Source organism: Erinaceus europaeus, chromosome X (genome assembly GCF_950295315.1).
Source record: "Erinaceus europaeus chromosome X, mEriEur2.1, whole genome shotgun sequence".
Taxonomy (NCBI): Eukaryota; Metazoa; Chordata; class Mammalia; order Eulipotyphla; family Erinaceidae; genus Erinaceus; species Erinaceus europaeus.
In genome coordinates, this window is record NC_080185.1 from 128,054,547 (window position 1) to 128,109,546 (window position 55,000).

Here is a 55,000-nt window from a genome sequence, read left to right on the forward strand (position 1 = left end):
GCTTCTGGGGGTCCCCGGGAGATGGAAAGGCGGGATTGGTGGGGGGCCTGGGTTTGGAGAGGGGGCGCATGGCGGGGTCCTTAGATTTGGGGAGGGGGCGCATGGCAGGGACCCTGGATTTGGGGAGGGGGCGCATGGAGGGGTGTCCGGATTTGGGGAGGGGATTCTTGGGGTCTCTAGTTCCTGGGGTCCCTGGTTCTTGGGGTCCCCGGGAGGTGGAAAGAAGGCATTTGTGGGGGCCCGGGTTTGGAGAGGGGGCGCATGGCGGTGTCCTTAGATTTGGGGAGGGGGCGCATGGAAGGGTCTCCGGATTTGGGGAGGGGGCACATGGGTGGGACCCTGGATTTGGGGAGGGGCACATGGAGGGGTGTCCGGATTTGGGGAGGGGATTCTTGGGGTCTCTAGTTCCTGGGGTCCCTGGTTCTTGGGGTCTCAGGAGTTGGAAAGAGGGGATTTGTGGGGGCCCCAGATTTGGAGTGGGGGAGCATGGCGGGGACCCTGGATTTGGGGAGGGGGCGCATGGAGGTGTGCCCGGATTTGGGGAGGGGGTTCTTGGGGTCCCTGGTTCTTGGTTCCCCGGGAGTTTAAGGGAGGGGATTTGTGGGGGGCCCGGATTTGGGGAGGGGGTGCATGGAAGGGACCCTGGATTTGGGGAGGGGATGCATGGAGGGGTGTCCGGATTTGGGGACGGGGTTCTTGGGGTCTCTAGTTCCTGGGGTCCCTGGTTCTTGGGGTCCCCGGGAGTCGGAAAGACGGGATTTGTGGGGGCCCCAGATTTGGAGAGGGGGCGCATGGCGGGGTCCTTAGATTTGGGGAGGGGGCGCATGGAAGGGACCCTGGATTTGGGGAGGGGGCGCATGGAGGTGTGCCCGGATTTGGGGTGGGGGTTCTTGGGGTCCCTGGTTCTTGGTTCCTCGGGAGTTTAAGGGAGGGGATTTGTGGGGGGCCCGGATTTGGGGAGGGGGCGCATGGAAGGGACCCTGGATTTGGGGAGGGGATGCATGGAGGGGTGTCCGGATTTGGGGACGGGGTTCTTGGGGTCTCTAGTTCCTGGGGTCCCTGGTTCTTGGGGTCCCCGGGAGGTGGAAAGAAGGCATTTGTGGGGGGCCTGGGTTTGGAGAGGGGGCGCATGGCGGGGTCCTTAGATTTGGGGAGGGGGCGCATGGAAGAAGGGTCTCCGGATTTGGGGAGGGGGAACATGGGTGGGACCCTGGATTTGGGGAGGGGGCGCATGGAGGGGTGTCCGGATTTGGGGAGGGGATTCTTGGGGTCTCTAGTTCCTGGGGTCCCTGGTTCTTGGGGTCTCAGGAGTTGGAAAGAGGGGATTTGTGGGGGCCTGGGTTTGGGGAGGGGGCGCATGGGTGGGACCCCGGATTTGGGGAGGGGGCGCATGGAGGGGTGTCCGGATTTGGGGAGGGGGCACATGGGTGGGACCCTGGATTTGGGGAGGGGCGCATGGAGGGGTGTCCGGATTTGGGGAGGGGGTACATGGAGGGGTGTCCGGATTTGGGGAGGGGATTCTTGGGGTCTCTAGTTCCTGGGGTCCCTGGTTCTTGGGGTCTCAGGAGTTGGAAAGAGAGGATTTGTGGGGGCCCCAGATTTGGAGTGGGGGAGCATGGCGGGGACCCTGGATTTGGGGAGGGGGTTCTTGGGGTCTCTAGTTCCTGGGGTCCCTGGTTCTTGGGGTCCCCGGGAGTCGGAAAGGCGGGATTGGTGGGGGGCCTGGGTTTGGAGAGGGGGCGCATGGCGGGGGTCCTTAGATTTGGGGAGGGCGCGCATGGAAGGGACCCTGGATTTGGAGAGGGGCACATGGAGGGGTGTCCGGATTTGGGGAGGGGGTACATGGAGGGGTGTCCGGATTTGGGGAGGGGGTTCTTGGGGGTCTCTAGTTCCTGGGGTCCCTGGTTCTTGAGGTCTCAGGAGTTGGAAAGAGAGGATTTGTGGGGGCCCCAGATTTGGAGTGGGGGCGCATGGCGGGGACCCTGGATTTGGGGAGGGGGCGCATGGAAGGGTCTCCGGATTTGGGGAGGGGGTACATGGAGGGGTGTCCGGATTTGGGGAGGGGATTCTTGGGGGTCTCTAGTTCCTGGAGTCCCTGGTTCTTGGGGTCTCAGGAGTTGGAAAGAGGGGATTTGTGGGGGCCTGGGTTTGGGGAGGGGGCGCATGGCAGGGACCCTGGATTTGGGGAGGGGGCGCATGGAGGTGTGCCCGGATTTGGGGAGGGGGTTCTTGGGGTCCCTGGTTCTTGGTTCCCCGGGAGTTTAAGGGAGGGGATTTGTGGGGGGCCCGGATTTGGGAAGGGGGCGCATGGAAGGGACCCTGGATTTGGGGAGGGGATGCATGGAGGGGTGTCCGGATTTGGGGACGGGGTTCTTGGGGTCTCTAATTCCTGGGGTCCCTGGTTCTTGGGGTCCCCGGGAGGTGGAAAGAAGGCATTTGTGGGGGGCCTGGGTGTGGAGAGGGGGCGCATGGCGGGGTCCTTAGATTTGGGGAGGGGGCGCATGGAAGGGTCTCCTGATTTGGGGAGGGGGCGCATGGAGGGTGCCCGGATTTAGGGAGGGGGTTCTTGGGGTCTCTAGTTCCTGGGGTCCCTGGTTCTTGGGGTCCCTGGGAGTTGGAGGGGGCGCATGGCGGGGTCCTTAGATTTGGGGAGGGGGCGCATGGAAGGGTCTCCGGATTTGGGGAGGGGGCACATGGGTGGGACCCTGGATTTGGGGAGGGGCACATGGAGGGGTGTCCGGATTTGGGGAGGGGATTCTTGGGGTCTCTAGTTCTTGGGGTCCCTGGTTCTTGGAGTCTCAGGAGTTGGAAAGAGGGGATTTGTGGGGGCCTGGGTTTGGAGAGGGGGCGCATGGCGGGGTCCTTAGATTTGGGGAGGGGTACATTGAGGGGTCCCAGGATTTGGGGAGGGGTTCTTGGGGTCTCTAGTTCCTGGGGTCCCTGGTTCTTGGGGTCCCCGGGAGGTGGAAAGAAGGCATTTGTGGGGGGCCTGGGTGTGGAGAGGGGGCGCATGGCAGGGTCCTTAGATTTGGGGAGGGGGCGCATGGAAGGGTCTCAGGATTTGGGGAGGGGGCGCATGGAGGGTGCCCGGATTTATGGAGGGGGTTCTTGGGGTCTCTAGTTCCTGGGGTCCCTGGTTCTTGGGGTCCCTGGGAGTTGGAGGGGGCGCATGGCGGGGTCCTTAGATTTGGGGAGGGGGCGCATGGAAGGGACCCTGGATTTGGGGAGGGGGCGCATGGAGGGGTGTCCGGATTTGGGGAGGGGGTTCTTGGGGTCTCTAGTTCCTGGAGTCCCTGGTTCTTGGGGTCTCAGGAGTTGGAAAGAGGGGATTTGTGGGGGCCTGGGTTTGGGGAGGGGGCGCATGGCAGGGTCCTTAGATTTGGGGAGGGGGCGCATGGAAGGGTCTCCGGATTTGGAGAGGGGGCGCATGGAAGGGTCTCAGGATTTATGGAGGGGGTTCTTGGGGTCTCTAGTTCTTGGGGTCCCTGGTTCTTGGGGTCTCAGGAGTTGGAAAGAGGGGATTTGTGGGGGCCCCAGATTTGGAGTGGGGGCGCATGGCGGGGACCCTGGATTTGGGGAGGGGGTTCTTGGGGTCTCTAGTTCCTGGGGTCCCTGGTTCTTGGGGTCCCCGGGAGTCGGAAAGACGGGATTTGTGGGGGCCCCAGATTTGGAGAGGGGGCGCATGGCGGGGTCCTTAGATTTGGGGAGGGGGCGCATGGAAGGGACCCTGGATTTGGGGAGGGGGCGCATGGAGGGGTGTCCGGATTTGGGGAGGGGATTCTTGGGGTCTCTAGTTCCTGGGGTCCCTGGTTCATGGGGTCCCCGGGAGTTGGAAAGAGGGGATTTGTGGGGGCCCCAGATTTGGAGAGGGGGCGCATGGCGGGGTCTCTGGATTTGGGGAGGGGGGGCGCATGGAGGGGTGCCCGGATTTGGGGAGGGGGTTCTTGGGGTCCCTGGTTCTTGGTTCCCCAGGAGTTTAAGGGAGGGGATTTGTGGGGGGCCCGGATTTGGGGAGGGGGCGCATGGAAGGGACCCTGGATTTGGGGAGGGGATGCATGGAGGGGTGTCCGGATTTGGGGACGGGGTTCTTGGGGTCTCTAATTCCTGGGGTGCCTGGTTCTTGGGGTCCCCGGGAGTTGGAAAGAAGGCATTTGTGGGGGGCCTGGGTGTGGAGAGGGGGCGCATGGCAGGGTCCTTAGATTTGGGGAGGGGGCGCATGGGTGGGACCCTGGATTTGGGGAGGGGCACATGGAGGGGTGTCCGGATTTGGGGAGGGGATTCTTGGGGTCTCTAGTTCTTGGGGTCCCTGGTTCTTGGGGTCTCAGGAGTTGGAAAGAGGGGATTTGTGGGGGCCTGGGTTTGGAGTGGGGGCGCATGGCGGGGACCCTGGATTTGGGGAGGGGGTTCTTGGGGTCTCTAGTTCCTGGGGTCCGTGGTTCTTGGGGTCCCCGGGAGTCGGAAAGACGGGATTTGTGGGGGCCCCAGATTTGGAGAGGGGGCGCATGGCGGGGTCCTTAGATTTGGGGAGGGGGCGCATGGAAGGGACCCTGGATTTGGGGAGGGGGCGCATGGAGGGGTGTCCGGATTTGGGGAGGGGGTTCTTGGGGTCTCTAGTTCCTGGGGTCCCTGGTTCTTGGGGTCCCCGGGAGGTGGAAAGAAGGCATTTGTGGGGGGCCTGGGTTTGGAGAGGGGGCGCATGGCAGGGTCCTTAGATTTGGGGAGGGGGCGCATGGAAGGGTCTCCGGATTTGGGGAGGGGGCGCATGGAGGGTGCCCGGATTTAGGGAGGGGGTTCTTGGGGTCTCTAGTTCCTGGGGTCCCTGGTTCTTGGGGTCCCCGGGAGTTGGAAAGAGGGGATTTGTGGGGGGCCACAGATTTGGGGAGGGGGCGCATGGCAGGGTCCTTAGATTTGGGGAGGGGGCGCATGGGTGGGACCCCGGATTTGGGGAGGGGGCACATGGAGGGGTGTCCGGATTTGGGGAGGGGGTTCTCGGGGTCTCTAGTTCCTGGGGTCCCTGGTTCTTGGGGTCCCTGGGAGTTGGGAAGAGGGGATTTGTGGGGGCCCCAGATTTGGGGAGGGGACGCATGGCAGGGACCCTGGATTTGGGGAGGGGGCGCATGGCAGGGTCCTTAGATTTGGGGAGGGGGCGCATGGAGGTGTGCCCGGATTTGGGGAGGGGGTTCTTGGGGTCCCCGGGAGTTGGTGGGAAAGGATTTGTGGGGGGCCTAGGTTTGGAGAGGGGGCGCGTGGCGGAGTCTCTGGATTTGGGGAGGGGGCGCATGGAAGGGTGTCCGGATTTAGGGAGGGGGTTCTTGGGTTCTCTTGTTCCTGGGGTCCCTGGTTCTTGGGGTCCCCGGGAGTAGGAAAGAGGGGATTTTTGGGGGGCCTGGGTTTGGAGAGGGGGCGCATGGCGGGTTCTCTGGATTTGGGGAGGGGGCATATGGAAGGATCCTTAGATTTGGGGAGGGGTCACATGGAGGGGTGCCCGGATTTGGGGAGGGGGTTCTTGGGGTCCCTGGTTCTTGGGTCCCCGGGAGTTTAAGGGAGGGGATTTGTGGGGGCCCCAGATTTGGAGAGGGGGCGCATGGCGGGGTCTCTGGATTTGGGGAGGGGGCGTATGGAAGGATCCTTAGATTTGGGGAGGGGACGCATGGAGGGGTGTCCGGATTTGGGGAGGGGGTTCTTGCGGTCCCCGGGAGTTGGAAAGAGGGTATTTGTGGGGGCCCGGGTTTGGGGAGGGGGCGCATGGCAGGGTCCTTAGATTTGGGGAGGGGGCGCATGGAAGTGTCTCCGGATTTGGGGAGGGGGTACATGGAGGGGTCCTCGGATTTGGGGAGGGGATTCTTGGGGTCTCTAGTTCCTGGGGTCCCTGGTTCTTGGGGGTCCCCGGGAGTTGGAAAGACGGGATTTGTGGGGGTCCTGGGTTTGGAGAGGGGGCGCATGGAAGGGACCCTGGATTTGGGGAGGGGGTGCATGGCGGGGTCCTTAGATTTGGGGAGGGGGCGCATGGAGGGATGTCTGGATTTGGGGAGGGGGTTCTTGGGGTCTTTAGTTCCTGGGGTCCCTGGTTCTTGGGGTCCCCGGGAGTTGGAAAGAGGGGATTTGTGGGGGACCTGGGTTTGGAGAGGGGGCGCATGGAAGGGTCCTTAGATTTGGGGAGGGGGTGCATGGATGGGACCCTGGATTTGGGGAGGGGGTTCTTGGGGTCCCTGGTTCTTGGGGTCTCGGGAGATGGAAAGAGGGGATTTGTGGAGGGCCTGGGTTTGGAGAGGGGGCGCATGGCGGGGTCTCTGGATTTGGGGAGGGGGCGCATGGGTGGGACCCCGGATTTTGGGAGGGGGCGCATGGATGGGATCCCGGATTTGGGGAGGGGCTCTTGGGGTCCCCGGGAGATGGAAAGACGGGATTTGTGGGGGGCCTGGGTTTGGAGAGGGGGCGCATGGAAGGGACCCTGGATTTGGGGAGGGGCGCATGGCGGGATGTCTGGATTTGGGGAGGGGGTTCTTGGGGTCTCCAGTTCCTGGGGTCCCTGGTTCTTGGGGTCCCCGGGAGTTGGAAAGATGGGATTTGTGGGGGCCCCAGATTTGGAGAGGGGGCGCATGGAAGGGACCCTGGATTTGGGGAGGGGGCGCATGGTGGGGTCTTAGATTTGGGGAGGGGGCGCATGGAAGGGTCTCCGGATTTGGGGAGGGGGCGCATGGAGGGGTCTCCGGATTTAGGGAGGGGGTTCTTGGGGTCTCTTGTTCCTGGGGTCCCTGGTTCTTGGGGTCCCCGGGAGATGGAAAGAGGGGATTTGTGGGGGACCTGGGTTTGGAGAGGGGGCGCATGGAAGGGACCCTGGATTTGGGGAGGGGGCGCATGGCGGGGTCCTTAGATTTGGGGAGGGGGCGCATGGATGGGACCCTGGATTTGGGGTGGGGGTTCTTGGGGTCCCTGGTTCTTGGGGTCTCGGGAGATGGAAAGAGGGGATTTGTGGGGGGCCTGGGTTTGGGGAGGGGGCGTATGGAAGGGTCCTTAGATTTGGGGAGGGGGCGCATGGAGGGGTCCCCGGATTTGGGGAGGATGTCCTTGGGGTCCCCGGGAGTTGGAAAGAGGGGATTTGTGGGGGACCCCAGATTTGGGGAGGGCACGCATGGCAGCGTCCTTAGATTTGGGGAGGGGGCGCATGGAAACGACCCTGGTTTTGGGGAGGGGTCGCATGGAGGGGTGTCCGGATTTGGGGAGTGGGTTCTTGGGGTCCCTGCTTCTTGGGGTCCCTGGGAGTTGGAAAGAGGGGATTTGTGGGGGGCTTGTGTTTGGAGAGGGGGCGCATGGCGGGGTCCTTAGATTTGGGGAGGGGGCGCATGGAAGGGACCCCGGATTTGGGAAGGGGGTCCTTGTGGTCCCTAGGAGTTGGAGGGAGTGGATTTGTGGGGGACTCCACATTTGGGGAGGGGGCGCATGGAAGGGTCTCCGGATTTGGGCAGGGGGTTCTTGGGGTCCCCGGGAGGTGGAAAGAGGGGATTTGTGGGGGGCCTGGGTTTGGAGAGGGGGCGCATGGCCGGGTCCTTAGATTTGGGGAGGGGGCGCATGGAAGGGGCATGGAGTGGTGTCCTGATTAGGGCAGGGGATTCTTGGGGTCCCCGGAATTTGGAAAGAGGTGACTTGGGGGGGTCCTGGGTTTGGAAAGGGGCGCTTGGTAGGGATCCTTAGATTTGGGGAGGGGGCGCATGGATGGGACCCTGGATTTGGGGAGGGGGTTCTTGGGGTCCCTGGTTCTTGGGGTACCCGGGATTTGGAGGGAGGGGATTTTGGGGGTCCCTGGATTTGGGTCAAAGATACGGGGGGGCCCGGATTTGGGGAGGTGGGTTTCCATGGATTCCCGGATTTGGAGAAGGGGCGCATGGCGGGGGTCCCCGGATTTTGGCTTCTTGGAGTCCCCCTATTTTGGAGAGAGAAGATTTGTGGGCTCCCCGGATTTGGGAAGGGGGCGCAAGGTGGGGTGTCAGGGATTGGAAAGGGGAGCCCACTTTGAGGGGCGCACCTAAGGTAACCCATGCGGGCGGCCCTGAAACCCCCAAAATCCATGAAACCCCAAAATCATGACGCCCTGAATCCCCAGAGCCTAAATCACCTAGAAGCCCTGAACCTCCAAATCCCCCAAACCCTAAAATATCTGAACCACTGAACTCACTGAACCCCAAAACCAAGTGAACCCCAAAAATCCCTGAGCACCGGGACCACTTAACCTCCTGAACCCAAGAACCTCAAGGACCTAGAGCCCTGAACCCCCAAAATCCATGAACACCTGAAACAATGAACTCCCTGAACCCCAAAACCACTGAACCCCAAAAGCCATGAACACCAGATACCCTTAACCTCCTGAACCCCAGAAACGCAATCACCAAGAAGCCCTGAACCCCCAAATCCCTGAACCCCTGAACTCCCAGACCCCCAAAACCATAGAACCCCAAAATCCAAAAACACCGGAACTCCTTAATATCCTGAATCCCAGAACCCAAATCACCTTGAAGCCTTGATCCCCCAAATCCCTGAACGCCTGAACATCCAGAACCAACGACTCCCTGAACCCCAAAACCCGTGAACCCCAAAATCCAAGGACACCAGATTCTCTTAACATCCTGAACCCCAGAACCCAAATCACCTAGATGCCCTGAACCCCCAAATCCCTGAATACCAAATCCCTGAACACCTGAACCCTTAACCTCCAGGTCCCCCAAATCCCAGAACCCCAGAACTCCCTGAACCCCAAAACCAGTGAACCCCTAAACCCCTGAACACATGAGCCGTAACCTCTGGAACCTCAGAACCCCAATCACTTTATAGCCCTGAACCCCCAAATCCATGAACACCTGAACTCTTAACCTCCTAAACCCCAGAACCCCAATCACCTAGAAGGCCTGAACCCCAAAATTCCCTGAACCCCAAAACCCTGAACACCAAATCCATGAACCCCATAGTTTCTTGAACCCCATAGTTTCCTGAACCCAATAATTCCCTGAACCAAAAACCCTGAACCCCAAAATTTCCTGAACCCAATTGCTGGAACCCCAAATCCTTGAACCCCAAAACCCTGAACCACTGACTCCCAAAACCAGTGAACCCCAAAATCCATGGACACAGGATTCTCTTAACATCCTGAACATCATAACTCTAATCACCTAGAAGCCCTGCACCCCAAATCCCTGAACTCCCAGACCCCCAAAAAGTTGAAGCCCAAAATCCAAAAACACCAGAACTCCTTAATATCCTGAACCCCAAAAACCAAATCACCTAGAAGCCTTGAACCCCCAAAATCCCTGAACACACAGAAACACGGACTCCCTGAACCCCAAAACCAGTGAACCCCAAAATCCAAGGACACCAGATTCTCTTAACATCCTGAACCCCAGAACCCCAATCACCTAGAAGCCCTGAACCCCCAAATCCCTGAATACCAAATCCCTGAACACCTGAACCCTTAACCTCCAGGTCCCCCAAATCCCAGAACCCCAGAACTCCCTGAACCCCAAAACCAGTGAACCCCTAAACCCCTGAACACATGAGCCGTAACCTCTGGAACCTCAGAACCCCAATCACTTTATAGCCCTGAACCCCCAAATCCATGAACACCTGAACTCTTAACCTCCTAAACCCCAGAACCCCAATCACCTAGAAGGCCTGAACCCCAAAATTCCCTGAACCCCAAAACCCTGAACACCAAATCCATGAACCCCATAGTTTCTTGAACCCCATAGTTTCCTGAACCCCATAATTCCCTGAACCAAAAACCCTGAACCCCAAAATTTCCTGAACCCAATTGCTGGAACCCCAAATCCTTGAACCCCAAAACCCTGAACCACTGACTCCCAAAACCAGTGAACCCCAAAATCCAAGGACACCAGATTCTCTTAACATCCTGAACCCCAGAACCCAAATCACCTAGATGCCCTGAACCCACAAATCCCTGAATACCAAATCCCTGAACACCTGAACCCTTAACCTCCTGATCCCCCAAATCCCAGAACCCCAGAACTCCATGAACCCCAAAACCAGTGAACCCCTAAACCCCTGAACACATGAGCCGTAACCTCTGGAACCTCAGAACCCCAATCACTTTATAGCCCTGAACCCCCAAATCCATGAACACCTGAACTCAGTCTCCTAAACCCCAGAACCCCAGTCATCTAGAATGCCTGAACCCCAAAATTCCCTGAACCCCAAAACCCTGAACCCCATAGTTTCATGAACCCCATAGTTTCATGAACCCCATAGTTTCCTGAACCCCATAATTCCATGAACCCAAAAACATGAACCCCAAAATTCCCTGAGCCCCAAACCCCAAATCCCTGAACCACATAGTTCAATGAACCCCGTAATTCCCTGAACCCCAAAATTCACTGAACCCCATAATTTCCTGAACCCAACACCCTGAGCCACAAAAATCCCTGAACCACAAAATTCCCTGAACACCAATTTCCAGAACCCCAAATCCCAAACACCAAATCACTGAACCCAAAACCCTGAACCCCAGAACTCCAATCACCTGGAAGCCCTGAACCCCCAAATCCCTGAACCCCTGACAACCCTGAACCACTGACTCACAAAACCCCAAAACAGTGAACCCCAAAATCCATGAATACCTGAACTCTTCACCTCAAAACCCCAGAACCCTAATCACCTAGATGGCCTGAACCCCAAAAATCCCTGAACCCCAAAATCTCTGAACCCCAAAATTTCTGAACCCCAAATTCCCTTAACCATGAAATGAAGAATCCCCAAATCCCGGAACCCTCAAAATCTCTGAGCCCAAGACCCTGAACCCCTGAATTCCCTGAATCCCAAAACACTGAACCCCATAGTTCAGGCAGGAGAGTCTGTGTGCAGAATTATTATTATTATTGTTATTGTTGTCTTTATTATTGAACCTGGGGCCTCAGAGCCTCAGACAGGAGAGTCTGTGTGCAGAATTATTATTATTATTATTATTATTATTCCCGGGGCGTCAGGCAGGAGAGTCTGTGTGCAGAATTATTATTATTATTATTATTCCCGGGGCGTCAGGCAGGAGAGTCTGTGTGCAGAATTATTATTATTATTGTTATTAATATTATTATTCCCGGGGCTTATTATTATTATTATTATTATTCCCGGGGCATCCTCCACACAGACCCTCCACCTGCCATGTCCCCCACCCCTCAAGCACCCTCAGTAACTAATCTCTCTCTCTCCCTCCCTCCATCCCTCCGTCCGTCTGTCCTCCCAGGAGTCAGGGTGTCAGGATGGCTCTGGGTGCGGCCTGGGGAGCCGTGTCCACGGCGCTGCTGTTGGCCTGGGTTGCCCCCGGGCGCGGCCACTCACCTGTGCCCGGCCACTCATCTGTCCCCGGCCACTCACCTGGGCGCAGCCACTCACCTGGGCGCAGCCACTCACCTGGGCCCGGCCACTCACCTGTGCCGGGCCACTCACCAGGGCGCAGCCACTCACCTGTCCCCGGCCACTCACCTGGGCCCGGCCACTCACCTGTGCCCTGCCCTCACCTGTGCACCTGCTACCTGCCCAGCGAGGTCCACTGCACCTTCCGCGCGCTCAGTGCTGTGCCCCGCGGCATCGCCCCCGAAGTCCAGAGGATCAACCTGGGGTGAGGCCCTCACCTGGCCCACCGCACCTGCTCACCTGGCCGAGGAGAGAGGAGAGGAGGGGAGGGGAGGGGAGGGGAATGGAATGGAATAGAATAGAATATTCTATAGAATGGAATTAGAATAGGATAGAATATTATAGAATATAATGGAATGGAATGAATGAAATAGGAATAGAATAGAATAGAATAGAACAGAACAGAACAGAACAGAACAGAACAGAACAGAACAGGGATGGGATGGGATGGGATGGGATGGGATGGGATGGGATGGGATGGGATGGGATGGGATGGGATGGGATGGGATAATAGGATAGGATAGGATAGAATATTCTATAGAATAGAATTAGAATAGGATAGAATAGAATATAATGGGATGGAATGAATAGAATAGACTATAAATAGAATTAGAATTAGAATTAGAATAGAATAGAATAGAATAGAATAGAATAGAATAGAATAGAATAGAATAGAATAGAATAGAAACTGGTAGAATGGACTCGAATAAAATTAGAATAGAATATTATAGAATATAATGGAATGGAACGAATAGAATAGAATAGAAATAGAATAGAATAGAATAGAATAGAATAGAATAGAATAGAATAGAATAGAAATAGAATAGAATAGAATTAGAATAGCATAGAATATTATAGGATATAATGGAATGAATAGAATAGAAATAGAATAGAATAGAATAGAATAGAATAGAATAGAATAGAATAGAATAGAATAGAATAGAATAGAATAGAATAGAATAGAATAGAATAGAATAGAATAGAATAGAAATAGAATAGGATAGAAATGGGATGGGATGGGATGGGATGGGATGGGATGGGATGGGATGGGATAATAGGATAGGATAGGATAGACTATTCTATAGGATAGAATAGAATATAATGGGATGGAATGAATTAAATAGAATTAGAATTAGAATAGAATAGGATAGGATAGGATGGAATAGAATAGAAACTGGTAGAATGGACTAGAATAGAATTAGAATAGAATATTATAGAATATAATGGAATGGAACGAATAGAATAGAATATAAATAGAATAGAATAGAATTAGAATAGCATAGAATATTATAGAATATAATGGAATGAATAGAATAGAATAGATAGAATAGAATAGAATAGGATATGATAGAATAGAATAGAATAGAATAGAATAGAATAGAATAGAATAGAATAGAATAGAATAGAATAGAATAGAATAGAATAGAATAGAATAGGGATGGGATGGGATGGGATGGGATGGGATGGGATGGGATGGGATGGGATGGGATGGGATGGGATGGGATGGGATGGGATGGGATGGGATGGGATGGGATGGGATGGGATGGGATAGAATATTCTATAGAACAGAATTAGAATAGGATAGAATATTATAGAATATAATGGGATGGAATGAATAGAATAGACTATGGATAGAATAGAATTAGAATAGAATAGAATAGAATAGAATAGAATAGAATAGAATAGAATAGAATAGAATAGAATAGAATAGAATAGAATAGAATAGAAACTGATAGAATGGACTAGAATAGAATTAGAAAAGAATATTATAGAATATAATGGAATGGAATGAATAGAATAGAAATAGAATAAAATAGAATTAGAATAGCATAGAATATTATAGGATATAATGGAATGAATAGAATAGAAATAGAATAGAGTAGAAATAGAATATATAGAATAGAATAGAACAGAATATAAATAGAATAAGATGGGATGGGATGGGATGGGATGGGATGGGATGGGATAATAGGATAGGATAGGATAGAATATTCTATAGAATAGAATTAGAATAGGATAGAATAGAATATAATGGGATGGAATGAATAGAATAGACTATAAATAGAATTAGAATAGAATAGAATAGAAACTGGTAGAATGGACTCGAATAGAATTAGAATAGAATATTATAGAATATAATGGAATGGAACGAATAGAATAGAAATAGAATAGAATAGAATAGAAAAGAAATAGAATAGAATAGAATTAGAATAGCATAGAATATTATAGGATATAATGGAATGAATAGAATAGAAATAGAATAGAATAGAATAGAATAGAATAGAATAGAATAGAATAGAATAGAATAGAATAGAATAGAATAGAATAGAATAGAAATAGAGTAGGATAGAAATGGGATGGGATGGGATGGGATGGGATGGGATGGGATGGGATGGGATAATAGGATAGGATAGGATGGGATAGACTATTCTATAGAATAGAATTAGAATAGGATAGAATAGAATATAATGGGATGGAATGAATTAAATAGAATTAGAATTAGAATAGGATAGGATAGGATGGAATAGAATAGAAACTGGTAGAATGGACTAGAATAGAATTAGAATAGAATATTATAGAATATAATGGAATGGAACGAATAGAATAGAATATAAATAGAATAGAATAGAATTAGAATAGCATAGAATATTATAGAATATAATGGAATGAATAGAATAGAAATAGAATAGAATAGAATAGATAGGATAGGATAGGATAGGATAGGATAGAATAGAATAGAATAGAATAGAATAGAATAGAATAGAATAGAATAGAATAGAATAGAATAGAATAGAATAGAATAGAATAGAATAGAATAGGGATGGGATGGGATGGGATGGGATGGGATGGGATGGGATGGGATGGGATGGGATGGGATGGGATGGGATGGGATGGGATGGGATGGGATGGGATAGAATATTCTATAGAACAGAATTAGAATAGGATAGAATATTATAGAATATAATGGGATGGAATGAATAGAATAGAATAGAATAGAATAGAACAGAAACTGATAGAATGGACTAGAATAGAATTAGAAAAGAATATTATAGAATATAATGGAATGGAATGAATAGAATAGAAATAGAATAAAATAGAATTAGAATAGCATAGAATATTATAGGATATAATGGAATGAATAGAATAGAAATAGAATAGAGTAGAAATAGAATATATAGAATAGAATAGAACAGAATATAAATAGAATAAGATGGGATGGGATGGGATGGGATGGGATGGGATGGGATGGGATGGGATGGGATGGGATGGGATGGGATAGGATAGGATAGAATATTCTATAGAATAGAATTAGAATAGGATAGAATATTATAGAATATAATGGGATGGAATGAATAGAATAGAATAGACTATGAATAGAATAGAATAGAATAGAATGAATAGAATAGAATATGATGAATAGAATAGAATAGGATGAATAGAATAGAATAGAATGAATAGAATAGAATAGGATGAATAGAATAGAATATGATGAATACAATAGAATAGAATAGGATGAATAGAATAGAATAGAATAGGATGAATAGAATAGAATAGGATGAATAGAATAGAATAGAATATGATGAATAGAATATGATGAATAGAATAGAATATGATGAATAGAATAGAATAGAATATGATGAATAGAATAGAACAGAATAGAATAGAATAGGATGAATAGAATAGAATATGATGAATAGAATAGAATAGAATATGATGAATAGAATAGAATATGATGAATAGAATAGAATAGGATGAATAGAATAGAATATGATGAATAGAATAGAATAGAATATGATGAATAGAATAGAATAGAATATGATGAATAGAATAGAATAGGATGAATAGAATAGAATAGGATGAATAGAATGGAATAGGATAAGATAGGATGGAATGGAACGGAATGGAATGGAATAGAGTAGAAATAGGATGACTAGAATAGGTAGAATGCCTAGAGATTTAGGGGGGGGAAATCTTTAGAAAAATATAGAGGCGTCTGATCCTGATATTTTAATGCAGGCTGCATTCGTCTTCTGCAATATATATATATATATATACTATATAATTTTAAATATTCATTTATTCTTGAGTGACACAGGCCAACGGCAAACATGAAATCATACCTGTTCTTTAAAAATTTATTTAAATTGTAGTATTTTAAACACGTTTACCCATGCACAATATACGGATCTTCTGGGGGAACAAAGTGCATTTTTTTAGAAGTTTTTATTGATGTGTGAAACCTTGGTTTTCTGCAAAAAAAAAAAACTTTTTTTGGGGGGGTAAGATTTGCTTATCAAGGTGCAAAAAAATGTGGTCTCTTGCAAATAAAAGAAAAAAGAATGCATTTTTAGAAACATTTATTTATTGATGAATGAGGCATTCAGCTTCTGCAAGAAATGCAGCCTATATTTAAATAAATAAATACACACACACACACACATATATATATATTTCTCAATGAGTGAATGAATTGGCTACTTTTTTTTCTTTTGCAAAAAAAGGGGGGTTCCTAACTGTCTTCTGAACATGTTGATTTTTATTGCATCTGGTTTGATTTTGCAAGGTTTAACAGTATCCAGGCTTTATCAGCAAGCTCCTTCTCGGGACTGAAAAAATTAGAATTACTGATGCTTCATGGGAACAATATAGCCAGCCTCCCGGACGGAGCTTTGCAAGAACTCACTGCATTGCAGGTGAGCTGACCTCTGTCTTCCCCCAACGCTATTTGCAAGAAATGGAGGTTATGCTTCGTGTATGCAAAAGCCCTTTCGTTTTTGCAAGCCTGGGTTCTCTGCCCGTTGCATGCAAGAATTGGAGGGTATGCCTCATGCATGCAGAAGCCCTTTTATTTTTGCAAGCCCAGGTTCTCTGCCCATTGCATGCAAGAATTGGAGGGTATGCTTCATGCATGCAAAAGCCCTTTTATTCTTGCAAGCCCGGGTTCTCTGCCCGTTGCATGCAAGAATTGGAGGGTATGCCTCATGCATGCAGAAGCCCTTTTGTTTTTGCAAGCCCGGGTTCTCTGCCCATTGCATGCAAGGATTGGAGGGTATGCTTCATGCATGCAAGTGCCCCTTTGTTTTTTGCAAGCCTGGAGTTCTCTACCCGCTGCATGCAACACCTTTCCCCCCCTTGCAACCCCGAGCTGTCTGCTGCAGGCTTGCAAATCCTATTACGTTTGCAAACTTGAGCTGTCTGCCCTGTTGCATGCAAATGTTTGCATTTCTGCTAACTTAAGTGGTGTGTCTGTTGCGTGCAAATCCTTTGACTTTTGCAACACTTGCTTTCTGCCCCGTGCATGAAAAAAAAAAAACTGTGGCTTATAAAATGACCAGCAAGATTAGGAATTGAATCTGGGGCTCCATGCATGCAAATGCTTTTATTTCTGCAAACTTGAGCTGCCTGCCTCATGCATGCAAGTGTAGTGTTCCCCCCCAGACTTGAGCTGTTTTCATGCATGCAAAAAACCTTTTTATATTTTGCAACTTTTGCTGTCTGCCTCATGCATCCAAACCCTTTTATATTTTGCAACTTTTGCTGTCTGCCTCATGCCTGCAAAAACCTTTTTATTATTTTTGTGCAACCTTTTCTGCCTCATGCCTGCAAAACCTTTTTCTTTTCTTTTCTTTCTTTCTTTCTTTTTCTTTTTTTTTTTCTTTTTTGCAAAGTCAAGCCGGCTGCTTCATGCATCTTTTTTTTTTTCTTTTTTACAATGCTGGCTGCCAGCCCCGGGACCCGGCAGATGTACATTTTGCAAATCAGTGCCATCACCATGCCTGTGAAATTTTAATCTTTGCAGTATGCGACATTTTAAACTCTGCAAATTTGCACATGCGAAGTTTTAAACTTTGCAAATCCGCGCGTGTGAAATTTTAAACTCCGCACATTTGTGCATGCGAAATTTTAAACTCTGCAGATCTGTGCATGCGAAAAAATTTTAACTTTTCATCTTAGGGCAGATGTAATCTTAATCTTTTGCAGATTTGCCCTGCGTGATTTTAAACTTTGCAAATGTGCACGTGCATGATTTTAAACTCTGCGGATTTGTGCACTCGACATTTTAAACTGCAAGATTTGCGCATGTGAAAATTTAAACTCTGCAGACCTGTGCGTGCAGAATCTTAAACTCTGCAGGTGTGTGCATGCGGAATCTTAAACTCTGCAGGTGTGTGCATGCGAAATCTTAAAATCTCCGCAGACCTGTGTATGCAGAATCTTAAAATCTCTGCAGACCTGTGCATGCGGAATCTTAATATCTCTGCAGACCTGTGCGTGCGGAATCTTAAAATCTCTGCAGACCTGTGCATGTGGAATCTTAAAATCTCTGCAGACTCGTGCATGCGGAATCTTAAACTCTGCAGACCTGTGCATGCAGAATCTTAAACTCTGCAGACCTGTGCATGCAGAATCTTAAACTGTGCAGACATGTGCACGCAGAATCTTAAACTCTGCAGACCCGTGCATGCAGAATCTTAAAATCTCTGCAGACCTGTGCATGCAGAATCTTTAAATCCCTGCAGGCGTGTGCATGCAGAATCTTAAAATCCCTGCAGGCGTGTGCATGCAAAAAATCTTAAAATCTCTACAGACCTGTGCATGCAAAATCTAAAAATCTCTGCAGACCTGTGCATGCGGAATCTTAAACTCTGCAGACCCGTGCATGCAGAATCTTAAACTCTGCAGCTTTTGCCGCCGTTGAAACCTGAAGCTTTGCAGACTTGCCCGTGCGATAGTCTCAACCTTTTGCAAATGCCCCGCGTGCAAGACCTTTTTAACTCTGTGCAGATCTGAGCTGCCGGAGGGATTCCTGGTGACCACAGGACCTTGCTCTCTCCCCCCACCCACCCCTGCACCTTCCCTGCACCCTTAGGTGCTGAAACTGAGCTACAACGGGCTCCGGGAGCTGACGGAGCAGGGCCTGCGGGGGCTGTGGGCGCTGGTCCGGTTGCACCTGGACCACAACCAGCTGGAGAGCCTGCACCCAAGGGCGCTGCGAGGGCTGACGGCGCTGCGTCTGCTCAACCTGGAGGGCAACCGGCTGCGGGCCCTGCACCCCGAGGCCCTGAGCACCCTGGGCCCCCCCCTGGTCCCCGCCCTGTCGGGCCTGAGGCACCTGCAGCTGGCCGATAACCACCTGGCCACACTGCCCGCCCGGCTGCTGGCCACCCTGCCGCTGCTGGAGTCCCTGACGCTGCACGGGAACCCCTGGGCCTGCGGCTGCCGTCTCCACAGCCTGCTGAGCTGGGCGCCCATGGGTGCAGGTGGGTGGCGGAGGGGCAGGGAGGGGAGGCAGGTGGGGGGTTGGGGGGTGGCGGGGAGTGGATGGGTGGATGGGTGGTTGATAGATGATAGATAGATAGATGATAGATAGATTATAGACAGACAGATTTAGATGATAGATAGATAGATGATAGATAGATGATAGATTATAGACAGACGGACAGATTTAGATAATAGATAGATGATAGATAGATAGATTATAGACAGATAGATGATAGATAGATGATAGATAGACAGATGATAGATTATAGACAGACAGACAGATAGATTTAGATAATAGATAGATGATAGATTATAGACAGATAGATTTAGATGATACATAGATAGATGATAGACAGATGATAGATTATAGACAGACAGACAGATATATTTAGATAATAGATGATAGATAGATTATAGACAGACAGATAGATAGATTTAGATGATAGATGATAGATAGATAGATGATAGATAGATAGATGATAGATAGATAGATGATAGATATATTATAGACAGACAGACAGATATATTTAGATAATAGATAGATAGATGATAGATAGATAGATAGATAGATTATAGACAGACAGATAGATAGATTTAGATGATAGATAGATGATAGATAGATGATAGATAGATAGACAGATAGATGATAGATATATTACAGACAGACAGACAGATATATTTAGATAATAGATAGATAGATAGATGATAGATAGATTATAGACAGACAGATAGATAGATTTAGATGATAGATAGATAGATGATAGATATATTATAGACAGACAGACAGATATATTTAGATAATAGATAGATAGATGATAGATAGATTATAGACAGACAGATAGATAGATTTAGATGATAGATGATAGATAGATAGACAGATAGATGATAGATATATTGTAGACAGACAGACAAATTTAGATGATAGATAGATGATAGATTATAGACAGACAGACAGATAGATTTAGATGATAGATGACATAGATAGATGATAGAGCGATAGATGATTGATAGATGATAGATAGGTAGATAGATTTAGATGATAGATTGGTAGATAGAGGTGATTGATAGGTGATGAATACACAGACAGATGATGGATGGACAGATGATAGATTGGCAGATTATAGAGAAGATTGATGGATGATGGATGAGTAGATGGATGGATAGATGATAGATAGATATATGGATGATAGAGAGGTTGGTGGAGATGATTGATGGGTGATGGAGAGATGATAGACAATGGATAGATACACAGACGGATAGATAGAGAGATAGGCAGATGATAGATGACGGATAGATGGACAGACAGGTAGATGTTAGGTAGATAGATAGATGGACAATAGATTGGTAGAGATGATGGATGAACAGATGGACAGACAGATGGTAGATTGGTAGGTGATAGAAAGATATGATTGATAGATGATGCATAGATACACAGACAGATGGGTGGATGGATGACAGATGATAGATAGACACATAGATGATAGATTGATAGATGATAGATAGATGGATAGATGATAGAGATGAATGACAGATGATGGACAGATACCCAGATGTCTGGATAGACAGATAGATGATAGATCATCCATCATGATCAACTACAGAGAAGACAAACACATGAATAAGTGCCTTATAGAACTTCCAATAAATTGGTCAATAGATTGGTTGATTGATTGATTGATTGATTGATTGATTAGAAAGAGCCAGACCCTCCCTCCGGCCCCTGCGATGCCGGGGATAGAACTCAGGGCCTCAGGCTGGAGAGTCCAGAGCTCGAACCACTGAGACCCCTCTCGGAATGCCCTATAGAACTGCCACTAAATCGATTGATTGATTGATTGATTGATTGGAGAGAGAAGCAGAGTCTCCCTCTGGTACTTATGATGCCGGAGAGGGAACTCAGGGCCTCACGCTGGAGAGTCCAGAGCTCTAACCACTCAGACATCTCTTGGGATGCCTTATGGGCCTTCCAATCGATTGATTGATTATTGATTGATTGATCAGAGAGAAGAAGAAGGGCCTCCCTCTGGCTCCCGCAACACCAGGGAGGGAACTCGGGGCCCCGCAGAGAGACTTGGGGGCGGGCGGGTAGGGTGACAGCTGCAGGGATAGATGGTGCTGACCACCGCCCCGCCCGTCCCCCTGTGTCCCCCCCAGGGGTCGTGAAATGCAAGAAGGACAAAGGGACGGACGGCGGCCCCCAATGCCCACGCTGCGCCAGCCCCCGGCCCCTCCGCCATGTCCCCCTGTCCTCGCTGACCGCCGCCCGCTGCCGCCCCCCGGCCATCCGGCCCCCGCCAGGCACCCGGGATGCCCACGATGACGACGACAGCGAGGAGGACCAGACAGAGGACTTCCCGGACCCCTCAGATCTCCTGCCCGCCTGGAACGTGTCCCTCCGTCTGTCCGACGACCGGGACGGCTCCGTCCGTCTGTCCTGCCGCGTCCGGCACCCGGTGGCCCTCGACGGCGTCCGTCTGGACCCCGCGGACGGACAGCTGGACGTCCGGGCGTCCTGGGAGTTGGACTGCCCAGTGGTCGGCGCCGGGTACCCGGCCCTCTGGAAGCTGCTGGCCTATTACACCGAGTCCCCGGCCGAGCTGGCGGCCGCCGGCGGCCCCGGGTCCGAGCCGGGCGACTACGCACAAAGCCAGGACGGCTCCACCGTCTACTTCACCGGCCTCCGGGCCCGGGTGGACACCCGGCCCGCCTGGCTGCGGACGCCCGTCCTGTCCCTGCGGCTGAACCGCAACCTCACGGCGGACGGCCGGGCCCGGCTGATCCTCTCCGCCCGCCACACCGGCCCCCTGCCCGGCCCGGATGCCCTCGTCGGCCGGCCGAGACCCTGGGTGATGTTCCGGCCGGCCGCCACCTCCTCCTCCTCCGAGCAGTCCTCCAGGATCGCCCTGGCGGGCAGACAACTCCAGCTGGCCTGCGGCGACCCCTGGGCGTCCCAGCGACCGGCCCTCCGGTGGGTGCTGCCGGACGGGTCCGAGGTGCGGGCGCCCGGGGAGGCCCAGGGGGGCCGGGTGACCGTGCTGCCTAGCGGTCGGCTCACCGTCCGGGAGACTGGGCCGGCAGACTCCGGGCCGTACCGCTGCGTGGCCCGGGTCCCGGAGGACGAGGACGCAGTCCTCTACAGGGTCCTCATTTGGGGCGCCCAGCCCGGCGGGCACCAGCTGGGCGTCCAGGGGCACCCGGGGGACCCGGTGACTCTCCCCTGCGAGGCCCGGGCTGTGCCCGACCCCTGGGTGTACTGGATCCTCCCCGGCCTCCGTGTGGTCCCCGCCGGGACGGACGGGAGTCTGTCCGTCCCCTCCTTGGCGGCCGCGGACGGCGGCCTCTACACCTGCGTGGCCTTGAACCCGCTGGGCGCCGACCACCGCACCACCCTGCTCACCGTCGCCCGCCGGGCCCCGGGTGCGAGGGCCCAGGAGGAGGAGCGGGAGGGGGGCTCGGGTGGCGGCGTCTGGCACCCCGAGGACCAGGGGGACGCCCGTCCCGGCCGCGAGAGGCAGAAGATCCGGAAGGGTCCCCGCCAGGGGAGGCGAGGGTTCGAGTCCCGCCGCCGGGTGGACACGGCCCCCAAGCTCATCCAGCCCGAGCGCTGGGCGGACATCCTGGCCCGGGTCCGAGGGCGGAACAACCTGTCCCCCGAGGCCACGCGGGTCTCAGAGGCGTCGCCGAGTCCGCCGCCGGGACCCACCGCCACGTCCACGTCCACGGCGTTGGGGTTCGAGGCCTCCGGGGAGGGAGACGGGGTCCCCGGCAGCCACACGGCGCCCTCGGGTGGCCCGCGGAGGGACCCAGGGGCCGTGTCTGCGCCGGACAGAGACGTGAGCGAGAGACATCGCCACTCGGTGGCCACGGCGGCCGGCGCGTGGCAGGAAGCGTCCACGGCAGCCCGGGTGTACCGGGTTCGAGAGGGAGACGCCGTGAGTCCTCAGGGGCACTTGGGAGCACCCACGGGCTACGGACAGACGGACGGATCCGTGGGTCCCGACATCTCAGAGGCCACGGAGCCACAGGCCACGGAGGCCACGGAAGAGGCCACAAATTCTGAGCCCCCTGGGAACCCCGCCATCGGGGCGTCCCTGGATTCCCGGGTTCGAGAGGGAGACGCCGTGAGTCCTCAGGGGGACTTGGGAGCACCCAAGGGCCACGGACAGACGGACGGATCCGTGGGTCCCGACATCTCACAGGCCACGCGGCCACAGGCCACGGAGGCCACAAATCCTGAGCCCCCTGGGAACCCTGCCATCGGGGCGTCCCTGGATTCCCGGGTTCGAGAGGGAGACGCCGTGAGTCCTCAGGGGGACTTGGGAGCACCCACGGGCCACGGACAGACGGACGGATCCGTGGGTCCCGACATCTCAGAGGCCACGGATGGCGCCCACCCAACGTGGCTGCCCGCCACGCCGGTCTTCGCGCCTGAGTCCTCACGGCCCCCGGTCGCAGATGTCCTCCACGTCCCCTCGAACCCGGACACCAGGCCGCCCGCCCGTAGCCACCCCACCACCCCGTGGACACCTGGGAGGAATTCCGTGTCCACGTGGGAAGCCACGTTCTCAGAAGGACCCCAGACGTCACCCTTGGGTGGCCGCTGGCAGGACCCAGAGACGGTCTCTGCATCTGTGTCTCACGGAGACACGGACGAGAGACGTCTCCGCACACCGGCCACGGAGACCACGAAATCTGAGCCCCCCGCGGACCCCGCCATCGGGGCGTCCCTGGATTCCCGGGTTCGAGAGGGAGACGGTGTGAGTCCTCAGGGGGACTTGGGAGGAACACCCAGGGGCCACGGACAGACGGACGGATCCGTGGGTCCCGACATCTCAGAGTCCACGGAGCCACAGGCCACGGAGGCCACAAATTCTGTGCCCCCCGGAGACCCCGCCATCGGGGCGTCCCTGGATTCCCGGGTTCGAGAGGGAGACGCTGTGAGTCCTCAGGGGGAGTCTGGAGCACCCAAGGGCCACGGAGAGATGGGACGCGAAAGGGCTGAGCCAGAGGGAGACGGCGTGAGATCGAGGGCTCCCGTGGGGTCCCCCTGGGCCGTGGCTGCCACCCAGGAAGTGACACCCACCCTGACGCCCTTCACGCAGGCGCCCTCCCGCCCCCCACCTCCTCGGAAGAGACCCAAAGGCAGAAAGAAGTCGCGGCCCCATCACGGCCCCGCTCCCTCCATCAACCCCGCGGGGCCCGTCTCGAGAGCCACGCTGAGAAGGAAACACCACCGCCGGAAGCCCTCTGGGATTTCTCCCACCTCCACGCCCAGGGCCGGCCCCTCCCCGGAAAACCGCCGGAGCGACGTCTCTCCACCCAGTCCCACGGCCCCTTTTTCTACCGCCGTTCCCCTGAGCACCGTCCTCCCCGTCACCATCCCCAGCCCCGAAGGGGAATATTATACAGCCCCGAACAAGGAAGCGAATCCAATGTCTGTGGAATTTGAAGAGAAAATTCCGGTCACAGATCCAACTCGGTTGGCCGGGAGGGAAGTGAAGGATTCTGCTGTCGTCTCCAAAACCGACCGTTTGGCTCCCGATGACCTGAATGTGGGGGGATGGACAGAGGGACCCGTTTCTTCAACCGTTTCCCAAACCCCGGGTTGGAAAACGCCAAGAGGAACCCAACCCATCAGGTCCGAGACAGAGGTGTCCTGGTCCACTTCCTCCCTGGAAAATCAACAAGATGACGTCTTTACCCCCAGTTCCACGGCTGCTTCTCCTACTGCCGTCCCCCTGAGCACCGTCCTTGATGGCACCGGGGGGGAATATTATACAGCCCCGAACAAGGAAGCGAATCCAATGTCTGTGGAATTTGAAGAGAAAATTCCGGTCACAGATCCAACTCGGTTGGCTGGGAGGGAAGTGAAGGATTCTGCTGTTGTCTCCAAAACCGACCGTTTGGCTCCCGATGACCTGAATGTGAGGAGATGGACAGAGGGACCCGTTTCTTCAACCGTTTCCCAAACCCCGGGTTGGAAAACGCCAAGTGGAACCCAACCCATCAGGCCCGAGACAGAGGCGTCCTGGTTCACTTCCTCCCTGGAAAATCAACAAAATGACGTCTTTACCCCCAGTTCCGCGGCCACTTCTTCTAGTGCCGTCCCGCCGAGCACCGTCCTCGATGGCACCGGAGGGGAATATTATACAGCCCCGAACAAGGAGGCCGATCGGATTCCTGTGGAATTTCAAGAGGAAATTCCTGTCCCAGACCCAGCCCGGTCGGCCGGGAGGGAAGTGAACAGTTCTGCTGTCATCTCGGATTCCCACCGACCGGCCCCAGAAGCGGGGGAACCTTCTCCGTCCACGGTGGAGACGTCTACACCACCCCAACCGCGAGACGTCATCCTCCCCACGACTGCCTCCCGGGTTCGAGATGCGTCCTCTCCGAGTCTGCAAATGGAAGTGACGCCCACGGAGGAGGGACCCGTGCTTTTGCCACTGTCACCGCCGGATCTTTCATTGAATTCCGTGGATCTCCCCGATGACCGGCCGGAATCTGTCCAAAACGTGCTGTCTGTCCGGAGACCCAAAGCTTTTCCCACCCTGTCTCCCCGGGGCGCCCCGGAATCTGAATTTTTGGACGACCGGGCCGGGAACAATCTCCCTCAGGATTCCGTGACATTCCTCCCCGAGGTTCCGTGGGAAAGTCTGACCCACCAGAGCACGGCGTCTCCCGGCCCCCCGACGACCACGGGCCGAACCGGGGTCCCCCTCGGCCCGTCCCGGGTCCCTGGAGGTAACGAGATTCCAAGGGCCCCAAGTTGGAGACTCCCGCATGTCCCCGACGGGGGATCTGTGGTGCCTGGCCGGCACCCACGGGTGGGGACGCCGAGGACAGTGACACCCACGTCGCCTGCCCAGGGGACAAGAGACACCAGGGTGAACCGCTGGGGTCCCTACAAGAGGGTCGACTCGCAGGGTGTCATTCACGTCGACCTGGGGCCCCCGGCGCCTCCGTCTCGGGTCACCCAGTCGCCCCTTGGGCACCCCCGTCACGGCCGCCCCGGGCCTCCCGCCACCCAGAGTCCCATCCCATCAGTGACGCCCAGACGGACGGCCCCCGAGGTGCCACCACCCGCCCCCAGGTTCTGGCCGGTCGGGGAGAAACCTCAGATCCTCACCAAGTTCCCGCCGACCGTCACCGTCATGGCCGACACCGACGTCTCCCTCCCCTGCGAGGCCACCGGGAGGCCCCTGCCTTACGTCACCTGGACAAAGGTGTCCACAGGTGAGGCTGTGCCCGTCGGCTGAGAAGTCCACAAGGGGCCGGGAGAAGACGTGGGGGAACCCGGATCGGTGGTGGGGCCAGGTGGGGGCTCACCTGGCTGAGGGCACCTGTTCCCAGGCACAAGGACCCGGGTTCAAGCCCCCGGTCCCCACCAGTAGGGGGGAAGCTTCACGAGTGGTGGAGCAGGCCTGCAGGGGTCTCTCAATTTCTCACTGCTCCATCAAATAAAATAAAAATTAAATTAGCAAAAGCATTTTAAATAAGAATAAAAGATAAAACAGAATAGAATATGGTAGACTCTAGGAAAATAGTAGAATAAATAGAATAAGGACAGAATATGTGAGAATAGAACAATTAATAGAATAGGATAGAACAGAGTAAGAATAAATAGAATAAGAGTAGAGTAGAATATGTGGGAATAGAATATATGTGAATAGAATAGAAAATAATAGAATAGAATATGATAGAATGGAATGGAATATGATGAATAAAATAGAATAGAACATGGTGGAATGGAATAGAATAGAACATGGTGGAATAGAATAGAATAGAATATGATGGAATGGAATAGAATAGAATAGAATAGAATAGAATAGAATAGAATAGAATATGGTGGAATAGAATGGAATGGAATAGAACGGAATAGAATAGGATATGGTGGGATGGAATAGAATAGAATGGAACAGAATAGAATAGAATGTGGTGGAATGGAATAGAATAGAATAGAATATGGTGGAATAGAATAGGATAGAATAGAATAGAATAGAATAGAATAGAATAGAATAGAATAGAATAGAATAGAATAGGGTGGAATAGAATAGAATATGATGGAATAGGATAGAATAGAATAGAATATGGTGGAATGGAATAGAATAGAATATGGTGGAATAGAATAGAATAGAATAGAATAGAATAGAATAGAATAGAAAGGATAGAATAGAATTGAATATGGTGGAATGGAATGGAATAGAATGGAATAGAATAGGATATGGTGGAATGGAATAGAATAGAATAGAATATGGTGGAATAGGATAGAATAGAATAGAATAGGGTGGAATAGAATAGAATATGATGGAATAGGATAGAATAGAATATGGTGGAATGGAATAGAATAGAATATGGTGGAATAGAATAGGATAGGGTGGAATAGAATAGAATATGATGGAGTGGGATAGGATAGAATATGGTGGAATAGAATAGAATAGAAAGAATAGAATAGAATAGAATGTGGTGGAATAGAATAGGATAGAATATGGTAGAATAGAATACGATAGGATAGAATAGAATAGAATATGGTGGAATGGAATGGAATGGAATGGAATAGAACGGAACAGAATAGAATAGAACATGGTGGAATAGAATAGGATAGAATATGGTAGAATAGAATGGAATAGAATACGATAGAATAGAATAGACTGCTAGAATGGAATGGAATGGAACAGAATCAGGTGAACAGTCTAGAATAAGATAGAAGGGGCCAGGTGGGGGCTCACCTGGCTGAGGGCACCTGTTCCCAGGCACAAGGACCCGGGTTCAAGCCCCTGGTCCCCACCTGCAGGGGGGAAGCTTCATGAGTGGTGGAGCAGGGCTGCTGCATGGGTCTATGGGTTTCCTCCTTTCCTTTCTCTCTCTGTTCTAACAAATATTTTTAAAAGACAGAATAAACGGTTACAAAACTATATTTGAAAACGAACAAATGAAGGGTGGAATAGAAAACATTATGCTGTGGGAGATTAGTGTGGAATGTGGTGGAGTAGAATACAAGAGTAGGAGAGGAAAGGATAGAGTACACTAGAATGGAATAGAATAAAATGAAGTAAGAATAGAAGGAATAAAATGCAATGAAGTTAGAATAGAATAAAGTAGAGTAGAATATGATAGAATATTCTGGAATAGAATATAAATAGAATAGAATGGACTAATAATAGAATAGAAAGAATAAAATGGAATGAACTTAGAATAGGATAAAATAGAATATTAGAGAATAGAAGGTGCTAGAATGGAATATAATAGAATATTATAGAATAAGCTAGAATAGACTATGCTAGAGTAGAATAGAGCAGAACGAACAGAAGAGAATATGATAGAATAGAATGAAACAAGAATGGAGTAGAAAGAATAAAACAGAAATTAGAATAGAGTAGCATATGAAAAATTAGAATATTCTGGAGTAGAATAGAAACAGAATCGAATAGGATATGTTAGAAAAGAATAGAGTATGCAAGGACTGGCATAATGATCCCGGTTCGAGCCCCCAGCTCCCCACCTGCAGAGGAGTCACTTCCCAGGCGGTGAAGCAGGTCTGCAGGCGTCTGTCTTTCTCTCCCCCTCCTCTGTCTTCCCCTCCTCTCTCCATTTCTCTCTGTCCTAGCCAACAACGACAACAACAGTAACAACAACAATAACTACAACAACACTAAAAAAATAAGCAAGGGCAACAAAAGGAAAAAATAAATAAATATAAAAAAGAAAAGAGTGAAATAAGAATAGAAGGAATAAAATAGAATGGAATATGAGAGAATAGAATAGAAAGAATAGAATAGAATAGAAAGAATAGAATAGAATAGAATAGAATGAATGGTGGATAATGGATAGGCATTGGATGAGGGTCATGGATGGATTGATGGGTGTTTGATGGATAGATGAATATATAGTACATAATGATGGGTTGATGGGTGTATGGTAGAGGAATGATGGGTGATGGATGGATGACGAGTGGATGATAGATGGTTGATTAGTGGATGATGGATAGATGGACTGAGGGATGGATGGATGGATGGATGGATGGATGGATGGATGGATGATAGGTGATTGATGATGGATGGATGGTGGATAACGGATATTGGGTGAACGGGTGGATAGATGGATGATGGGTGGATTATGGAGGGATGAAGATGGGTGATGGACGGAGGGATGAAGATGAATGATGGATAGAGGGTGGACAGGTGATTGATGATGGATGGATGGTGGATAACGGACATTGGATGAACGGGTGGATAGATGGATGATGGGTGGATTATGGAGGGATGAAGATGGGTGATGGACGGAGGGATGAAGATGAATGATGGATAGAGGGTGGACAGGTGATTGATGATGGATGGATGGTGGATAACGGATATTGGATGAACGGGTGGATAGATGGATGATGGTGGATTATGGAGGGATGAAGATGGGTGATGGACGGAGGGATGAAGATGAATGATGGATAGAGGGTGGACAGGTGATTGATGATGGGTGGATGGTGGATAACGGATATTGGGTGAACGGGTGGATAGATGGGTGGACAGGTGATTGATGATGGATGGATGGTGGATAACGGATATTGGATGAACGGTTGGATAGATGGATGATGGGTGGATTATGGAGGGATGAAGATGGGTGATGGACGGAGGGATGAAGATGAATGATGGATAGAGGGTGGACAGGTGATTGATGATGGATGGATGGTGGATAACGGATATTGGGTGAACGGGTGGATAGATGGATGATGGGTGGATTATGGAGGGATGAAGATGGGTGATGGACGGAGGGATGAAGATGAATGATGGATAGAGGGTGGACAGGTGATTGATGATGGGTGGATGGTGGATAACGGATATTGGGTGAATGGGTGGATAGATGGGTGGACAGGTGATTGATGATGGATGGATGGTGGATAACGGATATTGGGTGAATGGGTGGATAGATGGATGATGGGTGGATTATGGAGGGATGAAGATGGGTGATGGACGGAGGGATGAAGATGAATGATGGATAGAGGGTGGACAGGTGATTGATGATGGATGGATGGTGGATAACGGATATTGGATGAACGGGTGGATAGATGGATGATGGGTGGATTATGGAGGGATGAAGATGGGTGATGGACGGAGGGATGAAGATGAATGATGGATAGAGGGTGGACAGGTGATTGATGATGGATGGATGGTGGATAACGGATATTGGATGAACGGGTGGATAGATGGATGATGGGTGGATTATGGAGGGATGAAGATGGGTGATGGACGGAGGGATGAAGATGAATGATGGATAGAGGGTGGACAGGTGATTGATGATGGATGGATGGTGGATAACGGATATTGGGTGAACGGGTGGATAGATGGATGATGGGTGGATTATGGAGGGATGAAGATGGGTGATGGACGGAGGGATGAAGATGAATGATGGATAGAGGGTGGACAGGTGATTGATGATGGGTGGATGGTGGATAACGGATATTGGGTGAACGGGTGGATAGATGGGTGGACAGGTGATTGATGATGGATGGATGGTGGATAACGGATATTGGGTGAATGGGTGGATAGATGGATGATGGGTGGATTATGGAGGGATGAAGATGGGTGATGGACGGAGGGATGAAGATGAATGATGGATAGAGGGTGGACAGGTGATTGATGATGGGTGGATGGTGGATAACGGATATTGGATGAACGGGTGGATAGATGGATGATGGGTGGATTATGGAGGGATGAAGATGGGTGATGGACGGAGGGATGAAGATGAATGATGGATAGAGGGTGGACAGGTGATTGATGATGGATGGATGGTGGATAACGGATATTGGATGAACGGGTGGATAGATGGATGATGGGTGGATTATGGAGGGATGAAGATGGGTGATGGACGGAGGGATGAAGATGAATGATGGATAGAGGGTGGACAGGTGATTGATGATGGGTGGATGGTGGATAACGGATATTGGGTGAACGGGTGGATAGATGGGTGGACAGGTGATTGATGATGGATGGATGGTGGATAACGGATATTGGATGAACGGTTGGATAGATGGATGATGGGTGGATTATGGAGGGATGAAGATGGGTGATGGACGGAGGGATGAAGATGAATGATGGATAGAGGGTGGACAGGTGATTGATGATGGATGGATGGTGGATAACGGATATGGGGTGAACGGGTGGATAGATGGATGATGGGTGGATTATGGAGGGATGAAGATGGGTGATGGACGGAGGGATGAAGATGAATGATGGATAGAGGGTGGACAGGTGATTGATGATGGATGGATGGTGAATAACAGATATTGGGTGAACGGGTGGATAGATGGATGATGGGTGGATTACGGAGGGATGAAGATGGGTGATGGACGGAGGGATGAAGATGAATGATGGATAGAGGGTGGACAGGTGATTGATGATGGATGGATGGTGGATAACGGATATGGGGTGAACGGGTGGATAGATGGATGATGGGTGGATTATGGAGGGATGAAGATGGGTGATGGACGGAGGGATGAAGATGAATGATGGATAGAGGGTGGACAGATGATTGATGATGGATGGATGGTGGATAACGGATATTGGATGAATGGGTGGATAGATGGATGATGGGTGGATTATGGAGGGATGAAGATGGGTGATGGACGGAGGGATGAAGATGAATGATGGATAGAGGGTGGACAGGTGATAGATGGTGGATGGATGATGATGGGTGATGGATGGATGGATGATGGTGATGGATGGATGACAAATGGTTGATTAATGGATGATGAATAATTGATGGATGATAGATGAATGATGGATGGGTGATAGATGATGCACGGTGGGTGATGGGTGGATGATAGATGGGTGATTAAGAGATGATGGATGGTGGATGAATGATGGATTTTGGATGGATGATGGATATTGGATGAATGGGTGAATGGATGGTTGGATGATGGATGGATGATCAATGATGGGTGGATGATGGAAGGATGAAGATGGATGATGGATAGATGGTGGGTAGAGGATGGACAGGTGATAGATGATGGATGGATTTATGATGGATGATGAATTGATGGATGGGTTATAATTGATATTGGATGAATGGGTGGATAGATGGGTGATTGACGATGGGTGGATTGTGGAGGGATGAAGATGGGTGATGATGGGTGATGGATGGAGGGATGAAGATGGATGATGGATAGAGGGTGGACAGGTGATTGATGATGGATGGATGGATGGATGATGGATTATGATGGGCAGATGGATGGATGATGGATGGTGATGGATTGGTGATGACTGGATTATAGATGGTTGACTAATGGATGATGAATAATTGATGGATGATAGATGAATGATGGATGGGTGATAGATGATGCACGGTGGGTGATGGGTGGATGATAGATGGGTGATTAAGAGATGATGGATGGATGGATAGATGGAAGGAAGGATGGTGGATGAATGATGGATTTTGGATGGATGATGGATAATGGATATTGGATGAATGGGTGGATGGATGGATGGATGGATGATAGATTAATGATCGATGATGGGTGGATGATGGAAGGATGAAGATGCATGATGGATAGATGGTGGATAGAGGATGGACAGGTGATAGATGATGGATGGATGCTGGGTTAATGGTGATGGATGGATGGATGATGGATGGATGGTACATAATGGATATTGGATGAATAGGTGGATAGATGGATGATTAATGATGGGTGGCTTATGGAGGGATGAAGATGGGTGATGGATGGAGGGATGAAGATGTGTGATGGAGAGAGGATGGACAGGTGATAGATGATTGATGGATGATGACGGGCAGATGAATGGATGGATGATGGATGGATGGTGATGGGTGATGGATGAATGGATGATGGATGGTGACTAACAGATGATAATTGATGGATGATTAATGATGGATATTGGATGGATGGATGATCAATGATGGGTGGATGATGGAGGGATGAAGATGGATGATGAGTAGATGGTGGGTAGAGGATGGACAGGTGATAGATGATGGATGATGATGGGCAGATGAATGGTTGGATGATGGATGGATGGTGATGGGTGATGGATGGATGATAGATGGTTGACTAATGGATTATGAATAAATGAAATAATAAATAAATAAAGGAATGAATAGCTGGTTGACTAATGGATGATGAATAAATGAAATAATGGATGATGAATGGTTGGATGATGGATGGATGGTGACGGATGGATGATAGATGAATGATGGATGGGTGATAGATGGTTGATTAAGAGATGATGGATTGATGGAGGGATGGTGGACAAATGATGGATTTCGGATGGATGATAAATGGATGATGAATAATGGATATTGGATGGATGATGGATGAATGGATGGGTGGATGATCGATGATGGGTGGATGATGGAGGGATGAAGATGGATGATGAGTAGATGGTGGGTAGAGGATGGACAGGTGATAGATGATGGATGATGATGGACAGATGAATGGTTGGATGATGGATGGATGGTGATGGGTGATGGATGGATGATAGATGGTTGACTAATGGATTATGAATAATTGATGGATGATAGATGAATGATGGATGGTTGATTAAGAGATGATGGATGGATGGTGGACAAATGATGGATTTCGGATGGATGATGGATTATGGATGGGTGGATGATTGAAGATGGATGATGAATAGATGGTGGGTAGAGGATGGACAGGTGATAGATGATGGATGGATGGATGGATGGATGGATGGATGGATGGATGGATGAGGGCTGTGGTGCGGCCCCCTGTCCAACCCCTGTTGTGTGTTGCAGGCACCCTCCTGACACCCAGCTCCACAGCCTCCCGCTTCCAGGTGCTCCGCTCTGGGACCCTGGCCCTCCGGGGGGTGCAGCCCCAGGACTCGGGCCGCTACGTCTGCAGTGCCCACAACCTGCACGGCACCGACCGCCGGGCCCTGACGCTGACCGTGGCCCAGCAGCCCCCTCGCATCCTGGCGGGCCCCCTGGAGGAGGTGACCGTCTCCCTGGGGGACACCGTGTCCCTGGACTGCCGGGCCCAAGGCATCCCGGCCCCGGACATCTCCTGGATCCTTCCCGACGGGACCACCTGGCGCCGGGCGTCCATGAGGGACGGGCGGGTCACTCTGTACCAGAACCGGACGCTGACCATCCGGCCGGCCGGCCCGACGGACGGCGGTGTGTACCGCTGCGTGGCCAGCAACGCGGCCGGGGTGGACAGCGTGTCCGTCCGCCTGCAGGTGTCCGCGTGGCCGCCTGCCATCTTGCAGAAGAAGGCGGAGAACGTCTCGCTGCCCGCCGGCCTGAGCGTCTACGTCCACTGCTCGTCCCAGGCCGCCCCTCCGGCCACCCTGCGCTGGACGCTGCCCTGGGGCACCCACCTTCACCCTTCCCGGCTCCTGGAGGGTCCCCTCTGGGTCTTCCCCAACGGGACCCTCTTCATCCGCCACCTGGACACCCACCACAGTGGGCGTTACGTTTGCCTGGTGGCCAACCCGCTGGGCACTGCCCACAGGACGGTGCACCTGTCCGTGCGTCCGGCCACCCAGACGGCCCCCGGCACCCAGGTGGTCCATGGAGACACCCTGAGACTGGACTGCGGGCCCCCTGGGGACCCCCAAAATCAGGGAGACCCCCGGGACCCCGTCGGCCATGTTTTCTGGAGACTCCCCTCCCAACAGGTGGTGGACGCCCAGTACAGGTGAGTCCAGGTAGGGGAAGGGGGCGTGTGGGGTGGGGGCGGACGGGGAGGTCACAGTGACTGATGGACAGGCAGACGGAGATGAGCTGAGAGCTCGCTAGACGTTGAGATCGATCGATCTATAGAAACGGGAATAGAAAAGCGTGCAGATACCCAGATGTATCGGAATGTAGAGGATGAAGTTGGATGATGGATAGATGGTGGGTAGAGGGTGGACAGGTGATCTATGATGAATGGATGGATGGATGGATGATGGATGGATGGATGGATGGTGCATAATGGACAGGTGATGGATGGATGATGGATTAATGGATGGATGGATGGATGATTGCTGATGGATGATGGATGGATGGTTCATAATGGATATTGGATGAATGGGTGGATAGATGGATGATTGATGATGAGTGGGTTACGGAGGGATGAAGATGGGTGATGATGGGGATGGATGGACAGGTGATAGATGATGGATGAAGGATGGATGATGACATCAGGATAGATAAAGATGAGTAGGTATTTATATGCACAGGAAGGTAGATGAAATGTACAGATGCCAAGGCAGAGATTAATAATGATCATAGATAAATAGAAGAAGATATGTTGATGTGTAGAAAAAAATAGAAGCAAACCAGATACGTACATGCGTGGACAGGTGGAGAGATAGGTGATAGATAGGTTTCTCTAAAGGTAAGTCGATGTTTATTTGCACAGAGAAATGAGTATCAGATAAATTATAAAATTATAGATGTATTGATAGGTGGAGCAAAACAGAAATATACGTACATCAAACACGTACGTTCATAGATACATCGATGTTTACATTGCTAGACCCCCTCAGTCTGTCTATAAACACATCAATCTAGAAAGGCATCAATCTATAAATCCATCAATCTAGAAAGGTGTCAATCTAGAAAGGCATCGATCTATAAATACATTAATCTCTAAATACATCAATCTAGAGAGGTGTCAATCTAGAAAGGCATCAATTTGTCTATAAACACAATAATCTATAAAGGCATCAATCTATAAATACATCAATCTAGAGAGGCATCGATCTAGAAAGGCATCAGTCTGTCTATAAACTCAATAATCTATAAAGGCATCAATCTATAAATACATCAATCTGTCTATAAACATGATAATCTATAAAGGCATCAATCTATATACATTCATCTAGAAGGGCATCGATCTCTAAATACATCAGTCTAGAGAGGCATCGATCTAGAAAGGCATCAATCTGTCTATAAACACAATAATCTATAACGGCATCAGTCTATAAATACACCAATCTAGAAGGGCATCAATCTATAAATACATCAATCTAGAGAGGCATCTATCTAGAAAGACATCAATCTATAAATACATCAATCTAGAAAGGCATCTATCTATAAATACGTCTATCTAGAGAGGCATCAATCTAGAAAGGCATCAGTCTGTCTATAAACACATTAATCTAGAAAGGCATTAATCTAGAAAGGCATCTATCTATAAATACATGAATCTAGAAAGGCATCAGTCTGCCTATAAACCCAATAATCTATAAAGGCATCAATCTAGATAGGTATCTATCTATAAATACATCAATCTATAAAGGCATCAATCTATAAATACATCAATCTAGAGAGGCATGTATCTATAAATACATCAGTCTAGAGAGGCATCGATCTAGAAAGGCATCAGTCTGCCTATAAACCCAATAATCTAGATAGGCATCTATCTATAAATACATCAATCTAGAAAGGCATCGATCTATAAATACATCAATCTAGAGAGGCATCGATCTAGAAAGGCATCAGTCTGTCTATAAACACAATAATCTATAAAGGCATCAATCTATAAATACATCAATCTAGAGAGGCATCTATCTATAAATACATCAATCTAGAGACGCATCGATCTAGAAAGGCATCAGTCTGCCTATAAACACAATAATCTAGAAAGGCATCTATCTATAAATACATCAATCTAGAAAGGCATCAGTCTGTCTATAAACACAATAATCTATAAAGGCATCAATCTATAAATACATCAATCTAGAGAGGCATCGATCTAGAAAGGCATCAGTCTGTCTATAAACACAATAATCTATAAAGGCATCAATCTAAATACATCAATCTAGAAAGGCATCTATCTATAAATACATCAATCTAGAAAGGCATCTATCTATAAATACATCAATCTAGAAATGCATCAGTCTGTCAATAAACATAATAATCTATAAAGGCATCAATCTATAAATACATCAATCTAGAGAGGCATCGATCTAGAAAGGCATCAGTCTGTCTATAAACACAATAATCTATAAAGGCATCAATCTATAAATACATCAATCTAGAAAGGCATCTATCTATAAATACATCAATCTAGAAAGGCATCAGTCTGTCTATAAACACAATAATCTAGAAAGGCATCAATCTATAAATACATCAATCTAGAAAGGCATCTATCTATAAATACATCAATCTAGAGAGGCATCTATCTATAAATATATCAATCTAGAGAGGCATCGATCTAGAAAGGCATCAATCTAGAGAGGCATCTATCTATAAATATATCAATCTAGAGAGGCATCGATCTATAAAGGCATCATTCCATAAATACATCAATCTAGAAAGGCATCGATCTAGAAAGGCATCAGATGGGAGACAGGGTGCGGGTCACCCCAGGGCCCTTGGCCCTGTGGACTCAGCTGGCTCTCCCGTCTCCGTCTCTCTGTCTCTGTCTCACTGTCTGTCTCTCCCTCCTTCCCCGCAGCCCGGACCCCCGCGCTCAGGTGCTGTGGAATGGGACCCTGGTCCTTCGTGCGGTGACTGAGCAGGACGCTGGCGCCTACCTGTGCGGGCGGAGGGGCGGGCGGGCAGAGCGGCAGGTGCAGGTGGGCTCCCAGGTGAGTCCTCAGGTGAGAACCCAGGTGAATCCACAGGCGCAGGCGGGCTCCCAGGTGAGTCCTCAGATGGGCTCCCAGGTGAGAACCCAGGGGGGCTCCCAGGTGACTCCACAGGTGCAGGCGGGCTCCCAGGTGAGTCCTCAGATGGGCTCCCAGGTGAATCCACAGGTGCAGGCGGGCTCCCAGGCGAGTCCTCAGGTGGACTCCCAGGTGCGCCCGGCCCCCGCCCGCATCTTGCCCAGCGCCCCTCCGGCTCCCGTGCCCGCGGGGGCCACCCTGCAACTGGACTGCCTTTCCACGGGGGTCCCGCCACCCGCCATCACCTGGACCCTCCCCGACGGCCGCCGGCTGGGCCCGTCCCCACCCGCCCGTCGGGACCCCGGCCGCCCGGAGAGCCTCCCCCAGGGCCCGGCGGTCCTCTCCAACGGCACGCTCCGCCTGCCGGCCCTGGGTCCCAGCCTGGCCGGCGAGTACACCTGCGAGGCGGACAACCCAGCCGGGCGGGACCGGAAGACTCAGCGCGTCCAGGTACTGGGCGCCCGGCCCGGCCCGGCCCGCGGACAGGTGCCGTCCAGGATACAGGTGCCTTACGGGGACGCGGCCACCCTGCCCTGCGACGTCCAGGGCGCCCCGGCCTCCCAGGTGAGCTGGTTCTCGCCCACCCGCCGCCTCATCCGGGAGGACTCAGACAAGTACCGCCTGCCGCCCGACGGCTCCCTGAGGATCCTCCGGGCCCGGCTCTCCGACGGCGGCAACTACACCTGCCGGCCGGCCGGGTGGGCCGGAGACGCCCTCGGGACGGTGTGGCTGCAGGTGCTGGCTCTCCCGCCCAGCATCAACGGGCACCCGCAGCCCGTCACGGCCGTGCGCCAGGCGGCCCGGGCGGGGAGCACCCAGCACCTGGAGTGCAGCGCCCGGGGCATCCCGCGGCCCAGGGTGCTGTGGGTGCTGCCCGGGGGCGCGGTCCTGCCGGCGCCCTACCTGGGCGGCCGCCTCCAGGTGCATGCCAACGGCACCCTGCACATCAGGGGGGTGCGCGGGAGCGACGCGGGCCACCTGGCCTGCCTGGCCCGCAGCCCCGCCGGGGAGGCCCGCCTGCAGGTGCACCTGTCCGTACCTGAGCCCCCGCGGGAGCCGCCCCCCGAGGCCGTGACGGCCCGGGCGGGACACACCATCTCCCTGGACTGCCCGGGGCCCGGCCCGCTGTGGGTGCTGCCCGACGGCACCCGGCTGCCCGCGGCGCGCAGGTCGCGACGCTTCTGGCACCAGGGCGGCGGGAGGCTGCACGTCAGCCACCTGCGGGCCGGGGACGCGGGCGTGTACAGGTGCGTGGTGGCCGGCCGGGGCGAGCGCAGGGTCGACCTCAGGGTGGACGAGGAGCCCCGGCTCCTGCCGGCCCTGAGCGTCCTGGCCGGGGACACGCTGCGCCTGGTGTGCGGGCTGCCGGGTGCGGTCGCAGGTGCGTCCGCGGGTGCGTCCCCGGGTGCGTCCCCGGGTGCGTTCCTAGGTGCGTCCCCAGGTGTGTCCTCAGGTGTGTCCGCAGGTGCGCCCCCAGGTGCGTCCCCGGGTGCGTCCGCGGGTGTGTCCGCAGGTGCGTCCCCGGGTGTGTCCGCAGGTGCGTCCCCGGGTGTGTCCGCAGGTACGTCCCCAGGTACGTCCCCAGGTGCGTCCCCAGGTGCGTCCCCAGGTGTGTTCTCAGGTGTGTCCGCAGGTGCACCCCCAGGTGTGTTCGCAAGTGCGTTCCTTGGTGCGTCCCCAGGTGTGTCCGCAGGTGCGTCCCCAGGTGCGTCCCCAGGTGTGTTCTCAGGTGTGTTCTCAGGCGCGTCCCCAGGTGCCTCCCCAGGAGCCTCAAGACGTGTTCTGACGGCGGCCTCGACAGGTGCTCTGACAGGACCCTCAGCGGGCGCCTGGCCAGCTATTCTGACAGGTGCCTCAGGTGTGTCGCCGGGGGCCTCCGCAGGTGTTTTGACAGGCGACTCAACAGGTGTCTTCAGAAGACCCTCTCCAGGTGCCTCGGGTGTGTCGCCCAGAGCCTCCACAGGTGTTTTCAGAAGAGCCTCAAGAGCTGTTCTTGAAGGAGCCTCAACAGGTGTCCTAACTGGGACCTTGCCAGGTGCCCCAGGTGTGTCGCTGGGAGCCTCCACAGGTGTTCTGACACGTGACTCAGCAGGTGTTTACAGAAGACCCTCACCAGGCGCCTCAGGTGTGTCACCGGGGGCCTCCACAGGTGTTCTGACAGGTGACTCAACAGGTGTTCTGACCGGAACCTCACCAGGTGCCTCAGGTGTGTCGCCGGGAGCCTCCACGGGTGTTCTGACACGTGACCCAACAGGTGTTTACAGAAGACCCTCACCAGGTGCCTCAGGTGTGTCACCGGGGGCCTCCACAGGTGTTCTGACAGGTGTTTTCAGAAGAGCCTCAAGAGCTGTTCTCACAGGAGCCTCAACAGATGTCCTAACTGGGACCTCACCAGACGCCTCAGGTGTGTCACCAGGTGCCCCAGGTGTGTCACCAAGAGCCTCCACGGGTGTTCTGACACGTGACTCAACAGGTGTTCTGACCGGAACCTCACCAGGTGCCTCAGGTGTGTCACCAAGAGCCTCCACAGGTGTTCTGACAGGTGTTTTCAGAAGAGCCTCCACAGGTGTTCTGACAGGTGACTCAACAGGTGTTTACAGAAGACCCTCAAGAGCTGTTCTCGCAGGAGCCTCAACAGGTGTCCTAACTGGGACCTCACCAGGTGCCTCAGGTGTGTCACCAGGTGCCCCAGGTGTGTCACCAAGGGCCTCCACGGGTGTTCTGACACGTGACTCAACAGGTGTTCTGACCGGAACCTCACCAGGTGTATCATCAGGTGTATCATCAGGTGCCTCAGGTGTGTCACCAGGCGCCTCAGGCGTATCATCAGGTGCCTCAGGTGTGTCACCAGGCGCCTCAGGCGTGTCACCAGGTGCCCCAGGTGTGTCACCAAGAGCCTCCACGGGTGTTCTGACACGTGACTCAACAGGTGTTCTGACCGGAACCTCACCAGGTGCATCATCAGGTGCCTCAGGTGTGTCACCAGGCGCCTCAGGCGTATCATCAGGCGCCTCAGGTGTGTCACCAGGCGCCTCAGGCGTGTCACCAGGTGCCCCAGGTGTGTCACCAAGAGCCTCCACGGGTGTTCTGACACGTGACTCAACAGGTGTTCTGACCGGAACCTCACCAGGTGCCTCAGGTGTGTCACCAAGAGCCTCCACAGGTGTTCTGACAGGTGTTTTCAGAAGAGCCTCCACAGGTGTTCTGACAGGTGACTCAACAGGTGTTTACAGAAGACCCTCAAGAGCTGTTCTCGCAGGAGCCTCAACAGGTGTCCTAACTGGGACCTCACCAGGTGCCTCAGGTGTGTCACCAGGTGCCCCAGGTGTGTCACCAAGGGCCTCCACGGGTGTTCTGACACGTGACTCAACAGGTGTTCTGACCGGAACCTCACCAGGTGTATCATCAGGTGTATCATCAGGTGCCTCAGGTGTGTCACCAGGCGCCTCAGGCGTATCATCAGGTGCCTCAGGTGTGTCACCAGGCGCCTCAGGCGTGTCACCAGGTGCCCCAGGTGTGTCACCAAGAGCCTCCACGGGTGTTCTGACACGTGACTCAACAGGTGTTCTGACCGGAACCTCACCAGGTGCATCATCAGGTGCCTCAGGTGTGTCACCAGGCGCCTCAGGCGTATCATCAGGCGCCTCAGGTGTGTCACCAGGCGCCTCAGGCGTGTCACCAGGTGCCCCAGGTGTGTCACCAAGAGCCTCCACGGGTGTTCTGACACGTGACTCAACAGGTGTTCTGACCGGAACCTCACCAGGTGTATCATCAGGTTCCTCAGGTGTGTCACCAGGCGCCTCAGGTGTGTCACCAGGCGCCTCAGGTGTATCGCCAGGTGCCCCCCCAGGTGCGTCCGGGGCCTCTCCATCGGCGCCCAGGCCCCGCCGCCTCACCTGGACGCTCCCCGACGGCCGGACCCTGGAAGCCCCCGAGACGCGGGGCCGCCTGGCACTGCTGGAGGACGGCAGCCTGGTGGTGGGTGCGGCCACCGCGGGGGACGGGGGGACGTACGTCTGCAGGCTGGACACGGACACGGGCTCGTCCGCCGAGCGCCACCCGGTGGAGGTGCTGGCCCACGCCCCGCGCATCGCCCCCCGGCCGCCCCCCGTGGTCTACGCCCGCCCGGGCGGCACCCTGACCCTCCCCTGCGCGCCCACGGGTGCCCCCGAGCCCAGGGTGACCTGGGAGCTGCCCGACGGGGCCAGGCTGGGACCCGGGAGCCGGGCGCTGGGGACCCGGGTGCTGCACGCAGGGGGCACCCTCAGCCTGGCGCCCGTCACCCCCCGCGACGCCGGCTTCTACAGGTGTGTGGCCCACAGCGTGCTGGGCGCAGACGTCGCCACCACCTACGTCCACGTGGACTGAGCACCCGGGTACTGAGTACCCTGCCTGGGTAGCCGGGCTACGTCCAGCGGGGAGGCCTGGGAGGTGCAGGGATGGATGGATGGATGGATGGATGGATGGATGGATGGATGGATGGATGGATGGATGGATGAGTGGATGGATGCATGGATGGATGGGTGGATGAGTGGATGGATGCATGCATGGATGGATGGATGAGTGGATGCATGGATGCATGGATGGATAGGTGAATGGATGGAAGGCAGGAAGGATGGATGGATGGATGGATGGATGGATGGATGATGATGGATTATTGATGATGAATGAATGATGGATGGATGGATGGTAGATGGTGGGTTATTGATTGATGGATGAATGGTAGGTGGATGGATGGTTGAATAGGTGGATGTGTAGGTGGATGGATGGAAGGATGGATGAATATTTGGATGGATGGGTAGATAGGTGGATGGATGGATGGGTCGGTGGATGGATGGATGGTTGAATAGGTGGATGGATGGAAGGATGGATGAATATTTGGATGGATGGGTAGATAGGTGGATGGATGGGTAGGTGGATGGATGGATGGATGGTTGAATAGGTGGATGTGTAGGTGGATGGATGGAAGGATGGATGAATATTTGGATGGATGGGTAGATAGGTGGATGGATGTATGGGTAGGTGGATGGATGGGTAGGTGGATGGATGGATGGATGGTTGAATAGGTGGATGTGTAGGTGGATGAATGGGAGGATGGATGAATATTTGGATGGATGGGTAGATAGGTGGATGGATGTATGGGTAGGTGGATGGATGGGTAGGTGGATGGATGGATGGATGGGTGGGTGGATGCATGGATGGATAGGTGAATGGATGGATGGATGGTGGATGACGGATTATTGATGATGAATGAATGATGGATGGATGGTAGATGGTGGATTATTGATGAATGAATGATGGATGGATGGATAGGTGAATAGATGGAAGGATGGATGGATGGTGGATTATTGATGATGAATGAATGATGGATGGTAGATGGTGGGTTATTGATGAATGAATGATGGGTGGATGGAAGGATGAATGGATGATGGATTATTGATGATGAATGAATGATGGATGGATGATGGATTATTGATGATGAATGAATGATGGATGGATGGATGGTAGATGGGTTATTGATGAATGAATGATGGGTGGATGGGTAGGTGGATGGATGGAAGGATGGATGGATGGATAGGTGGATGGATGGGTGGATAAATAGGTGGATGGATGGATGGGTAGGTGGATGGATGGGTGGATGGATGGATGGGTAGGTGGATGGATGGGTGGATGGATGGATAGATAATGAATGATGGTGGATGGATGGATAATGATGGTTTCATAGATGGATGCGTGGATGAATGGTGGAAGATGGATGGTGGGTGGATGTGTGGGTGGATGGATGGATAATGAATGATGGTGGATGGATGGAGGACAGTGAATGAGTGGATGGTGGATGGATGATGAATGGTGGAGGATGGATTGATGGATGAATCATGGATGATGACGAATGAGTGATTGGTAACAGGACGGGTGGATTGATGATAGCTGGATGTTTGTATATATTGATGGATGGATGAATAGTGGAAGATGCTTGGATGGAAAAATGCTGGGTGAGGGATTGATGATGGATGGATGGATGGATGGATAGACAGATGGATGGAAGGATGGATGACACATGGATAATGGATGGATGGAAGATGGATGGATGTTGGCTGATAATGATGGATGGATGGATACATGGTGATGAGTGAGTGGATGATGGATGGATAGAAGTTGAACTGATTGATAATGGATGGATAGATCTCTGTATACATGCCAGAACCTCCTTGGAGCTGTAGGGACCTTGTTCTCTGCTGCATACTAACTCGGGGAAGACTTTCTCCAAATTCCAAAAAAGAAGAGTATTGGTGATTTCGGGGAGGCGATTATTATTATTATTTTTTTAAAAAATAGTTGGTGTGAGCAGTGTGAGTAGAATTAATGACAAGTGGGAAGCTTTGTTGGTTAAAAAAAAATTTTTTTTCCCCCTCCAATGTCACAAAATCAGACAAAACGGATGGGCAGCCGGGGCAACCCCCAGGGGAAAATGTTGTTTTCACACCAGTGGAAGGTTCTAGTAAATAATAGTAACAACCCCCTCCAACTTCCTTCCCCCAACATTTCCAAACCTCTCATTCTTCAACCATCAGAGGGAAGTTTTCCTCTGAAATTACTGTATTCCTATTATTATATTTTTAATTTTCTAATGTAAAAAATGTACCACGCAAAACACCCAGTGTTTTTATTTTTAATTCTATTTTTTAAAATTCTATTTTTTTCTTCTCCCTGCAAGGCACTTTTCATAAAAAAATATATATATGTATATGTGTGTGTGTGTGGAAATTTTTGTATATTATTATTTCCCCTTTCTTACTATGACGATTGGAGGAAGGAATACTCATGTCTCATTAAAAAATATATATATATACATATATATATTAAATTATTGGTCTTTTCAAGACTTGGGCAACATAAAGCCGGCGTGGAAATAGAGTTAAAGAAAAATAACAATATTCCGAGCATCTGGATTCTCTCTCTCCAATCAATCAATAATCAATCAATTTATTGAAAGTTCTATCAGGCATCCCGGGAGGTGTCTGAGTGGATAAAGAGCTGGACTCTCAAGCGTGAGGCCCCGAGTTCCATCCTTGGCATCTCAGGAGCCAGAGGGAGTGTCTGCTTCTCTCTCTAATCAATCAATAACCAATCAATAATCAATCAATTTATAGAAAATTTCATCAGGCATCCTAGGAGGTGTCTGATTGGATAAGGTTCTGGGCTCTCAAGCGTGAGGCCCTGAGTTTCATCCCAGACGTTTTTAAATTTTTAAATGAAATTTTAAAAATCTCTTCTCCTGCCTCCCAAATGATGAATTTCAATGTCGTCGCTGTAATGAAGTAGACTCTCTCCCAGGAAGTCCTGGTTTTACGCACTTCCCTTTCTCACCTGGAAGCCTTTGTATCCGGCTGTTTTGCGAGAGAATAAATTCGTTTTTTTTCTTTTCAAAAAGCATTTCCTAACCCCCCCCTCCGTCAGAACCTTCTAGAAAAATAAAAAATCCAATTTTTCCTAATGCTGGAGAGAATAGATACATATTTCTGTATTTGCTTTACAGTATTTTTGAGGTGATGATCACATGCATTGGGTAATAAAGTCATATTTTCCAAATATTTGATGCCTGAATGTTATTTTTTCTTCTTTTTTTTTTATTTTATTGGGTGGGGGAAATCAATGGTTTATAATCAATATAGTTGTTGCTTTATGTGCAAAATATTTCAATTTCCTGCAAAACGCACTCCCTCCAGCCCAGGTCCTCCTGAAATCAATTCATCTTTCTTTCCTTTTAATCATCATTTCTTTTTTAATATTTAAGAAGTTCCGTACCATTTTCTATCATGGTGGCACCAATTTGCAACCCCACCCGCCCTACACGAATATCGTTTTATTACAATATTCTTTCATTTTTCTCTCCGCATCCCAAATAATATTGTTTTTTCCAGCCACCATGCCCTCCCAAATTATTATTATTATTATTATTTTTTGCTGTGGTAGAATTTTTTTTGGGGGGTGGTGGTGATACCATTTCCAAAATCATTACAATTTCCCCCCTTTCTTTTCTTACTTCTCAATCATCATAATTAATCCGGATTCATTTCTCTTCCTTTTCCACTTCCATGAGTGAGGTCATCCCGTCTTCATCCTTCTCTGGCTCATCTCACTTCCCAGGCTCCATCCCTTGGGGGGGGGGAAAGGGGGACTTTGTCACTTTTCACAGCTGCGTAGTACTCCACAGACATAGGGGCAGACAGGGAAGTTGGGTCACCAGCCTCCGGGGATTGACAGGAAGTGGGGGAGAGGGGTCCCCTGGGTGAAGAATCATAAAAGGAGGTGGCTTGGGTGGGGGTTTTAGGGAAGAAAAGAAAAGGAAAGAAAAAAAAGAAAAAATCTGGGAGAAGGTTTGGAGCAAAGACACAGAAAATGTTGTTTGGGGGGTGGGGTGGGGAGTCCCCAGAGGCGTCGACTCACATCTGGGAGATGGGGCGGGTGGGACGTAGGGAGGAGATGGATTGATGATAGATAAAGATCAGTGATAGATGAAAGATAGATGATTAGATAGAGAGAGAAAGAGATAGATGATTCACAGATAGATAGATGATAGATAGAGAGATACGATAGATGACTGATAGATGATAGATAAGATAGATGATTAGATAGATGATAGATGGATTAGATAGATGATTAGATAGATGATAGATAGATGATTAGAGAGATAGATAGATGATAGATGATTCACAGATAGATAGATGATAGATAGGTAGATACGATAGATGACTGATAGATGATAGATAAGATAGATAGATGATTAGATAGATGATAGATAGATTAGATAGATGATTAGATAGATGATAGATAGATTAGATAGATGATTAGATGATAGATCGATGATTAGATAGATGATAGATTAGATAGATGATTAGATAGATGATAGATTAGATAGATGATTAGATAGATGATAGATCGATGATTAGATAGATGATAGATAGATTAGATAGATGATTAGATAGATGATAGATCGATGATTAGATAGATGATAGATAGATTAGATAGATGATTAGATAGATGATAGATAGATTATATAGATGATTAGATGATAGATCGATGATTAGATAGATGATAGATTAGATAGATGATTAGATAGATGATAGATAGATTAGATAGATGATTAGATAGATGATAGATCGATGATTAGATAGATGATTAGATGATAGATCGATGATTAGATAGATGATAGATTAGATAGATGATTAGATAGATGATAGATAGATTAGATAGATGATTAGATAGATGATAGATCGATGATTAGATAGATGATAGATTAGATAGATGATTAGATAGATGATAGATCGATGATTAGATAGATGATAGATTAGATAGATGATTAGATAGATGATAGATAGATTAGATAGATGATTAGATGATAGATCGATGATTAGATAGATGATAGATTAGATAGATGATTAGATAGATGATAGATTAGATAGATGATTAGATAGATGATAGATCGATGATTAGATAGATGATAGATTAGATAGATGATTAGATAGATGATAGATTAGATAGATGATTAGATAGATGATAGATCGATGATTAGATAGATGATAGATTAGATAGATGATTAGATAGATGATAGATCGATGATTAGATAGATGATAGATTAGATAGATGATTAGATAGATGATAGATAGATTAGATAGATGATTAGATGATAGATCGATGATTAGATAGATGATAGATTAGATAGATGATTAGATAGATGATAGATAGATTAGATAGATGATTAGATGATAGATCGATGATTAGATAGATGATAGATTAGATAGATGATTAGATAGATGATAGATAGATTAGATAGATGATTAGATAGATGATAGATCGATGATTAGATAGATGATTAGATAGATGATAGATCGATGATTAGATAGATGACAGATAAGATAGATTTTAGATAGATGACAGATATAGAAACAAATGATAGTTATATGATTAGATAGATGATAGATATAGAAACATGATGGATGATAGATATATGATTGATGATGGATATAGAAATAGATGATAGATGATATCTATAGGTTGATGATAGATTAGATGATTAATAAATGATAGATAAATAGATATATGATTGATGATAGCGAGATATAGAAATAGATGATTGATAGATGATAGGTAGATGATTGATGATAGATATAGAAATAGATGATAGAGAGATGATGATAGATACTTAGGTAGATGATCGATGATAGATAAATGATAGATTAGATGATTGATAGAAGATTGATAGATGATGGATGGACAGATAGATTGATAAATGATGGATGGATGATAGTAGTGATGGATAATATATACAGATTGTTATTGGAACATGTATTGATTACAGTCATTTGAATATCTACTGGGATTCTGGCTTACTGTGACTTGAACATCTACTGGTATTTACTGTTATTGGAACATGTATTGATTACAGTCATTTGAATATCTACTGGGATTCTGGCTTACTGTGACTTGAACATCTACTGGTATTTACTATTATTGGAACATGTATTGATTACAGTCATTTGAATATCTACTGGGATTCTGGCTTACTGTGACTTGAACATCTACTGGTATTTACTGTTATTGGAACATGTATTGATTACAGTCATTTGAATATCTACTGGGATTCTGGCTTACTGTGACTTGAACATCTACTGGTATTTACTGTTATTGGAACATGTATTGATTACAGTCATTTGAATATCTACTGGGATTCTGGCTTACTGTGACTTGAACATCTACTGGTATTTACTGTTATTGGAACATGTATTGATTACAGTCATTTGAATATCTACTGGGATTCTGGCTTACTGTGACTTGAACATCTACTGGTATTTACTGTTATTGGAACATGTATTGATTACAGTCATTTGAATATCTACTGGGATTCTGGCTTACTGTGACTTGAACATCTACTGGTATTTACTGTTATTGGAACATGTATTGATTACAGTTATTTGAATATCTACTGGGATTCTGGCTTACTGTGACTTGAACATCTACTGGTATTTACTGTTATTGGATCATGTATTGATTACAATCATTTGAATATCTACTGGGATTCTGGCTTACTGTGACTTGAACATCTACTGGTATTCACTGTTATTGGATCATGTATTGATTACAATCATTTGAATATCTACTGGGATTCTGGCTTACTGTGACTTGAACATCTACTGGTATTCACTGTTATTGGAACATGTATTGATTACAATCATTTGAATATCTACTGGGATTCTAGCTTACTGTTACTTGAACATCTATTGGTATTCACTGTTATTGGATCATGTATTGATTACAATCATTTGAATATCTACTGGGATTCTGGCTTACTATAATTTGAATATCTGTTGGTATTTCTTGTAGTTGGGACCTCTATTGATTACAATTGTTTGAATATCTACCGCTATTTTAGCTTACTCTAATTGGAATATCTATTGGTGATAACTATAGATTCAAGATCTATTGGAATTCTAGCTTCTTGAAATGTCAATATCGAATGGAAGTTTACCGGAATTTGAATTTCTGTCGGTGTTGACTGTAGTTTGAATTATCAGTGGGTGTCTCAAGTGATTTGAATATTGGTGTTCATGTCATTGGAATATCCATCGATATTGGCTGTAACTGGAACATCTATGGATACTATAATTTGATTATCTATTGGCATTTACATCGTTTCATTGGTATTTAGTGTACCTGGGATGTCTGTTGGTATTATTATGGCAGCTTGTATATTGATTGGAATTCTGGTCATGTCCGTACAGAAGTTTAAGTGAAGTCATGGATTGGTTTTTGTTTGTCTTGTCACATCTAGTTTGTGCTTATGAAGAAAAGAAAGGAAGAAAAAAAGAAAGAGAAAGAGAAAAAGAGAAAGAAAGAAAGAAAAAGAGAGGGAAAGAAAAAGAGAGAGAGAAAGAAAGAAAGAAAGAAAGGGAAAAAGAGAGAAAGAAAGGGAGAAAGATAAAGACAAAGAAAGGAAGGGAGGAAGGAAGGAAGGAAGGAAGGAAGGAAGGAAGGGAGGGGAAAAGAAACGTTAGGAAATAAAACAAACATCTCCTAACTCCTAGGAGTTGGAAAACTTTATTTTGAAAACTTTTTTTTTTTCTTTTTCTTTCTTTCTTTTTCCCCCCCTTTACTTCTGGTTATTTGCTTTGTGACTATCTGATCCAGGTTGCTAGGTCAGCCGAGGGGGAAAGAAAAATCAACAGTTTTAAAAGCTTCAGATAAACATACATTCTTCCCGCCTGAGTCACAGCTGCTGGGAGCTCTGTGGGGGGATTTGGATTCACAACATTTCTCCTCGACAGATAAAAAGACGTGGAGACCTCCCCCCTGGCCAAGGGGCCCCACAACTGTTCTGGAAAGAAACAGAATTGGAAAAATAAAATAAAATAAAAGTAACATAAAATAAAATAAGTAACATAAAATAAAATTAAATTAAGTAAAATAAAAAGAAAAGAAAAGAAAGTAAAATAAAAATAAAATAAAGTAAGAATAAAATAAGTAAAATACAATTAAAATAAAATAAAACGAAGTCAAGGAAAATAAGGTAAAATAAAATAAAATGAAATAAAATAAAAATAAAGTAAAAAGTAAAACAAATATAAAATAAAGTAACGTAATGTAAAATTAAATTAAAATAAAATGAAATAAAGTAAAAAGTAAAATAAATATAAAATAAAGTAACGTGATGTAAAATTAAATTAAAATGAAATGAAATAAAGTAAAGTAAAATAAAAATAAAATAAAAATAAGTAAAGTAAATAAAATAAAGTAAAATAAAGTAAAATAAAATGAAATAAAATAAAAATAAACTAAAGTAAAAAGTAAAAAATAAAATAAAGATAAAATAACGTAGAATTAAATTAAAATAAAGTAAAATTAAATTTAAAAAAGTAAAGTTAAATTAAAATGAAGTAGAGTAAAATTAAATTAAATTACATTAAATAAAATACATAAAATAAATTAAATAAAGTAAAATGAAATGAAATAAATAAAATAAAGTAAAATAAAATAAAAAGATAAAATAAAAATAAATCAAAAAACAAAAACCACCGATTCCTAATAGATGTCTCATCCCGCATGACAGAAACAAGACCTTCTCTGCCCTAAAAATAAATCAAGAAACAAACAAACAAATGAAAGTTTTTTAAATCATGAAATCCCAGAAAAATCCACTCTCCTTCCCACCGCCCCCCCCAAAACACTTTTATACCAGCTCAGTCCAGCAGGAAAAACAACTAGGTTAAAAATTAAATTAAATCACATGAAATGAAATGAAAATCCAAAAAAATAAAAGACAGTAAACTACACTAGAAATAATATAATATAACATAATATAACATAATGTAACATAATAATATAATATAATATTAATATAATATAATATATAATTCATATAATGCATATAATATAATTCATATAATATAATTCATATAATATAATTCATATAATGCATATAATATTATATCATTCATATAATATAATTAATATACTATAATATAATTAATATAATTCATATAAGTAATTTAAGTAATATACTATAATATAATTAATATAATATAATATAATTAATATAGTTAATATAATATAAGTAATATAATCAATATAATATAATTAATATAATATAATATAATTAATATAGTTAATATAAGTAATATAATCAATATAATATAATTAATATACTATAATATAATTAATATAATATAATTCATATAAGTAATTTAAGTAGTATACTATAATATAATTAATATAATATAATATAATTAATATAGTTAATATAATATAAGTAATATAATATAAGTAATATAATCAATATAATATAATTAATATACTATAATATAATTCATATAAGTAATTTAAGTAATATACTATAATATAATTAATATAATATAATATAATATAATTAATATAGTTAATATAATATAAGTAATATAATATAAGTAATATAATCAATATAATATTATTAATATACTATAATATAATTAATATAATATAAGTAATATAGTTAATATAAGTAATATAATCAATATAATATAATTAATATACTATAATATAGTTAATATAATATAATTCATATAAGTAATTTAAGTAATATACTATAATATAATTAATATAATATAATTAATATAGTTAATATAATATAATTAATATACTATAATTAATATAATATAATTAATATAATATAGTTAATATAATATAATTAATATAATATAGTTAATATAATTAATATAATCAATATAATATAATTAATATTCTATAATATAGTTAATATAATATAAGTAATATAATATAATCAATGTAATATAATTACTATATCAATATAATATAATTAATATATCAATATAATATAATTACTATATCAATATAATATAATTAATATATCAATATAATATAATTAATCATATTAAAATAATGTGATTAATATAACATAATCAATATAGTATAATTAATATAACATCATCAATATAGTATCATTACTATCATATCATCAATATAACTAATACTATATAATTCATAGAATATATGATTCTAGACATGTCTCCCGGCGTCCAAAAGCAAACAGACAGAAAGAGGCAGACATGTCTTTGGAGGTGAAGCCCTGAGAAGGAGAAGTGAGAGTGTGTGGAGGGGGACAGAAGGGGTGACCTCCACATTCTTTGAGCTTCTTTCTTCCTTCCTTTCTTTCTTTCTTTCTTTCCTTTCTTTCTTTCTCTCTTTCTTTCTCTTTCTTTCTTTCTTTCTTTCTCTTTCTTTCTCTCTTTCTCTTTCTCTCTTTCTCTTTCTTTTTCTTTCTTTCTCTTTCTTTCTTTCTTTTTCTTTCTTTCTTTCTTTCTTCCTTTCTTTCTTTCTCTCTTTCTTTCTTTCTTCCTTTCTTTCTCTCTCTCTTTCTTTCTTTCCTTCCTTCCTTCCGCAGCAGACACAGCTGGGACATGTGGCAGGCTCCCACCTTGTCTGATCATAGATATTTCCAGGGCTCCCCAGACGGAATAATTGTCACCGACGTGCACACAGGACGATGACAGCGACCCACAACACTGTTTCGTCCTCAGACAGGTAGAGCTTCCACCCGCTCACCAACTAGACTGTTTCTCTCGGACGCATCACACACACATGCTTCCGTTTTCAAAAAGGAAAAGAACTTTTTTATTACCTTTATTTATGAGAGACGGTCAGAAATCTAGAGGGGGGAAAAGGAGAGACAGACAGACAGACAGACAGAGAGACACACACAGAGAGAGACCCCTGCATTGCTGCTCCACCGCTCCTGAAGCTTCCCCCCTGCAGGTGGGGACCAGGGGCTTGAACCCGGGTCCTTGTGCCTGGGAACAGGTGCCCTCAGCCAGGTGAGCCCCCACCTGGCCGCTTCTATCCTATTCTAGACTGTTCACCTGATTCTAGTCCATTCTAGCAGATTCTATTCTATTCTATTCTATTCTATTCTATTCTATTCTATTCTATTCTATTCTATTCTATTCTATTCTATTCTATTCTATTCTATTCTATTCTATTCCATTCTATTCCATTCCATTCCATTCCATTCCATTCCATTCCATTCCATTCCATTCCATTCCATTCCATTCTATTCTATTCTATTCCATTCCATTCTATTCTATTCTATTCTATTCTATTCATCATATTCTATTCTATTCTATTCTATTTCTACACTATTCTATTTTATTTAAGCATATTATGTTGTATTCTATTATTCTAATTCTATTCTACACTATTCTATTCTAATCTATTCTATTCCAGCATATTCTATTCTTTCTATTGTATTCTAATTCTATTCTACACTATTCTATTTTATTCAAGTATATTCTGTTCTATTCTATTCTGTTTTATTCTGTTCTATTCTATTCTTTTCTACATATTCTATTCTATTCATATTCTATTCTATTCTTTTCTACACTATTCTATTCTATTCTACTCTACTCTACTCTATTCTATTTTTTCTATTCTATTCTTTCTGCACTATTCTATTTTATTCAAGCATATTCTGTTCTATTATATTCTATTATTCTAATTCTATTCTATTCTATTCCAGCATATTCTATTCTATTCTTTCTATTCTATTCTAATTCTGATCTACACTATTCTATTTTATTCAAGCATATTCTGTTCTATTCTATTCTATTCTATTCTACTATATTCTATCATATTCTATTCTATTTTATTTTATCATATTCTATTCTAAATATTCTAGTCTAGTCTATTCTAAATATTCTATTCTGTTCTATCCTATTCTAGATATTCTATTCTAACATATTCTATCCTATCCTATCCTATCCTGTCCCATCCTATCCCATTCCTTTCCACTCCACTCTATTCTAGTCCATTCCATTCCACCCCATTATTTTCTATTCCAGTCTATTCTATATCCTATCCTATTCTATTCTATTCTATCCTATCCTATCCTATCCTATCCTATCCTATCCTATCCTATCCTATCCTATTCCATTCTAGCATATTCTATTCTACTCTATTCTATTCTATTCTATCCTATCCTATCCTATCCTATTCTAGTCTTTTTTTTTTTTTTTTCCTCCAGGGTTATTGCTGGGCTCGGTGCCGCCTGCACCATGAATCCACCGCTCCTGGAGGCCATTTTTCCGCTTTTTGTTGCCCTAGTTGTTGCAGCCTAGTTGCGGTTATTATTGCCATCGTTGATGTTGCTTTGTTGTTGGATAGGACAGAGAGAAATGGAGAGAGGAGGGGAAGACAGAGAGGGGGGGAGAGAAAGACAGACACCTGCAGACCTGCTTCACTGCCTGGGAAGCGACTCCCCTGCAGGTGGGGAGCCGGGGGCTCGAACCGGGATCCTTTCGCCGGTCCCTGCGCTTTGCGCCACGTGCGCTTAACCCACTGCGCCACCGCCCGACCCCCTTATTCTATTCTATTCTATTCTATTCTATTCTATTCTATTCTATTCTATTCTATTCTATTCTATTCTATTCTATTCTATTCTACTCTACTCTGTTCTATTCTATTCCACTATATTCTATCATATTCTATTCTATTTTATTCTATCATATTCTATTCTATTCTAATTATTCTAGTCTAGTCTATTCTAAATATTCTATTCTGTTCTATTCTATTCTAGATATTCTATTCTATTCTATTCTATCCTATCCCATCCCACTCTATTCCATTCCATTCCCTTTTCTTTTCTTTTCTTTTCTTTTCTTTTCTTTCCTATCCTATCCCATTCCATTCCATTCTCCACTCCATTCTATTCCATTCCACTCCACTCTTTTCTATTCTACTCTATTCTGTGCTATTCTATTCTATTCTATCTATTCTATTCTATTCTATCTATTCTATTCTATTCTATTCTATTCTATTCTATCTATTCTATTCTATTCTATTCTATTCTATTCTATTCCATTCCATTCCATTCCATTCCATTCCATTCCATTCCATTCCATTCCATTCTATTCCATTCCACTCTGTTCTATCATATTCTATTCTATTCTATATATTCTAGTCTAGTCTATTCTAAATATTCTGTTCTATTCTATTCTGTTCTATTCTATTCTAAATATTCTATTCTATCCTATCCTATTCTAGATATTCTGTTCTATTCTATTCTATTTATTCTATTCTAAGTATTCTATTCTAGTCTGTTCTTTTCTATTCTATTCTAAATATTCTATTCTATTTTTCTATTCCATTCCATTCTA

The 55,000-nt window shown here is 47.5% G+C and overlaps 1 protein-coding gene across 1 annotated transcript; it reads left to right on the forward strand.

Moving 5' to 3' along the window:
- The first annotated feature begins 11,248 nt into the window (after window positions 1-11,248).
- MXRA5 (matrix remodeling associated 5) lies at window positions 11,249-41,835 on the forward strand. The gene is made up of 14 exons (XM_060182697.1): window positions 11,249-11,620; window positions 15,980-16,109; window positions 18,287-18,677; window positions 20,833-25,911; window positions 33,433-34,339; window positions 37,091-37,355; window positions 37,392-38,862; window positions 38,983-39,231; window positions 39,418-39,474; window positions 39,556-40,065; window positions 40,099-40,254; window positions 40,318-40,698; window positions 40,732-40,887; window positions 40,951-41,835. Exons 1-14 carry the CDS (start codon window positions 11,262-11,264, stop codon window positions 41,667-41,669), a joined length of 10,830 nt encoding a protein of 3,609 aa, XP_060038680.1. The 5' UTR covers window positions 11,249-11,261; the 3' UTR covers window positions 41,670-41,835.
- Window positions 41,836-55,000: the final 13,165 nt, after the last annotated feature.

Coding starts and splice junctions, on each gene's coding strand:
- MXRA5 (XM_060182697.1), top strand. CDS start 11,262: ATGGCTCTGGGTGCGGCCTGGGGAGCCGTGTCCACGGCGCTGCTGTTG. Junction 40,255..40,317: donor TCTGACCGGAACCTCACCAG/GTGCATCATCAG, acceptor CAGGCGCCTCAG/GTGTGTCACCAGGCGCCTCA. Junction 40,888..40,950: donor TCTGACCGGAACCTCACCAG/GTGCATCATCAG, acceptor CAGGCGCCTCAG/GTGTGTCACCAGGCGCCTCA.